The following is a 72,089-nucleotide window of genomic DNA, read 5'->3' as shown; positions in this document are numbered from 1 at the left end:
TGAAGGGACAGTGACCACCACACCAGCAGCATCCACAGGCCCACGATCACCCTTCCCACCTTGCTTGCCACCAGCGAAGCTGATTCAGAAGTGAGCAGCAAACAAACTTGGGCTTTCTTCTGCACCAGCATCCTGGTGACAGCTGCAGTCTGGCTATGGATGGGAAGAGAAGGGAAGGGGAAGGCACGTTGCCCTTCACACACTGCAGCTATGTAACACCACCCCAGTTCCCTCACTCCATCACTAGCAGCATTTCAAAGCTTCAGGACACTGTCCTGCAGGTCTGATGTCCACTACGGGTCAAAAGCAGATTGCACTATCGTGACTAAACATTTAGAGAAATCCAGTGGATATGGACCCTTTACCAATGCCCTATTGCAACAGACAAAACCGCACTTGCCACGCTTGCAAGGTACATAGTTATTTCCTTGTGAGAGGTTAGCAGTCTTTCTCCTTTCCTGCAAACACTAACCTGAAGTATAACCACCTAACAAATAGATGTGACCTGTACAGCATCTCCCTTGACTTCTCAGATACCAGTAAGTCTTTGCTGGAGTACATGTTAAGCTCGTTGCTTTTAAATAATCACCCACCCATCCAAAGAAGATACAAGTTTCTCAGTGCAGTAAGCATTTAATACTCATCCGGCACTTTTTATTTTATTTTTTTTTAAATTAAATGGGGCTGCAGCTAACTTCTTCACAATAAAAAAAGGATATTGCTCTAGTTATACATACATTTTTCCATCCAGGCTGAAAACAATCATCCCCAAATGGCCAAAGAACTTCTAAGAAAAGTCTCTGCAAACTGCTCCCATAAATAATGTACTGGCACCATTTCATATTTGACATACACACCCTAAAAAGAGGGGGAGGAAGGAGGGAAAGGGGCTTACAATGAAAAACAGTATGCATTTCCTTTGCCAGATTTTTACCACTCTTAAAATCTGCAGCATTTTGTACAGAAAGATCTTGCCTTTGATGTCAATCCAATGCTTTTTTGCTTGCTCCTGCAAGCACTGCAGTATGCAGTACATTTTCTAGCTGGCAAAGAAATGGATGTACTGTCTAGAGAGTGCCTGTGAAATTCACCCTACTCAGAAGGTCACTGTGGCACGTAAATTCCTAAAGAAAAGACTAAATGGTGTGCAGGCTTCATGCTGGTGTATTACAGAGAGTTGAAGTTCATCACATATGGCTATCAAACTCATCAACACTTTTTTCCAGCAGTTTCAAAAATCCGCTTCAGGAGATATTTGCCTGTTGTTCACAGTCAGAAGCAAAAGCAGAAAGATAATATTAGGCTCACATACTTGGCACCTTTGTATTTTTAAATAGATGGTGAAGGCACCTCCAAGTTTTATCTAGAGTATGCCACAAGGAGGCCAAAAAAAATAAGCAGTTCCAATGCCTCTCAAGTTAAAGTAATTTAAAATAAAAATAACCAAGTTGTCACAAAACTGTAATGCAGTTCTCACCAATATGGTACCTGTGCAGCCAAAACATGTTTCCTCCTAGAAGAGATTCAGCCTTCCCACTTTTGTTACTGGAAGTATTTCTCGTGCCACCAACACATGACTATTTACCACCACCTCAGCAGCAGACCGTGCTGTGATCCACGGGTGGGAAACGGCAAGGTGCAACGCTTACCTCCTGTTTCCCCAGCAGGAATGACAGCCAGGTCATCATCCAACTCCACCAGCAATAATCTACAGGGCATGTGGAAAGCCACTCCCTGCACACCCCAGCCCAGGACACCATTCAGGCTATTCATCCCAGGAGTGGACTGAGGAGGAGGGATGCGGTTCCCCCCAACCCTGGCAGGGCTGCTAGCAGGGGCATGCATGCCTTACCCAGACTCCTTGAACCACAGCAGCCACGCAAGTCTGTGGCTGGTTTAGTCTGCCAGAAAGAAGCAGAGGAAGAACGTTAGCTTTCTTTTTAAGAAGAAATGCTTCTTTACCCTGGGGTAAATGTGCCAGCGCTCACCCGTTATGCGCACTAACGTAACTGCCTACATTATGTGGGTCAAGAAGGAGCCAGATCCAGTAGGAATTAGATGCAGGACTGAGAAAAAAGTGTTTTAACAAACTACTCCAGGCTGTGCCTGTCAGGAGATTCTGGACAATTTGCACTGATCTGAGCAAGGCTATTGTTCCTCTATACAGAAATGCAATGCCCCAACTACCTCAAAAGATCTTCTTCAAGAGCTTGTTAAAGAAATGCAATGATCATGGAGTTGCCATGTGGGCTAGGGACACACATATACCACCCAAACTGGCACTAAATAGGCTCTTTTCCTTACCGATGCTAAATGTTGCACAAATAGAAACTACATTTTCAAGAATAAGAGGCACCAGTCATTAAAGAATGAAAATTGACCCTAGAGTGCAACCTTCAGCCAAACAATGACCAAGGCTTTCCAAGCCAGGTGTGCTGTTAATCAGCTTGGGTGTGGGGGAAGAGAGTCAGGCAATCAAGAAACAGCAGTGGGTGAGAGAAGGAGAGATTTGGATATACAAAGGCAGGCACTTCTCAGAATTCTCTCTAGCTTCATTAAAAATCAAAACAAGGCACCAGACCTGCTTCAGATGTTCGCTGTCATTTGCTTCAGTACGGTAATGAAGGTGCAAGAATGCACAGGCAACGCTTCTACTTGTTTTAAAGCAACTAAGCTTGAAAGGTAAATGAAGAAAACCAAAATTCAAGTTCCCTGAAATGTAAGCAGAACAGCAGCTCTTACCCCCTTGATAGAGCTTTACTCTGCCTTGGGAATAATTTTGTATTTCTGTCAAAGCAACACATCAGCCTTGTACTAGATTCAAAGCCATTCAATGCCGATACAGGTTGTACCATTGACATCTATGGGCTGTGGATGAAGACTTAAGCTTCTGAGTTAGCTATGAAGGAAACTCAGGGAAAACACAAAATGTGTACATTCAGTCCTAACACAGCACCACTGAGGAGTGTCACATTTCTACAGTATCACCTCATGACGCATGGAAAAGCAAAGTCAAAAACACTAAAGGGATGCTACATAATCACTACCAGTTCAAGCCATTACCACCTCAAGGCCCTCATGATCAGATCTGACTTCAAATGGGGACCTTACCTGAAGGGAAAGTAACCTTAAAGAAGAGGACAGAGGGACAGAGAAAGGGAAGGGGAGGGGGGTTGGGGGGAAGGAGTGCAAATAGATTTTTCAGGTACTAGCATTGCCTTTCGACAACTGCTGTGTTTTTATTTTTTTTTACAACCAAACAGTTTACTTTTTTAAAAGTTTCTTTCCTTTTCTTTTCATACTACTAAACTGCTAATAAAAAGAAAAGAATATAACGCATTGTGAAGGAAGAAGCAGTGAAATACACTACATATAAAGAACTAATCCACAAACTAAAGATGCTGAAGGGATCAAATATTGTTTGCTCTATCCTCCTTTCAGTAAAACAGCTATATGCTTCTTTTCCCTAGCATTATTTACGTTACTATCTGAACTAGCAGTTGCAGTTCATATAACCCATTTTGATGGATTTAAACCGAATTTAAGGGTCTCTTAAGTTCCATGCAGTTTTCTTTATGAAAGGGAGGAAATCCCATGAATGTGGTGAATTCCAGTTTTTTAGGGGAAATGATAATGAAAAGGACAACAGCCTCACCGTACAACCTGTTTCTGCTCTCAAATTCTTCTAGGTGTCCTTGGACCATCACCAAGACCATGAGTAACTGCTGTGAGAGCTCCTGGTCCAGCCCTGTTGGCAACACAGCTGCTCTTGGTTTTCTCCCGTGCCCATACAATAAAGAAGCCACATACACAGCAAATGACAGGGTAACAGCCTAGAAACTGCTGGCAGCTCACCACCTAGAGGTGCTCAAAGCCAGGTCTTCAGACATCTGGAGGAGGCAGCTTACCTCTGAGAGCTAAGGCATGAAACTGCTGGGTACTCAAAGGTAATATGGTGGTGGTCTCCCAAAGACAAAAGCTACTCAGAAGAAGTACTTGCCTTTTGGTTTAAGCCTCTGAATATCAGACAAAGCAAGCTCAATATGGAGGGGCTGCTTTGAAAAATTAACTATTCATTAAGGTGTTATTAATGGCTCATCACAGCAATGCAAAAGCCAGCCCTGTGTAAGTCCTACCTAAGTTTCAGCTCCAGAGCAAAACACTTTCTTCAACACCCTGTCCTGGATTTGTCACACATGGTTTCACTGTGTGACACTTACTACAAGACCAAGTTAAAGACCGATTTTTATTTTCTCCCATTTCTTAGCAGGGGAGGAGTTATATTTTAGTTACAATCTTCCAGAGTTACTGATGAAAACCATACAGCCATATATATCTTTGGATACAGTGATAAGATTGTCTGTACTCACACATTAAGTTCGCATATTAAAGCTGGGTAGCCAGTGTAGCGTTACTTCAATTTTATGTTTCCCATGTGTTTTGTCTCAAAAGCTGTTTAACCTTTCCACCCTCAATATTTGTTTTGAACAGGAGAGGAAAAGAAAGCAGACACCAGCCAGTATTTTCCTCTCTCCAACCAGCACCATTACTGGTAACTTCTCAGAACAAGGCTTATAGCAGCCAAGGGTCTAACTAGTGCAACCTGTAATAGGGAGTGATAAGGACAACACCATACTGAGCATGAAACAACATTTCCCAGTATTGCTAAATAACATTTCCTTAGTTATTTGCAGCTGAAAAGCCAGAACACAGTTCATGTACAACTGCACAGGGTAAGACAGTGTCAATCTTTCCTGGACAAAGACAGCATTTGATTTTGTGCAGTTACTATTAATAAAAACAATAGTAAAACACAGGCCTGTTAAGTTGCTTTGTAAGTCCGAGCACGTATCAGTTAAGGAGAAACACACAGCACGCCTACAGCCAGTGTTAGTGAGCTGCAGGACAGAACTTCACTTACGCCTGTGCCGCCTGTGCAGAGAGAGTACCACTTCAGTCCACTGCTGAAATTGCCGGAACATACTATTTTAGCACTACAGTATACCCCATCCTCGCACAAGAGTAACAGGCTGCATGGCACGCAGTCCTGGCTGCCAAATTGAAACATGACTCTTAGACCTGAGAGTGACTCATTTTAGACCAAATGGTACAACACACCAAACCCGACTTAGCATACAAGAGACTTTCTTTGAAAAGATAGAGCTGCAGCAGTTTTTAGTAGTAAAAGACTGCAGCTACCCCAATTCCCTAACACTTTGGGAGCACAGGTTGCCTACAGAAGCTCCCACAAGCTATTTTGCCTTGAATCTTCAAAGAAATTGCAGCAAAGGGAGGGGGGGGGGGGGGAGTAAGGGAGATTTGAGCAGCTTCTAATTTATTCAGACGGCTGAAATCAGAAAGGTGTGAGCTTGTTTCACAGACAAATCCACAAGAAAAAAAAGTTTAGACATTCCAACATTTTTCTGATAAAGGGCTACACCGAAAACTTTTCACACATTTCCACATGAAAAAACGTTTTGAGGGGGTGGGGGTGTGGGTCCCGTTGTGAAGCTATTTAAAAAGAACATGCAGAAGGGAGTGAGAGGAAGAAACTTGGTCCCTCTGGTTCCATCTCTCCTCGCTTCAGTTTGCTAACTGCTTTTGTCCTAAAGCTTCCCTCCTGCTGCCCACCCTCCCGGTCCTTCTCTAATACTCCATACCTTTGTGCTTGCCATTCATCCCCTCCCTGTCCTTTACCTTTGCAAACACCACGGATACACGGACGCAGCTCCCATCCGACTCCAGCAGGCTCTTCGTCCGAAGGACTGAGGAAGTCAGGAGAGAGAGGTGGCAACCATTTTTTTTAGCTAGGACTTTTTCCACTGCCTTAAATTGGTAAATCCAAAGAGACTTCACGGGGGAGGGAAGAAAAAAGGAAAAAGAAAAAAAAAAATGAGGACGGGCCCTAAGTAAGCGAACAATGGCAGTACTGTTAGTGTCCCTTAATCAAACAAGTGTCCATTAGTTATTCCAGGCCAACCTCAGAGATGTTAGTCCAGCAGAAACAGCAGCCTGACCCGACGCCAGCAGCCCATTAAAGCCCATCCCTAACGAGTCCTTCGCGGGACCCGGCCGCTGGCAAACGCGCGCCTCCTCCGTACGCTACCGCACACCCGCCGAAGTTCGCACCAGTTTCATAAATACTAAAGAAAGCACCCTCCCCAAAAAAAAAAAAAAAAAAAAAAAGAAGGGAAAAAGGCGCCATGGGCGCGGAGCCCCGGGGAAAGGGAAGCGGGCACCTTGTCGCGGGCGGGGATGGCGGGAGCCGGCGGGAGCCGGCGGGACCCCCCTCTCCGCTCCGCTCCGCTCCGCTCCGCCCCGCTCCGCTCCGCCCCGCTCCGCCGCCCGGGCCCGCCGCGGGGCGCTTACCTGCGGGGGGCTGCGCGGGCGCGGCTGGAGGGAGCGCGGCGCCGCCGCCGGCGCGCACGGAGGGAGGGATGGGGGAGAGGGAGGGAAGGAGGGACGGGAGGGAGGGAGGGGAGGGGAGGGGGGGAGGGCCGGGCTCCCTCCGCCCTCGCTCCGCCCGCCTCCGCCGGCCGGGGGCCCAGGTGCGCCCCGCCCCGCCCCGCCCCGCCCGCCGGGCCCCGCTCCCGCCCCGGCGGGGGAAGGCGCGGAGCGGCGCGGAGCGGGGCGCAGGGAGCGGCAGCATCCCCGCTCCCCTCCCGCCCGCCGGGCTTGCGGCTGCCCGCTCCGCACCGCGGAGCTTGGCCGGTGGCGAACGCTGTCTAGAGTAAAGGCTGTGGGGTTTCGGGGCAAAGGCTGCTTGGCGGTGGTACGCAGATGTTTCTGGAGCAGCCGAATGTCTCCTCCTGCAAACGCGTTCGGACCTCCTGCCGATGCCGGCAAGAACTGCTTGGGAGCCCCAGTTATAGAAGAATCAATCTGTAGGATCACCAAATCCTTGTAGTTGGAAAGGGACAGGGTTGCACAATGCACACTTTTCCAGACTTAGAACAGTTATTTTATTTTACAAAACCAGGTTCAAATTACTTCTTACCCCCCCCCCCTCCCCGTTTTTACTGTGAAATAGTCCGATTTAGTTGGATTGCAGTAGCATCTAGAGGCCACTTTTGCATGTGCATGCGTCAAGTGAAAAGACAGTGTGTGCTGCACAGCACTTAGCGTTCAGTGGCTGAAATGGCTAGGTGTTTCTACACCCTGTAGAGCGTTTTCTAGAGAGATTACTTGCAGCTACACAAGCCAGCAATGCCTCCAGCAGTACAAAAGCCCATAATGAAAGACTGAGCCCATTTAAAGTACTCCTTCTGTGTCCCAAGGAACCAGAAAGCAGCAGAGATAGTTCTCCTCAAGTCCAATCTTTGCTTGTGTACCACCAACACAGTGATGACATTGGCTTCCACAGCTACAGACAACATCTGCTGTATCACAGGTATTGTTATTAGAAAGGCTTTCACCACCAGTGTGAGAAGATCTCTTGCTGTCATGGCTGGTTAGGAGCTCTTTCCCTTTAGGAAGCAGTCAAATGCTTTTTTTTTTTTTTTTTTTTTGTATCAAGAATGGTCATCTATGTATATGAATATGTATGTCAAGAAGACAGATGTTTTGTCCCCAGACAACACTGGACCTTATTTTTGTACTCAGCCCTGAGCACAGTACTAGGCTTCAATGTGCTGAAAAGTCTTGTTAAGCATTCAGCAGGCCATTAACTTTGGAAAATGCTTGATTTCATCTTTTACCTGTTTACAAAGCAAGCTACCAAGTGTTGACCGAGAAGTATGTCCTGTTACAAGTTCTAATAGGTAGTTTAGCATCCATACGCTAAGTACTGTGACAGGTCTTAATAGTTTCCCATCTGAGCACAGGCTGCATCCAGTCTGGACAATAACTGCAGGCTTGAAACAGTGTTCTCAAAACTGCACATGTCCTCCCCTGGTAGTAGAAATGAGATGACTCGCATGAACCACTGGTTGAAAAGCGGGTCTTCAGAATGTAAAAATGATTCCTCCAGTGCTATGGCAATATGTTTTTCTTATGTAGCTCCATTATAAATTGGATTTTACTCAGCTCTTTGGGACAGAACTGCCTGCACATGTCTACAATTCCTGTCCCGTGCTCGGCCAGTTGCCCAGATTCCACTGTAACAACCGAGATTAACTTAAAAATAATCAAAGTGTCAAGCAAAGGATGAGCTGACAGGACTTACATCTCTGCGGTGAGACCTACCACCCCAAGCATGCAGGAGTGTGTTTCAGTGGGATGGTGCAGGTATGAAGACACTTGGTGGGAAGAGCTACTGCATCTGCAAATTGGGAATTACCACCGCCTAGCCTCCATAAAATGGTCTCATGTAGTATGGTTACTCAGATTTGCTGGTTAGAACCTTCTCAGTAGTGACTCTAGCTACTGACACTTGAAGGAAAATAGCAGTCCTGTGCTCATGGGGACAGGCAGATCTGTGCATGAGATGGAATTATATGAAGGCAAAATGATGACACACATTAAAAAAAAAAAGTATTTCTGAGTCCACCTTCAGTGAACTCATGTAGTTAAAGCAGCAATGTTTTTTCAGTTGCTTTGATTTCTGTTAGTGACTTCAGACATGCTTGCTGAGCCCTGAAACAGTGACTTGTCATTTATTCAAGGCTAATACAATTAATTCTCAGTCCTCCACTCTTGCTCTAACTTGAAAATATAGGGAATCTTCAGTAAATCTTAGAAACAGGCAAATATTGAAGGTCCAGGGGAGATCATGTGGTCCAACAAAGTTTAATGAATGTAACTTCTATGAGACTTGGCTGTGCTGCTCCACGGTCTGAAACGTGTTTATGTAATCACACACAGATGTACTGAATCGCATTAGATAGGGAAGTAGTTTTCACATCCTTCCATCTGGAAAAAGGTCTGTTTCCAGAACAAACCACGTAAGTTCCATGTGCTCGATTTTGTGAATCGATTCAAATCGGAAGTATGCTTAACATGTACACTCAATGATATATTTATATTTAATTCTCAGCATTCAGACAGTTTCATCTCAGCGTCTGCGAGATTAGTCATGCAGACCCAGAAAAGTTAGACATCTAATTCCTCTTCAGTCTGGGCCTGGAAAGTACCTCTGATGTTTTTAATTAGGAAATAAAAATTCAGGGAATTTACAGTTAAGATGTCTCTTCACTCTGTCACTTCTCTATGCAACACACTGTGGTGTTCTTTTAATAATGGGTAATTTCATTTTGGATTGGAAATGTGCCAAATCTTTCAGTGCAGTGGATGTTTTGAACAAAGTGTTAGATGAACCCACAATTAATAGTATCTTAGTAGGGGGAAGAAAATGGCAAGCTTCAGCATTATCTGAGATAGGAATAATTAGAGAACTTGAAAAATATTTTCAGTGTACAGTTTTTATTGATCAGCTTTTAAGTATGTTCCAATTTCCTAAAACACCACCATCCATAGTGCATTGCTAAAGCATGTGTTATGTTATGAAGAACAGCTCCAGCAACACATGCAGAATAAAGTGCTCTCTGGAGTTTGACTTTTCATTCATTTGTTATATACGGGCTATCTGAAGCCCAGTGCTCATGTGTAGGGGACCTGTTCAGAACAGGATGCAGAGGAATCTGAGCAAATAACAACATTACCCACAGTGGGAAAACATGCTGTTCTCCGGAGCAATTTCAGACACATCAGAAATCCTGCAGGAAGAAAGCAGCCCTATCCATAAAGCCACGACATCTTTGTTCCATTGCAGTGCTTCTGCCCTTGTTCAGTCTCCTCTGGCCTCCTGATACGTATTTACAGCAGCAGTGCACGATGTCCTATGAACCACAAACTCCTCTGAAACCTGGAAAGTTCTCAAGGCAGAAAGCAGCCTTTTCCATATAGAGTTTTTCTCTCCCTGGCTCAGCTTCAGGCTGCTTGGACCCAAGCTCATCCTAATCCTTCTGCATTGTAGCTGGTTGTTGAAAAGCTAATGTGACCATACTGGTCCTGCAAGCCAAGCTTTGGCTTTACATGGTTTTCTGCCCACGTCCAGACCCTAACAGCAGGACTGCAAGGACATGACTGAAGGAAAAGTGAGTGCCCATGGGTACCTGAGCATATTGAGAGTTAGGGATGTACCCACAAAAGCAGAGGAGATGGTTGTTTCCCATAGTCTCTGTGGCAAGATCTGGGTCAGGTCAGGTTGTTTAGAGCAGCCTAACGGCAGAAATGAGAGCAGCACCTGTCCAAGTTACCACTGTGTTGGCTCTTTGTGAAAGGGGCTTTGGGTTTGTCTTGGCACTTGCACTGTCCATGTTGCCCTGAGATGGTTGCACCAGGGTTTGTAAGATGCTTCAGGCAAGTTATTGTCAGAGATGCAAAGAAGTTCAATGCATTACTGGCAAAAAAAAGCTAATCCAGTAATAACTCATACAGGACTATAAACCTTGGCTTTACTGTTAATCTTACAACCCATGTAGCACCAGGCACTGGAGCACACAAGAGTCAGTAGCTGTGTGAAGCATACGGTGCTTGTTTAGTGGGAGCACGGGGGCAGAAGACTGCCTTTTAGGAGGGGAGGCTGGGAAGCTGACTGTCATGGCTTCACCACCATGGGGGACGCGAGACAACAAGGGGGAGCTATGAGTTTCGGAGTAAGGACAGAGATGGGGATGACTGTGAATGTAAAATCCTGCCCCAACAGAGATCGTTAGCTAATGGACAGTGTCTAAAACACATAATTTATCCTGTCTCTGCTCTTTCACCTGGAACTGAACTATATTTTTCCACCAATAAATTGAATGCCATACTCCTTTACAGGATTAAAAAAAAAAAAGTACTCAGAAAAAGTCTGATGGGTGCCTCTGTACTGCATATAACTTTGCACATCAGTTTGATCTGTTTAAATGTCAGATCTTGGAAGAACTGCCACAGATATAATTTGAAAAAATTAAATAATGGCGAGTGAAAAACTCAGTCCTACATTAGAATTGCATTTCATTTGAGCAACAGTATTTATTATTAGTGTCTAAGTGTTGTTATTTTCACTGAAATATAATTTGCCCCTTCTCTCTCTTCCAGAGCTTTGGCATCACAAACCACTAGAACTTTTCCAAGAGGTGCTGTGTCCACAGTGGGATGGGGAACATGCATGTCCCCAAAGGACAAGTGGTATGGGACTGAAGCTTTAACTGAACAAAACTGAAAAAAAGCCTCTTCCAAAACACAAGATAGGACCTGTAATATTAGCTGAATAGTAAAGAATTTGGATATATTTAGTTAATGAAAGCTCTTCCTTGAAGGTAAGATTGGGTCATTTATGTCTGCACAATAACAGCCCCAATGCAGAACATATGAATGCCAGATGGCTGGAACTGTTCCATTAATGAACTGATGCTTTCATTGTTCTGAATTTGATTTTGTAGCTTTTTGCTTATAATGGTTTGCTTGCACCATTAAAAACCTTCAATAACCTCCTGATAAATTATTCAGTCCTCGGAATGCAAAAGAGGAGATGCTGCTCAGCCTCCACTTTCCACTGGCCTTAAATGGGACCTGCAGGTGTGCAACACCTCTGGCAGTCAGGCTGATGAATACATTTCATGCTGTTTTCTTAGTGCTGCCATTTAAATAATGCATGCAGGACCCACGCACAGTATATTCTTCTAAGGCACAGGAAAACTCATTCCAGGTGACACTCTGTCAGAGTCATTGGGGTTATCCAGTGATGAATATGCAGGACAAAAAAATCATAGGTGTGTCTACATAGGGAGGAATTCCTTCCAGATATGTGAAGATACAGGAATGATGTCAGGCACTGGGAGACACACTCTTCCCAGACCACATGTCTCTTTCATTAAACATAATTCCTATTACAATAATCTTCCTGGTCTCCAGGTTTAATTAATGAAGAGTCTACAGTCTAGGAATCCACTTCTTGTGTATGTCACCACAGGCCCATTCATTTTTCTGGCTTACACACCTCCTCTGTAAACTCACTCTTGGCTCCAACACTGAACTCCAACACCATCTGCATCTCCACTGTGGCTCTACAGCCACACTTTGTCACAGACAGAGCTGCTGTAGTTAGGTCACAAACATATCTCTGTCCTCTGCGGCTCATCTCTGATCCCCCTGTCTGAACGAGCTTATGGACAGGGAGCCTGGAAAAGGAGAGAAAGAAATTAATTCCCAAATATTAGGTTAGCAATGACCAAAGGCTTCCTACCAAAGCTGGGATTCTGCTGCACTCCTACCTTTGAGATGCTGGAGAGGCTCCAATCCCTAGTGCCAGCAGTGAAGCCAGGTCTCTTATTTCTTCTTTTACTTCCATTTCAGTTCTTTGAAGGTTGTACTTATTAAGTAAGCTAAAAATAAAGGAAAATAAAATAAAGAAAACAGGGGGGAAAAGAATGAAAGTAGAGGAGTGTGGATGCAGACTGCTCACAAGACCCTTGGAGACACCCTCTGCTTTCTTCTGTTCCCTGGGGCCCCTGTGCCCCCTTTTTCACCTAGTTCCCACAAACCTCCTCTAGTGTTGGTAGGGATTAGTTACTTCTAATACAAATTTCTGGGGCAGGGCCATACTGAGAAAGAAGCAGAGGTCAGGTGGCAGAGGGAGATTTTGGTGTCCACCCTCCTTAGCATGAATGCAGGAGTACAAAGGCAAGATGGGACAGGGAGGGGCAGGAATACCAGAGAGCAGAGCTGGTAGCCCTTTTTTCTAGGCACCCCTTTTCACTCAGCAGAACACAGGTTTTTCCTGGGGTGGTCTGTGTGGTTTGCTCCTGCTGGACTTGAGCATTGTGTCTCAGGGATATTAAAGGCAGGGGCTGACCTTGGAAATCAGGCTGTAAGGATGGGATACACCCCACCATCTTATTCCTTGTTTCGCCTGGGACACTGTGGAGTATCTGAGACCTAGCCTGCAGACATTGGGTGCACAGGAGGGCTGTGGGAAACCCTCCTGTGTCTTTCTGGAATAGGGGGACAGGGCGCTCTGGGGCATCTCAGATGGAAACAGATGGGACTCTGAGCAGCCTGATCTAGTCGAAGATGTCCCTGCTCATTGCAGGGAGGTTGGAATAGATGACTTTTAAAAGTCCCTTCCAACGCAAACTATTCTATGTTTCTATGATTCTGTGTAGGTTTGGATCCAGTTCCTTGCCAAGGGAGGGTGAGCCAGGATGATAGAGACATCTCAAGGCTTTGCTCACCTCCACAGGAGCAAAGCCCATGTAATCCAGAAACCCAGCTGCTGCACCCTTACAAATGCTCTGCTGGCTGTCTGCCTGCCACAACACTGCTTTCCAATCAGGCTGATGCTGCACACTCAGTGAAATGCCCCTTCTCTGCCTCACGCAAGCATGGAGGAAAGACTTGGGGTCAGCTCAGCCTTGCTAGTTAATATTGGAGGCCTGGTTGCCTGCGGCTATCTGTTGCTATTTAGGATTGAATCACTGTTTGTGTTTACAAACACACACTTAATATTTGCGGCATTTGTTTGCAAATGTTCTTGTAGTTCCTTTGTGTTGCCTTCACAGGGCAGGCAGAATAAAGGGCTACAATGAAAAACAAGTAGAAATCTATTTGTTTAATGCCAATGGAGTGAGGGAAGAGACCCCTTGACCTCATCAACTAAAGCCACCTTAAACCTGATGAAAGTCTAACCCTGTATTTTTAACAGATGATCACACCTTCCTTGGTGTCACATCTGCTTTTTTGAGCAGCTGCCAGAAGCTGGCTGGCTCAGACCGTGTTTTTCAAAGATTTCTGGATGCCCAGTTCTCATTTCTTTTAGTAGGAAGAAGGTGTCCAAAGTGAAGAGGGGGGTCTGGTAATTTCCGTAGTAACCCTTTGGAGATGTGATCACCCTAATGGTAACCTCCTCAGCAATGAGAGAAACCAAAAATAGCTCCAGTTCTGGCTTTTGAGTTGTGCCATAAACCAAATGCGGGGCCATGTCAGATTTTCATTTTTAATTTTTGCTTTCAGGAGTAGAAACCTCCCAGGCAGGGCAGAGCAAAGTCACCCAAGTAGGGGCAGGGAGGAGATTCAGGAGGATGTACAGCTCTGAGGGCACAGCGGCCCATGGAAGACCCCATGGCAGGGCAGTGGAATCAGAAACCAGAAGAGCAAAAAGTAAAGAAACAACAATGCATCAACCCAGTCCCCTGTGCCACATGGCACATCACAGAAGGGGCTGAACGAGTGCGGCAAGAAAGCAAAAAGGGAGGAGAGGTGTCAGGAGCAAAGCTGAGATGTTTCTCTAAGTGTTTCTTTACTTGTTTTTATTCTCAATACCAGAACCAGTAACTAGAAGCTTGTTAATCGGCAATAAATTAAATTGATTGAAATTCCCTGACACGAAACTGGGTTTTTTGGCCCATGACAGAAAAAAGAGAAAGCCCACTTTTGCTGTCTGGTAGGCAGAAGAATATAGGTTGCTGATTCCTATAGTTTTGTTGATGGAAGTAATGGATGTCAGGTTGTTCAAGACTAGCAATAGCTGAATTCAAGTCCTTGCTTAAGATCTTCAAGCCAAGAACATGTAGATGTTTTTACAGAAAACATGCTTTATCAGTCATCAATTTTGCACACAAAGGAGGAGTAGCCAAGGCAACGTCTGTGGCAAGTATTACATTTAAGGTCAGACTTAATTACTTTTCCCCGAGCCTTCAGATATAAGTTGAATGCAAATGGTCAGCCTGATTCTGCATCAGCCTGGGCAAGAAACATCCTGCTTTCCAGAAAGCAATAACTGTATTAAATGGAAGGGAAAAAAGTGTGCTGCGTTACAGGAGCAAGGCACTGACCTTTTCAGAGGTTAACAGGCAATGCACAGAATGGAGATTTTTTGTCCATTAGGAGGAAACATGAGAGTGTAATAAGAAACAGGCTGTGCTGTATGGTTTTGCCTACTACTACTATTAAACAAAGTAGAATAGAGGAAGGTACCGACTAGTCTGGGGACTGAATTAACAGTTGGAATTTTAACAGTGAGTGATTAAAATAGGAACTAATTTTTTCCCCATAGGAGTTAGGAGACCAACCTGCAATTGAGTATTTGAGCTTAAAATCAGTTGAAAAATGGTAATTTGAAAAAAAATGTGGGGGTTTTTATTATTTGATAGTATAGGTAATGAAGAGGAACATAGACAATTCAAATATATCATTAGGTGGATGCAACAACAAGAGGCAATAGGAAAACTATAAGCATACCACCTGAGACTGATCTAGTCAAACTGTGCTGGAAGTTGTTCATAGAAGACCCTGAGCCAAAATTCAGTCTCCATCTCACCAGTTGTGCATGAAGGCTGAAAACAACCACTTCTTTCTCTGAGGTAGGTCCATGAACCTTGTGAAGGTTAACGGGAACTGCAGAAGCATTTGCCCTACAGGAAGGTGGAGTTAGAAAAAACACATTATTCAAATGTTTGACCAGAAGTTTGGTCGAGCACCTACAGCCTACACGGATACATTGAAACTATTTGTTTTCTTCCTTCTCAGCAAAAACTGTCACGAAAATTGCAAAATATTGAGGTTGAGCAGGAAGAAGTAGGTCAGGGTGCAAGGCTGTTCCACGCTATATACTGGGAACCTTACTGCTGAATTGCATATGCTTGCTGCCACATACTTAAGCTACTTAGAGTCTTTAAAAATCTGGCCTCTCCAGACTGTTTTCTGCTGAAGCCATGGAGTTGTTGCTAGTTGGGAAGAACTTTTTAAGCCAGGGGTTTGACACAACCTCTTGGTCATAGAAATGACTCCTGACTCAGGTGGCATAATGTTTGAATCACTGGAAACAGAAGTGTCACTGTGACTATTTCCATTCAGCTGGCATCTACAGGACAAAATTCATAGCCTGAAAAAGACCAGAAATCCACCTCCTTTTCAGACAAAATCTTCTGGGTACCATTCTGAGGCACTTGCTTTATGGTCACAGATCCATCATCCCAGCAGTATATCTTACTTTCTGACACACAGTAAAAAATATATGTGTTTGAAAATACCAGATTGCAAGGACAAGAAAGAAGGATTCCCTTTATGTCAATGCCAAGAATCAATCTTTCTTCTTCAAGGCACATTTGAGGGTTATGAACAGGTGGAGGAGCCAAGTGAAATCCACTCCTCACACTGGGTTCTTCCCAGCCAAGGGTAAACACATGTGCATGGCAGCAAATCTTCGTGTAACTCAGATAAGGTGAGTTTATGTGGTCCTGTAAGCACTGACTAAGTGACGTTACCTATTGTGTGAGAAATCTGAAAAATCCTGAGGCAAAATGCTCAAAAAACCTATTTATAAGAGGACTGGTATAATGTCGAGTCACTACATTTTAAATAACAATCTGTATAATGTGCTAAGTAAGCCTTTTAAAAACTATGATTTATTACACCTTCATAAACTTTGCTAGGATAGCTTTTAAATTTGTTGCATTAAAGGACATATTCTCAGCCAAACACTTCTGGACTCTATTGATCTCTTTTGCCTTTTGAACTGTGACTCGTTCTTCGTCCCTAGTGTGATTCAGCCAAGCTTTTATTTATTGCAGGAAGTGCAAGATTACATTTTGTGGAGACCTAACAAGAAGACCTCTGTAAAGTCATTGACACAGTAACATGTGTATCTTCCATGAACTGCAGAAATCAGTTACTGTCCCAAAATACACAGGTCGTGTAGGCAATGATGAGTTAATGGTTGAGGTTAAAATCAAGTTCTCAGTGTCAGGGAAGGGCTAACATAAGTTAAGTGGCTTTACATGAAGTGGTCCACACCACCGTCTGCATGCCTAGGTAGCTCTGCCTGTGACTCCCATTAGCACTTCTTTCAAGTGTGACACAACAAAATCCCTCATCTTCAAAATAGGAATACACCCTCCTATTTTAGCACATTCCTGGGAAGCCTGGAGCAAGACACTCCTTGTGACTCGGGGTGGTTGGTTTCCAGATGCTCTCTTGGTCAGTCAGTCAAGAAGGGATTGCACACAGTGCTACTCCTCAAATTGCAACCCTCCTCATGCTGCTCATTCAGCAGAACAAACACCCGTGCTCCCTGGGATGAAACTTAAGAATAAAAGGCAGCAGAACTTCCCCATTCTGCTTCCTACTGAGTCAGGAGCTTGGGCTTTGTTATGCCAAATATCTATTTGCTTTACCTTGCTGGAAGTACAAGAAGATTCTGGGTACAAGAAATAGAAGATTTTCTCTCAGAGTAAGGATGCTCCTTGTATAGAGCAGGAAGAGCTCCTTTCAGTGTCCTTGGCATGATGAGAAGATGCCTCTCTGTCTCCCATCCCATTCTAGTTTCCACTCTGCCTCCCAGAGACGACCAAGAACAATAAATCTGCTTCTCTTCTACCTACACATGGATTTTGTCTGGAGGAGGATTATCTTCAGGCAGATAATGAGGGGTTGCCTGTAAAAAAAAAAAATCTGTCTTCTAAAAAATCACCATCTTTAGAAAATCCCATCAACTAGGAGTGATGAAGACACAGCTGGAGGGAGGAGAATTGGGGGAGGAGGGTGGCATGTGCAGCTCTGCAGTCTGTCTGTGAACTGGGCACCTGCTGCAATCCAGACCAGCTCCCAGGATTTCTGGTGGAGCTTGGTGTCAGAGGTTTCAAGGAAGGTGAAACTGAGAACAGAGTCCCTCAGGGTGTGCAGTGCAGAGGGGAGCTTTGAAAAATTCTGAAATTAGTCTCTGCAGTCAAAAAAAGATATAATGCCTTTTATGCTCGTTTCAAATGCTCCATTTAAAAACATGAGTGCAAAACTTGGTGAAAGCAACAGCAGCAACCATAAACTCTTCAGGGCAGAGACTGGGTTTTGTCAGACTCTAGCAGAGTGAAACATCAGTTTTGAGTGGAACCCGTGAATGTTATATTTAAAAAAACACCACCAAAAAGTGCGGTTGATACACTGCCACCCCATACATCTTGGGCTATTGGAAGCATGTGACTCCTGGGTTTGAGTTTCAAATGACACAGAAAGTACATTGGCATCAAGTATCATTACTGCTAACCACATGCCTTGCTACCTGCTCTTATTGACGCAGACATTGTCCTTGTTTCAGTTAAGCTCTGTGTAAACTTGCATTTCACTGCCATAATGTCACAGACATGAATTAGAGCTCCTTGATGACGTCATAGCCACGAGACTTGCCTTGCTTTGCTAACTGGCAGTGGAAATGTCACAGCTGACTTTCAGTGATGCAGAATACACTATGTGTGGTGCAGAGGCACAGAACAAGGGGGTGAAATAGGGGCCTCTGTGACAAAAGGAGGCCAATCCCCAACAACAAAATGAAGCCCATGCCGGGATTTTAAAATGATCATGTCACAGCTTGGAGCCGCTCTGTAAAAGCTCCACCCACCACTGTGCAATGGCAGACTTGACGGCTCGCGGGCGGCAGAACTGCAAAAAGCCAGGAAACCATCAAATAAGCACAGCTGTAACCCATAAAGTCCCTCTTCTACCCTGCAGCAAATCTGAAAACAGCTTAACTTTAAACGTCCCTCCTTCTCTTTTCCACAAAGTGCATGAGATATGGATAGCTTAGGACTGGGGACTGGGAACACCAAAGATGCAAACCCGGTTATCAAACCTTCTTCTAACTCCGTCATTGTTATTTTGGCTGCTGGCATTCAGAAAAACTGTGCTAAGGTGATGCATTTGATTGAATTACACAGAGCAAAAAGACTGGTCACACAGCAGAAATCTTGAAGGCTGTATAAAGTTCTGAGATTATAAAGCAGAGATTTATAAAAAGACAGGAAGAAAACTGAATTTTGCAAAACCAAATACTTCGCATAATAAAATAATAATAAAAAGCCTTTTGTCTGCAATATCATCCCATATGTTTCATTGTTTCCTCTTGCAAACAACGTTATCTGGAGAACAGACAAAATTTCCCTTTAGTCCAAAGACTGTGGCTGTCTCCATCTTAGAGTCATCTATATGCTACAAGAATAAGGGGGCAGCACAGATGATTTTTTTTTTTTTCATTTTCCCCATACCTGAAAGCCTCCCCTAAGATGAATGTTTTAAAAACAAGCATATTCTCTTTCATTTTTGTAAAGACTAGAGTTGTCAGTGATGTCATAAATCTGGACACACCACCCCACCCCCACCCCCACCCCCCATCTCTCCTGCCAGCAGTAAAAGTCATGTTTTGTCCTATAGCCATGACTGATTTTAGATTTCAGGTTAAGATCTGGTCAACATATGATTAGTGTACCTGAGCATTTCAGTGAAAAAAAGCAGGCTGGCATTCAAAGGTTGAGATGACTGCTTGAAGCAGAAAAGTATACACACAACGACACGTATTCCTCCTCCTTATTTGGGTCTCTTCCTTTCAAAGTACCTATAGTCACTGATCTCCTTTGTTTCTTCATCTGTGCCTACTTAAAAATGCCAGCCAGTTTATGCTGTCTAAAAGACTTCTAGGCTAAATCTGATAAACATCTCTGTCATACTGAATATTGCCTGTAATAAGATCTTCAGGGTGGTTTACAGAGAAGACCACCTTCTTGTGGCTTTGAGAGTTGTTGCACAGGTCAGAAACAACTAGTACTGACCTTGCCAAAATGGAGCATCATCAGCATGGGTGGGAAAGCCATTATTCCTTTACAATAAATAAATGCATAAATAAAAACAAGCCATAGAAGTGTTAAAGGGTTTGTGTCTAAGTTGAAAAAAACACCAGGAAAGAATTACACATCTCTGCTCTTTTGCATAATCTTAAACTGTGTAGGACTTGCCTTGTGCTGAAGTGAGCAATAGGTTACATGAAAGCTCTTGTGACTTATGGCTGCTCAAGTGCTTGTCTCTCGCTCACCTGCTGGCTTACCCTTCACTGTATCCTAGTCCTTTACTGGTGGATCTGGAAATTATTTCTACTGCAGCAGCACCTCCAATTCTCTCTCCTGCCTCCCAGGCTCCACCCAGGATTGTATTGTGCCAGATATATATATGCTAGAACAAAAATTCATAGTGTCTATAGCTTGCAGTCTAAATAAGCAAGACCTGCAGAGAGCAGGAGGGAAGGAAGTTATATTCCCCATTAAGAAATGAGGGATTTAGTGATTTGCTCAGAGTTGTGCATGTAATTGCTGTCAGAGCTAAGAATTGAAAACAGGACTCTGGAGCTCCCAAGTGCCAGAATGAAGAAACTAGATTTGTGCAAAATTTGCTCTGTTCTGATTGAAGGAAATAAAAATATACCTTAAAGAAGAAACCCAAAGGTTTTATGTTTGATATGTATCAAAACATGCACAAGTAATATCCTTTCTTTCTCAAACCCAGATTCCATGTACAGACACACACGAAGATGAATTCAGAGTTTAAATGGGTGAAGTATGGTTTATTGCCCTGGAGCTGTGCCTGTTTACATACGGCTGAACTAGAGGCATTATGTCTTTGACAACGTACTCCATTAATATTTTTGTACATATGCATCTGCACCACAATCTCCAAATGTTGTCTATTACTCTGTTTTTCAGTTGTTTAAACTTTTCACCTTCCTGCTGAGTTCCTAATGGAACAGATTCCTAATGCTCTGGTTTCTGGTTTCTGGTGCGGTTGTTGTTGGGGGGGTATTTTTTTTCTTTTTTTTTTTCTTTTTTTTTTCTTTTTTCTTTTCTTTTCTTTTCTTTTTTTCTTTTTTTTTTTTTTTTTTTTTTTAAGGTTTGCACAGATTGTCCAGCACTTTAAGCAAAAGCTTTAGGAATAAATATATAACAGTTGGACTGATCCTTTTGCTCTTCCTCATTCTGAGGTTCCTCTTTTGGTTTCAAGAGCAGAATCTGCCAAGCAAGACACTACTCAGCACAAATAAAGTTGGCAGGAGGATCCATTAAGCAGAAACAGAACTCCTGTCCTTCAGCCAGAAGGCATTATAATTTCTGTGACAAAGGATATCATGTTGCACTGTTGTTCCTACAGTCACAATAAGAGGAACAGTCAGTTCTCAGAAATATGTGATTTTATTTTAAGCATTTTTTCATGGTAGAGAGAGCTGACCTAACACTGCAGCTAGGCTCCTGTAAAGAAAAATCAGAAAAATACCTTGAGGGTCAGATCCTCCTGCCCTCTTTGGTCTTTAAAAATACAGCTGAAGGGAGCTGGGAGTAGCACACCAGCCAGATGTGACTGTGTGAGGATAGTACCCACACAGGTCAGTATGAAATTAACCTCCAAAAATGTCTCCATAGGACACAGCTGTGGAAAATGTTTGATCAGATGCTTCAAATATCAACATTCAGATTTCTTCTGAGTTACACCTTCTTGTTTGTACAATACAAAGGGCACTAACTTAACCTGTGTGGCATAGTGACAAGGGAGGTGCTAACAGATCTTGCCATGCTAACCACCTCCTTAGACTGAAGTTACGGACACACCTTTATGACCCTAACTTTTCTTCTGAAACAGGATCTAAACCTTTAGAGACTGGGGGAAAACTCCATGGAAAATGCAGAGTAGATGCAGCAACATAAGGCAAAGCATGTAGTGGAAAAGAAAGACAGTGCTTTGAGAAGCTCCTACTTTACTGAGGAATGGACTTGAGAGGAAGGAGAAAAGGTGTACTGGAATAAGGTGTACTGGAGAAAAGGTGTACTGGAATTGACATTATCCAGAGACAACACAATTCAAGCTGCATGCTGAACAACCAGATATTGACCCAGTGAGCAAGAATGGGAGAAGCTGAGAGATGTGGAAGACTTCTCAGGAAAGAAAAGCACTGCAATGAAAACTCCTGCAAAGCCTAGTGAAAAACTGGGGGTGGGGAGGAAGTACCCAAGGAAGCAGTCAGAGCAGGGAAAAACAATACAAAAAAGGTAAGTGAAGATATAATGATTGAAGCAGAAACTGTAATACAGTGGGGAAATGCAGAACCTTCTGCCAAGTGACAATCTGCAAAAGAAGAAATGGGCCAATTGAAAGCAAAGGTGGAAAACATCCTCAGACTTGGGTAGAACAAAACAGAAAATATAAAAAAAAGTAAAAGGCACAGGACTTCCAAACAGTTAGGTCCACCTTAATACAACATCCAATGAAATATGGGAACTTAGCCAAGATATCATTAATATCACTCCAATAGAAATGTCAGAAATACAAGCCACAATTGAAAAGATGAAAAACAATAGAGCAGCAGCCAAAAAAGTCCTAGCAGTAATGCTGACGATATGTGACATCCACCACTTAAAAGAAACCGTGGCAGAGCTCGGCAGCAATGCCTGAAAAAGAAAAGAGATCCCTCCAGCATACTGGAAACACAAAATTGTTGTCAAAATGCCCCAAAATGGGATCACAGGAACAATGATGTTTGGAAATGAGTTATAAGTTGTATTTAATCCAAAAAGTTTTCTGCTAATGCTGCACTCCACGGTAAAAAAAGGAACAGTGGAAAGTTTTGGGAATAGCCTGGATATATGCTCAGCCCTGTGTAGACCAGATACATCCTCTTAGTCCATTGTAGATGTATGCAAAACAAATCACTGGCTTTCAAAACTCCCAAAAGAGCTTGAAGAAATCTCTTCTATGGAGTGTCCTTTGGTCTTAGAGAAGCTCAGCTGCTGGTATTAATAACAATAAAGAAGAGAAAAGTTAAGTGCTGTGTCAGAGAAAGAGTAAACAGTGATTTGGCATGAACACTCCTACAAAAGGTGGCTGCATTTCCCTTCCATTGATATTAGGACTTGCAATGGATAGACCATGAATGTGTGCATTGACAATACAAATCCTAGTGAGCGTGGATTGGCAATAGCTGCTGAGATGACCAAGACTTCATTGCTGACATGCTACAGAACAATACCTCCAAGGTATAGGAGGTATAGGAGGAATAAAAGCAGAATGCCTGAAAAAGAAAAAACAGGTTAAGCAAAGCTCAGATTCAATTATGCCAAAGAGATTTTCTTTAAAAATTGGCTCTCAGCAGGCAACATCAAGAAGATAAAAATTTTGCCTGAGCAGTACAGTAACTGCTAACAGAAGTCACAAGAAAGATGTGAAATTAAGAACAGGAAAGATATCTGCAGTATTTACTTAGCTTAACATAGCAGTCTCCCAGAGGCACAAAGAAAGGAGGGTGTTTAGGAAAAACCTTTAAGAAGAATTTTTGCCAGGGAGGACAGATACCTGACCTTATCTTCAGACGAGACAGAATCAATGGGTAAGGAGAAAGCAAAGCTAAAGAGACAAGTTCCCACACCGAGTGTCATTTACCAGGAGACACTGCCTCTCCACTTTGGACAGCACAAATGTCCCTAGGTACAGCTCATTGCCACACTGTGTCACAGTGTCCAAGTTCTCAGGAGTTCTCAGAAAAAGAAGGGAAAGCTAGATGCTTGCGTGGCTGCTTAGAGTACATGCACCCTGTGCAGACTAGCTCCCTGAAGGGAGCTGTAAACCACTGTGCAACCTCAAGTTGACCGCACTGCACATGTGCAGGACTAAGTTCCTGAATGCTTTGAAAGGTCTCTGGGAAAAGCTGGGGACAGATCACCGCCAGAAAAACAGGAAAGGTGCTGCTTGCTGTCCCCGTTTTCTCTATGCACCTGACAGCAGGCTGGATGTATTTATCTCATGCCAGCAACACAGTCCATGTTGCTGCCTTTGTGGGGAGTCCTGTAACTCCTCCTTAATCACATGGCAGACTCATTTTCTGGTTATAAAATATTACCAGATCCAAATGAGACTTAAATTGCAGCTACTGTTAGTTGACTGTGTTGTCTGCATTGCTCTGTCAGCAGCAATGGGAGTCTGCTGCTTCTCCTGGAGGACATGCTCATAAACACACCTCCCTCATTTCTTCACCGCAAGCAACTGACAGGTGAGCTGCCATACCTTCATGGTGGCTCTTCAGCCTCTCCTTCACTGCCTCTCAGCCAGCTAGGCTACAGAGCATTACTGGCATGGATGCACTCCTTTTGAATCCATCCCAGTCCTTTTCCCATCCATTTTGCAAGATGGCATTTCTGAGAGATTTTTTGGTAATTACCCAGAGCACATTTGGGATGTGATGCTCAGCTTCTTATATTCGCTTTGCAATTATTTCAGTGCACCAGGATAGTTAACTCATCAACACACTGGCATTTATAGCAAGGTCCGTATTTTTGGGGAAAGGTTATCTCAACCCTTCTGCTTGTGCTGCTTGCTACTGGAGGTCTAAGTCAGTAGCAGGTTGAGATTCTTGCCGAGTTTACACAGTTTGACTCAAGGATGTGAGACTCCAATGCCTCTGCCAATATGGACAGGAAAAATTTACAGATGCTACAGAACAGTACAGTGTTCAAAAGGTGAGGCAGGGAAACGTGGTGAACATGTGGACTTGGGGCGGGGAGGGTGTTCTGCTGTGATGGATCAGCTTCTTGTGATACAGACAGCAGACCCTGTGGGAATAGCATGGCCGTGCCTAGGAGTACAAGCTCTTCTCACGCTGAAGAAACAGGCAAAGCTGCCATTACAACCATTTGCATTTCTAATAGCTATAAGCCACAGATTGGCTTTAGTAGGACAAACATGGTGTCACAAGGAAAGGAAAGGAAGTTTTCTAATGAACTTTTCCTTGGCCTTGAGTTTTGTCACTTTGTGGAAGCTTATGCAGCAGAGGGAGAAGGAAAGGGAACTCCTCCTGCTTTGCTCCACTGCTTTTTGCCAAGGGCTAATTATCACTTATATGTTGCAGTTGTGTAACTGGTTATCCCAAAGTTAATTAAATCCTTGGAATCCTTAGAACCCCAAGCAGTTGGATTGCCATATTTAACCATTGTATTTAATCAGTCAGTAGTGGAAGGAAACTCTTGTTTAGAACAGAATATACTCTGAATTACTCAGTCTCTCCTTGTATCTTCCAATACCCAGTTTCTTAAAGGAAAAACTCCTTTCTTTGCAAACAGAAGTTATGTAAAGACCCCTTCTGCTTGTCCTTCATGCAAACAGAACCACGGGAGTCCACACTCTTTGTCATTCATGACTCTGCACTGAACATAAAGTGTACACAGAATTATTTTATGTCTCCGGCTTATTGAAGAAGCAAGATGTTCCTTTCTTCCTTGATTTTCAGCTCAAAGAGAAAAGCTTTGCCTATCGCATGCATGCAGAACTATTTTTTATGTACTCACATGACCTCAGCTGCTTCTGCACAATGCAGTTTCACAAGGAAACTTTGTGCCTTGACTGAATTGAAACAGGGTTCCAAGACACCAGGAAAATATGAAGACTGCCCAAGTGCCTTAGCAATGTTTTCTATACTCAGTCAAAAAATGGGAAGGTTAAGAACAGGCTGCCAGTTGTTAGCATGAAGAACTCTTGTACCCAGCAGGGTGCTGCATGTCCTTCTTTATGACATGTGTCATTTTCCTACAGCAAAGAAGCCACCTCTTTTTCTTCCTTTCATCAGCCATGAAGGATAGTATTTTAAAGAGCATGTGTGTTGGCCAAAATTGTCTCAGTATTCTCAGAAGTGAGAACAGGAAAAGAAGCCCAAATTTTTTCATGCACAAAAAAGTTAGGAGTCTGTTTCTCTGGATATTGTTTGTCTCAATGATGCAGTCACTTTGGTATGAATCTGATTGATTTCATGAGCAAAGTAACAAAATATTGGCTAAGGTACACTACTTCTATTGTGCAGCATAGAGAAAATAATTGAAGATGGCTCCTTCTCAGTTACCCTGGTTGGCTCTTGAGTGCTGGCTAGAATGAAAGCCAGGAAAAAATAATAATTTTGTCACTAAACCATCCAGACATGACTCTAAGTTCAGACCAGGAATAGAACAGGGGGGAATGGAGATGACATAGTTTTCATGTTCCAGAGTAAAGCCACACTCCGAGCAAAGAAAGGATGGGATAATCTTCAGACTCTGATTCCTTGGTAGCAGACAAGACGTCTTGTAGGAACTGTGATATTCTGATATTTTGCATCTGGTCAACAACATTTATGAAGTACTGGGAAAATCAGAGATGTATGCAAGTAAAACACAGAGCGGAGAAGACTTCATACCACACGGGAGGGTCGTGAGTAGAGTGAGCTGTATGCCTTCAGCACTGAATTATGAGCAGGTCAGAGGTAATGAGTGTAACAAATCACAGTTCCACAAGTGCTTTTCATGCTATTTAACATCCCGCTGCTGCATAGTTCAGTGAGGATACGGAGCAATTGCACAACAGGTGAATGCAGCAGGTTTCCCTTTGGCTTCAGCACAGATTTATGTATGGCCTAGAGTAATCTGCAGCCTCAACACATTTGAGTTGTGTTTGAAAAAGCACTAAAGCATCCAGATGCTAATGGATCTTTTAAGTCTGTGGAATTGGCTTAGGGATGATGCATACAAATCCTTCCTTTTTGGGCTTTTCTATAAGGCTGATTTGGCTGGAAGCACAAAATGCTCCTATCTAAATGAAACAACTCCCTTCTCTGTCTTCATATCCCCATCTTGAACTTACTAAAAACGTTCAGAAAACCCTGGGAGAATTCCAGATTCCCAGCATGGGAGGTCTCTCCTTTGAGTACATTTATTTTCTTCTTCCTATCAGCAGTCCAAATCCCTCTTTACTTCCCTGGGTCCTCTTCCTCCAAAATTAAAGTCTTGCAGAGTCTGAGGTACCCTAGGAGCATGTAATTGCAGCCTCTATCTAAGAAATTCTTCAGAGAGAGAGTGCTGAGAAAACTGTAAGTATGAAAATAACAGCCTCACCAATGTACCCACTCAGAATCCACAACTGAGCAGCTTCATGATTAATATATTCTAGAATCTTTCTTTGCTCCCCATTTAACCCTAAAAGTTTATAGCCAGTGTTCCAGTCACACCAGTTGCTTTTTCGAAAACCCTTGCAAAAAACAAGTTTGGGTTTTTTTTTTTTAGAAAATAAAAATCTATTCAATTCAAAATCTCTCTCCCTGTGTGTATGGCACAGACCTTTTCAACAGAAATAGCTTCTACAAAACTACCCCCACCCCTAGTCTGGACTCAAATGGACACTAGGGGTAAACTGCCAGGGGAACTCTAACTCAAATTGGAAATATGGTCACTCCATCCCAATCTCTAGACAGAAGTTTTCCCTAAATACCAAGAAAAAATTACTCTGATGATCCAACTCACATTCCCTATGCAGTCAAGATGAGAATAATTGTCAACAAAAAAAATCTAATTGTGCCAAATAAAGGCATTAGTTAGAGTGAATGGGTCAGTTTCTTGATGCTGATGTTGATAAGGGGTAAAAACTTTTTGCTGGAGTGAAACAATGAGAATCATAGAATCATAGAATCGTTTATGTTGGAAAAGACCTTTAAGATCATCCAGTCCAACCATTAACCTACACTACCAAGTCCACACTAAACCAATCAAGGGTAGACTAGACTAAACCAGGTCCCAAAGTGCCACATCTACCCGTTTTTTGAACACTTCCAGGGATGGTGACTCCACCACCTCTCTGGGCAGCCTGGTCCAATGCTTGACTACCCTTTCCGTGAAGAAATTTTTCCTAATTTCCAGTCTAAACCTCCCCTGGTGCAGCTTGAGCCCATTTCTTCTTGTCCTATCGCTAACTACTTGGGAGAAGAGACCAGCACCCACCTCACTACAACCTCCTTTCAGGTAGTTGTACAGAGCTATAAGGTCTCCCCTCAGCCTCCTCTTCTCCAGGCTAAACAACCCCAGTTCCCTCAGCGGCTCCTCATAAGGCCTGTGCTCCAGACCCTTCACCAGCTTCGTTGCCCTTCTCTGGACATGCTCCAGCACCTCAATGTCTTTCTTGTAGTGAGGGGCACAAAACTGGACACAGTATTCCAGGTGCAGCCTCACCAGTGCCGAGTACAGGGGAACAATCACCTCCCTGCTCCTGCTGGCCACACTATTCCTAATACAAGCCAGGATGCTGTTGGCCTTCTTGGCCACGTGGGCACACTGCTGGCTCATGTTCAGCTGGCTGTCTACCAACATCCCCAGATTCTTTTCGGCCAGGCAGCTTTCCAGCCACTCTTCCCCAAGCCTGTAGCGTTGCATGGGGTTGTTGTGATCCAAGTGCAGGACCCGGCACTTGGCCTTGTTAAACCTCATACAGTTGGCCTCAGCCCATCGGTCCAGCCTGTCCAGGTCCCTCTGCAGGGCCATCCTACCCTCCAGCAGATCGACCCTCCCACCCAGTTTGGTGTCGTCTGCAAACTTACTGAGGGTGCACTCAATCCCCTCATCCAGATCATCGGTAAAGATATTAAACAAGACTGGCCCCAAAACAGAGCCCTGGGGAACACCGCTCGTGACCAGCTGCCAACTGGACTTAACTCCATTTACAACTACTCTCTGGGCTCGGCCACCCAACCAGTTTTTTACCCAGCGAAGACTACGCCCGTCCAAGCCATGAGCTGCCAGCTTCCCAAGGAGAATATTGTGGGAGATGGTGTCAAAAGCTTTGCTAAAGTCCAGGTAATTGACATCCACAGCCTTTCCTTCATCCACTAAGTGGGTCACCAGGTCATAAAAGGAGATCAGGTTGGTCAAGCAGGACCTGCCTTTCATGAACCCATGCTGGCTGGGCCTGATCCCCTGGTTGACCTGCACTTGCCTGTTGAGTTCACTCAATATGAACCTCTCCATAATCTTTCCTGGCATTGAGATCAGGCTGACAGGCCTGTAGCTTCCCGGGTCCTCCTTCCGGCCCTTCTTGTAGATGGGCGTCACATTGGCAAGCCTCCAGTCATGAGGGATCACCCCTGTTAACCAGGACTGCTGATAGATGATGGAAAATGGCTTGGCGAGCTCCTCTGCCAGCTCCCTCAATACTCTTGGGTGGATCCCATCTGGCCCCATAGACTTGTGAGCATCCAGGTGGCATAGCAGGTCATTAACTGCTTCCTCCTGGACTATGAGGGCTCCATTCTGCTCCCCATCCCTATCCTCTAGCTCAAGGGCCTGAGTTCCTGGGGATGACCAGTCTGGCTGTTAAACACAGAGGCAAAGAAGGCATTAAATACCTCAGCCTTTTCCTTGTCCTCAGTGACAATGTTCCCCTCCCACATCCAGCAAAGGATGGAGATCCTCCTTGGCTCTCCTTTTATTGCTGATGTACTTATAAAAGCATTTTTTATTATCTTTTACAGCATTGGCCAGATTGAGTTCTAGCTGGGCTTTTGCTTTTCTAATTTCCTCCCTGCAGGACCTAACAAGATCCCTGTATTCCTCCTGAGTTGCCCGTCCCTTCTTCCAAAGGCGGTAGACTCTCCTTTTTTCCCTGAGTCCCCGCAAAAGCTCCCTGTTCAGCCAGGCCGGTTGTTTTCCCCATCGGTTGGTCTTATGGCACACAGGGACAGCCTGCTCCTGCACCCTTAAGACTTCCTTCTTGAAGAGAAAACAAGGCCTTCAGGAACTAAAAAAATCTCGGGTTTTAACCTGCTGTGTCACATGGTAAAGGACATACTTGCTTGCAGAGTTGTTGGGAGTATGTAAATCCAGTAGAAATTTAAGGTCTTTGCATGTCTGATACCAGTAATTTCAAGAAGGATCTTAGTAAGTTGTTGCAGTCACACAACAATGAAAAAGTTGGGAAACAAGTACAGAAGAAATGCAAATCCTACCCCAAAACTTTTGGGTCAAAATGGGAGGCTGTATGAAAGATGGTACAGTGGAATCTGTGGCCTGTCCAGGCTTCCCTCTACTTAAACATGAAGCTACCAGTAGTCTCCACTCAAACAAACCATAAAGGTAAATGATGAATCTCTAAGCATTCCCATCCTCTGGTACACCTACAGCTACACTGAATGTTGGAGATATCTTGGTTTTCCTTTCATTTCACTTATAAAAATAACAAGGTTTGTTTGCACAGAGCTTTCATGTCTTAGCTAAAGGTAAAGGTAAGGTAACTTTTTGCAGTCACAGATTGGCAGAGACAACTAAAAGCATTTTGCTCTGCAGATTGCGTGCAGACGCATCATAACCATCTTAATCATGTTTGCTCTGGATTGGGAAGACAGCTTTAGGAAACACAAAGCAAATACTAGAGCCAGGTCTTTTGGGAATTTTGCCATTTTTTTCCATTTTGAAGCTGTGTAGCATTTTGCTGCTATCAAGGATGTACTTCGCTAAGGGCAAGTTTTATCCTTGTGGAGTTAGGCACTGCCATCCCTCTGACTGCAGTTTAAAAGTACTTCTTCAAGTCCTAGAGAAGCTGTGTGGGGAGTTCTTTATGGGGAGTATGTAGTGTGTCCATGGGGTGCTCCACAGTAATCCATGTGTCCCAGACATGTTTTTAAAAAGAGAATTTTGCTGCTTTGTGAGTTTTCACTTTCCTGGACCTCTCATGGCAAATAGCTCATTCTCAGACATAAATATACCACCCTGGAAGCTGCCACAGCTTAACCTTGGGGCTTTCTTAGAATACCTTCTCTAATTTTTTATAACTCAAATGGAAATTCAAATTCAAACCTACGATACCAAGAAACAACTTACTCTAAATGTAGTTTGAGGACTAGCCAACAAAATGAGTTTGGCAGAGTAATTTCTTCTCTATAGATCACTTTTATCTCTCATCCCAAACCCTTAACCTAAGGGTCTGCCTTCCCGTGACATCCTTACTGTTGTTATTCTGCTTGTGCTTTAATGTACCTGGACTAACCCTAGACTTAGACTTAGTTCAGTGATACCCAGTGGAACTTGTATTTCTGTCTCTTGGAAGCTAAAACCTACTGTCCTGAATTCGCTGCATGCTTCTCATTTCTGCCATAGCTCTTTAGATCCCACTGTACTAGATAAAAAATTAATCCCAAGCTCAGCATCGCATAGGTTGAAGCAGTACCCTGCAGAATGAAGTTTCTAACTGTCCTAACTGATGGAAGTTTAGGCCAGAGAAATAAATTTACTGTGGCTTACACTGGCAAATGCCACTCATTATTTACCTTTAGAGTTTAGACTTCTGTTTTATTGCACTCTCACTCCAACCTTATCCTTGTGCCAAGAGTAGATTTAGGAACCTTGTGGGGAAGGCTTTCCTAATTTTGGCACTGTGGCTATTGTCCCTTTTCTAAATTAATCTGGTGTCTGCTTTCCCGTGGCAAACATTTCTCAAGCATGAACCTAAACCCAACATCTTGTTTAGGCTCAGACTTGGCTCAGTGATACCCATAAAATGGCATTCCTAGTTTTATCACCAACAAAGCAAACAGCTGTTAATCTAAATTTACTCAGGGCATCTCAGAATGCCACAGTGAATACATTCCCTTGCTTCAGCTTCACTGAATGTAACCCTCACAGACAGAAAACTATGAGAATTTTCTCAGGAACACTAGGAAAGAAATCTACTGTCCTAAATTTTTTGGAGTGGGGCTTGGGGGCATCTCAGAATACCATTGTTGCTATTTGTCTTTAACTTTTGCTTTAAGGAACAAGTTTTCTCACCCCAACCTTACTAGTTACCAAAGTAAGACTTAGCATCATTCCTAGGGATGCACTTCTACCATGGCAAAATATCTTTACTTATTTACTGTTGTTTTTTGGTTACATTCAGTAGGTTTTAATACAGCAAAAACGTAAACCTAAATTAAGGTAAGATAAGAATTTAAGGAATATGCTACCAGCTCAGGCCAGTGGTTCACCTAACCCAGTTTTTGGTCTTGAACAGCAGCATAATTGGGGAAAGCACAGAAGTCTGGCCCTACTTTGCAGTCCATTCCCCTTGTACTACTTCCCCAGCATATCTGCTTGCGTCAGGGATGTTCAAGAGCACTTGCCTATGCCTTATAGAGCCCCCGACAGACCTGTCATCCATGAATTTGGCCTAATCCCTTTTTGAAACTTTCCTGTTGTTCTCATTCAAGGAACCTTTCAATTTTTTAAAAGCTTATATTTTCCTTTTGAAAGCTCCTTGACTTCTATGGACTGTGAACTATGAAGGACTTGGTTTGCTTTGTTTTCTTTTTGAGTTGTGGCACAAAATTTACTTTGGCTTCTAACACAGTATTTTCTAAAAGCTCCCTGGCTGCTTGTAGGCTTCTTATTTTTTTCTGCCTTAGATGTTTCCATTTGCTTTACAGTTTGCTTCATTTTCTGACGTTCCTTTCTTGAAATTGAGCAGCTTTGTACTATGTTTATTTGGCACACTCTCTTCTGCTGTAACGTTAAACTTAATGCTGAACCTTTCAAATGGAGTTCCTACTATAGTTCCTAATTTTGTTATTGTAAGACCTAAGAGTTACTCTCCTGAGCTTGTTCTGTGCAGTCTTCTGATTGCAGGGCATGCTGATTGCTGCTTCCTGAACTCTGTTCCTAAATTTATGTTTGTTCTAGAGCCAGAGATACAGTATGGAACAAAATTTGTAATTTTTTCATTGCAAAATCTAGTGGCTGCTCTCATAAACTTAATTTGGATCTGCTTTACAGTGGCACACTTACTGTTGCTCACAACCCCGACCTTCATAAGCTGCAAACTAACCTTAATTCCAGCCATACCCTAAGTAATGACATCCTCATTATTTCACTGAGAAGTCTAATGTTGCTTGTTCCAAAAATACTCTGTGATTTGCTTCTAAAGAACTGATTTTGAGAGATCTTTACTGAAAAAGACAGTTGGGGAACACAACAGAATGAATACAGTTACTGAATGCTGATATTTAATGAAAAAATAGCCAGGAAATATAATTTTGTATACAGAATGAAAAGAAACTCAGTAATTAAATTCCTAGAAGCTTTTAATATTGAGAAAGCTCACTAGTCTTTTTACAGCTGTATCTTTCCCTTTTGCTGAAAGGAATCAGGGGTCTCAGTGTACTTTCTCTTGAGAAGCTCAGCATGCAGTAAGCCTGAGGATAGAAGAACATTTTTCTAGATGAGGAGGTTTTTTGTTGTCTAATCACTATTATTGATTTCTTTTACCACAAGCGACTGTACTTAATTTATTACTAATTTTTTTTTCTAGGAAGGATGGATCTATGTTTACCCCAATTTTTGTATTTTGTGCTTATCCTCACAACTGTCATTTTGTTCTGTGGTTAGTTGTAGCGGACAGCTCTTCTCATAACTCTGTCTCCAAGCCTCAGCCTCCTGGGTGCTATCTACATACCCTGTGGAACAATAATCCCTGTTTTCTGCCTAAGAAACCTCATAGATACAGTCCTCAGTACACCTGAGGTCCATTGTCCAGTTGCAGTCTAATTCTCACTGTATGGCTTCTACTTTACTAAGCTGTAAACATATTGCCTTATCCATAAACACTGCTTATGTGGACTTAACACACAGAACATCTCCTCTAAATTTTCTTGTTAACGTCTTCAGGCATTTGCTTTCCAGGCCCCTTGCCTTGATCTGGACCTGCTGTACTTTGATGGTATTGTTCTCATGGGTGATGGCCATTCCTATTGCAACTCTCACTTTGCATTTCCACTGCTACCACACTTGAGCATCTTGTGGATTTATTCTCCTACACTCTTATGAGATCCTACGCTGCTGCGTTGAGGCTTGAGTCACTTTCCCATGGTTACAAAGGAAACTGGTGCCAGCACAAGTAATTGTTCCCTATATTCTAGATCTAGGTGCCCCCTGTCTCCAAGAAATTAACACAGTGAGTGACTTCCAGGGACAGTCAGCCAAAGGGACCCTGGCAGTAGTGTGCCCTGCAGCTTTGTGACCAGCCACGGAGGAAGGACCTTAAAGGAGCAATTTCCCCATGTAATTTTGTTGCTTTTTATCCAGTGGTCTCCTTGGGCAATCAATACGTTAACTGCTGCAGAAGCCTGTTCTGCATTCAGCTCCCTGCACTCAGTGAACTGTTATCATGAGCACTGCAAAGATATCTCTGGAGCTGCTGATGATCATGCCTTCATTTAATGGTCTCACTTGGTTCCAGATTGCTATGTCTAGAATCAACATTTTTGAGTGGTGAAAACTTAAAGTGAATTTGTCTTTGGGTTTTTTAGCAGTGCTTGGTGTTCATTTAACAGAATTTAACCACTGAGATAGACCATTACCTTCACAAAAGCATCACCAATATTGCAAATAGAAAAGTGTATGCAGTCAACCTCAGTTATCTTTTCCTGGTCGACATTCAGTATTATTGGGTTCAGGGAGACAACTATCTGCTCAGTACTGTGCTGCGCCAAATAATGCTTTGAAAGAGCTTAAGATAACACAACCCCTGACACCTCTGTTGACTTTTTCAGTAGCACTTTGGGAAGGTGTTTGCCTAAATGTGAAGTGAAAGTAACTCAATACAGCCAGGAAGCAAATCCTCCAGCATCACTGCTATACTTACATGCTGCCTGCTGAATGGGGTTACTGGGAGTGGGCTGGGACCCCCCAGCTCTGCTGGACAAGTCACAGTGTTCCTGGGAACATGAGTATATTCCTGAATGCGCACATGTGTACCTGTGTGTGCAAGGCAGGACATCCACAACCTCCACATTCAAACAAAACAAAAGCATTACTGTCATGGTTTTGGCTGGAATAGAGTTAATTTTCTTCCTAGTAGCAGGCATAGTGCTGAGTTTTGGATTTAGTAGGAGAAGAATGTTGATAACACACTGATGTTTTTAGTTGTTGCTGAGTACTGCTTATGCCAGTCAAGGACTTTCCAGCTTCCCATGCTCTGCCAGGTGCACAAGAAACTGCGAGGGGGCACAGCCAGAAGAGTTGATCCAAACTGACCAAAGGGCTATTCCATACCATATGACGTCATGCTCAGTATATAAACTGGGGGGGGTTGGCTGGGGAGCAGTGATCGCTGCTTGGGAACTGTCTGGGTATTGGTCGGTGGGTGGTGAGCAATTGCATTGTGCATCACTTGCTTTGTATATCATTATTATTATTATCATTATTATACTGTTACTATTAACATTACTATTTTACTTTATTTCAATTATTAAACTGTTCTTATCTCACCCCAGGAGTGTTTCTCACTCTTACTCCTCCGATTCTCTCCCCCATCCCATTGGGGTAGGGGGAGTGAGCGAGCGGCTGCGTGGTGCTTAGTTGCTGGCTGGGGCTAAACCATGACAATAACCAATGCTCACACAGTGTGACTGCTGTGGAGTTACAACTCTGAGCTAAGTGATGTCAAAGAGTATTTTGTTGCTTTGTCCCCTGCTTTTTAGGTAGGGATATGACTTAGGAACTGTACATATCTAAATAAATTGCAGCCATTCATGTATTTATCCCTATCAGTCTCATAAGGCAAGATTTCTTTTAAGATTTTCAGCTCAGCTGACCCATCAGAAGCACTGTGACCTTCCTCACTACAGGGGCTGAATGTTTTTACGCCTGTAACATCACTCATCTCACAAGCCCTCATGCACTGTGGCAGTACAACTGCCCCTCTCACACAGGCAAGAGCAGGAGTGCTGGGGGGGTAAAAGCCCTGCTTGACAAGTCTATGAGGTAGGTGAGTGCCATGCCATGTACAATCCATGTGTCATCTTCTCTAGGTACTGCATGGAGACTCAGGACCACTGCAACAGCATGCAGCGACTAAGCATGCGTCAGGTCAGGTTTTGCTGCAGTGGTCAAGCCTGGGATGGGATGGGGTGGTATTTTGTTGAAAAAGTGTCAAAGCATTGATAGATACTTCTTTTCCTCTTCTTTCCAGGTATATGAATGAGGTAAGAAAGAACTGTGTGCTAGCAAGGCTGGCTTTGGGGATAAAAGAGGAGCTCTTTCCAATTCAAGACCAGTAAACCCCCTTATATGTATTTGCTTTCTTTTTTTACAAAACATTGGGCTACTGAAAGGATGCATGAATCAAGTTTCCTCCTGCTATGTTCTTTTTCTCCCACCACAGTTTCAAGATCTTATTCATGATAGAATGCTTAAATATTAAATATCTTTCCAAACAACAAGATAACAGCCAGAGGCAAAGTCCCATATTGTCCGACTCCAGTGTAAGCTTTCAGACTGAGCCTCTTGTTCTCCTTGAAGTGCTGGGCTGCTCTAGTGTCAGTGTTGGAGCATCCAGAATTTATGTAGAAAACAAGAGAGTTTAGCCCCTAACAAGCAAGCCATACCATATTTACAGGGTCAGATGCAACAGCCATGACTGAAAGGCTGGAAACCCCTGTAGCGAGGGACCTGAAGGGTACTTTCAACATGTTATTTAAAAACAATCTTTGTTGGTTTTGTAGCTTTTGCTACATAGACAAAACACAGCCAGTTAAAAAAATAAAATTAAATAAAATCTGAAAAATGTCTGGTAGGGCTCAGGCTCTTTCCCTTCCATACCTTACTTCTGGCTAACAGGACAAACTCACAAAGCATTTGGTATCCTTGGTGCTCTGAACACTAAGAGCTATTCCAATGCCAAACTGTCCCTGAGGGTTTCTCTAGGCCTCCTGACACATCACCATAGTTGTTCTGCTAACGCCATAAGCCTAATTTGTTCCCAACTGAGATCCTCCTCTTAATCCTACTAAATTACATTCTGCTTCTCTTTTTGTCATTACTGTACTCAGAAACCTTCAGGTTTGCAATAGTAGGGTCACTTTCCTCAACATATCCTGTCGATTTCTTCAGCCACATGAAATGCGAATATTATTTCATCTGTCTCCTTCAGTACAACAAATGCTGCTCAAATCCCATGGCAACTCTACAAGAACACCTGTTAAAACAGAAACAGAAAAAGAAAGATAATAAATAAATAAATAATTTAAACATCTGTTATATGATCCAACAAAATTATCAGAGGAAATCCAGCTTATGTGGTTTTTTAGATAAAGACTTGTAGAGCCTAGTCCAGCAGTTACCTTCCACCAGCTTTTGGTGGAGAGGCACAAATCCGCTTACACAGCCAGACTAAAATACTCAAAAAGACACGTATTAAGTGTGAAACCATTCTGTGGGGGGGTTTTGGGGTTTTTTTTTCTTTGTTTGTTTGTTTGGTTGGTTTTTTTTGTCTGTTCTGTCAGGTGTTATTTGGTAGGTCTTAAATTATGGCATTTTGTATTTTTTATGCTGTGGGGTACTTCAATGAGCTGCTGTTCTGCAGAGCTGTTCTGTCAGTTTATACTCTTGTAAATATGTCTCTGAAATGGTGGAGAGCTAGCTAGAATTAAAATCATATGTCTTTCCACTTGTAGCCAGTAAATGAGAATAAAGGCAGTCTTGAATCCCATTAGAAGATCTTTGTGGTATTTCAGACATCTTGAAGTTGCTGTCATCAAGCCTGTCCCCACTAAAGACCACTTCAGCACCATAAGATGCTCACCCTTACAATTGTCATTACTGCAGTACTAATTGTCCTAGGAAGTGGGCAGTCACAACAAAAGTGAGCATTCTCTCTTGCTCCTGCAACCCTGAAACAATGAACTGCTCTCCTGTGCATAACCTGTGCTGGCAGACTCCTAGAGCCAGGCAGGCAGCCCACAGGTGTAGGAGCAAACCCCAGTAGGCTCCCTGCTTGGGTGGAGGCTGCCATGGACTCAGACCAATGTTCAGGAGAAAGCCCAGAAGTTGGGTGAAATACATTAGCGGGGACAGAGAAGCAAGGGCAGCAGGCAGCAGAATGCAAGAGTGAATTTTGGACAGACCAGTTTGGCACATGGTGTGAATCAGGAAGTAAGCAATTATGCATAGGATATTAAGCACATATAACCTAATGTATTAACAGTCACCACAAGAGGAAGGAAGTAAGGCTTTGAGTCCAGTAAATAGAGATACATAATGTCATGCAACTGTCTCCCTTAGCTACATGCCATGAATTTTGTGCATTTTCTCAGGGGAAAGAAGAGGAAAAAGAGAGGTTTCAGAATACAGCTCATTCCCAAACTAGAGTTTCCCACATATGTATTGTAACTTCACTTTCTGGGAGGTGGTTTTTTGCATGAAAAATGCTTGTGGCCCTGTATCACCTGCTTTGCACAGACACTATTTTCCAAAATAGAACTCATTCTCTGTTTTCTGAGTCTTGCTGTGTTCTAGGTGCTACCAGTACCATAGCTCTCAAAGGTGGCATTGAACAGTATGCTATGCAGACCATATAATGGCATTAAGTCTAAGAAATTAGAAGTACATTAAGCATAGTGAGAAGTGTGCTTTAAAAAGTAATGGCCTCTCACTTCTCTGGAAACAAGAAACTGTACAGCTGAGAGAGGCTTGAATGACAGGGGTCAAGTTCAAACCAGGACCCCAATATCCCTAAAGGCTGGTGGTGTTTGGATGCAGAATTTTCCATTAGAGCATTGCTACTGCAGTGAGTTTTGGATTTAGCTTCATATACAACACTGAACTTTCTCAAATCTCTTACGGATGCAAAATGTTGGTCTGGGTCCAGCTCTGTTGAGCAGCTCTGGCAAAACCTAAGTACATCTAACTCGTGCTTGGTTATCCTCGTGTTGATTACTGCCCTCTACTGGAAACGAACCTGGTGGCTCTCACGCAGTGACAGCAAACTGGAAATGCAGTTGCTGCCAGAAAAATACTTCCTTAAACATACACGGGTGACACACTTATTTTCTGCTTTTGTGACTGCTGAACAGTTTCACCTGTAAAACCACTATTTTGGGTGATGATACAGGAACTGAAATAGTCTGTGAAATGATAAGTCTGAAGCACTCTTGCAAATGCAGTGAGGATTTTAAGACCATGGGGAAAGAATTAAAAAAAAAAATCAGACGGTGCCATTTTTATATTCTGCAGTGCAGTGTAAATTTCTTTCTTCTGGCCCTAAATAAGGGGTGGGGCAGTTGCACATGGGTCACTGAAGCAAGAATCTATCCTCTCCTACTGGGGTGACATTCAGGACATAGCTATCACAGGCTAGCCGGTGATCGCCAGATTTCTTCTAAGTTATGATTATCATTATATGACTATACTGGCTTGTGGGTATGTTGATCTGCTTGCGAATAGGAGACAGTGGTTTGTTTGAAAGCTCTGGGAAAAGGGAAGTAAAACTGTTCAGGAAAAAATAACCATGAGAACATAGATGAAATTATGAATGCTATAAAGTTAGACAACATGACTGAATGGGGATGTTACAAAAAGAAGAAACTTCTAGTAAAGTCTTTCAGGGGTACCACCACCCCCGGTGTGAAGACATCATCTATTGATGCAAAGCTGCAGGTGCTGGGAGGTGTCTGCAACTCTCTCCCTTGCCCTGTCCTATTTGTGAGGGTTTTCCCACTGCTACTCACATCAAGGTGCACAGGAAGAACTGGGCATAGGAATATTGAAGCAGTTGAGGCAAGATACTAAAATGCAATGACAGAGGTAGGTGGCTCATTTGGGGGTATTAAAGAGCAAAGTGGGATAGAGTGAGGTATATTCTCTGACGAAGGACAAGAAACCTTTGTGTGATGCAATACATCCTGGTAGCCTAGACAACTCAAGTGAGAATCTCAGACCCTTTCAAGATGTCCTTGCTTCCCCCTCCTCTTTGACCATTAAAGGATTCTGTATTGTGCGAAATCTAATTAAAGACTAGTATTTACAACTCATATTCTTCCTACCTCCTTTTTGTAGGTCTTGTCCACAGAGAGAGCTGTGCCAGTATTGCTTGGTGGGTGTTTTTAAGTAAACAATGTTAAATCAATTTAGATCCTTTATGAATGTCTAAATAAGAAGGATGGAAAGCCTCTGACTTATAAACTTTCTAATTCTGCCTGGAGTGGCCCCAGCAGGAGAGACAGGGCAAAACTCAACACTTCTAGACTGAGCTTTTGTGTTTGACTCTTGCTCATACTCTGTTCATTTGCTTTTCTTTTCTTGTTATGTCATTCCCGCCCCAACAGGCTTAGGAAGCATCATACACTCAGAGCAAGACTGTATGATCCAAGAGCAAGTATTCCCTGCAAGGAAAACTGTCCCAGCCTAAAGACCTGTTGTATGAGCGAACAGCTGTAACACATTTTCCTATTTAGCTTCAAATCACCATTATGGATATGTACATATATGATACTGTTTGTCCTGATAAGAATGTAGTATGCTGCAAAACAGAAGAAAATAGCATGGCTTTGTATCTAAAATCTGAGTTGGTATTTTTTGGGCTTTCTAGAGCCTTAGGAATTTCCTGTTAATTACTGTATCCTGTCTTGCACAAACAACAGGTTTTCCCCATTCTGTTGTTTAAAAAGAAACTCTACTCAGCCTGCCTTTTCTTCTTTGTGGCTCCTCACACTTCCTTCTATCAGCCCTTACAGAAGTGAATTCTCTTTCAGGGAGAATGAAGAATTTCAAAGCAGTTAGGAGGTGGGTGGTTAATCTTCATGAAGCTTCACAACTGGTGCCACTTAGCATTACTCTAAACAGCTTCAGCATAACTAGGCCAGTGCTTCTGGCTTTCTGGTTTGGCTTCTGCTGCTTGTAGGTTTAAATTCTCTGTAGCAGGCTTTAGGTTTCCTGAGCTGGTAGCAGAATACGTGTTCAAGCTGATGTCTGCAATGAGCAGCCTGGTGGAAGTAGGCAGTGGGCAGGCTGTTGAGATGACTTGTGGAAAAACTGCAAGCCCAACAGAAACCCACAGCATATTTTCCGAAAGCAAAACCCCAACAAAACCTCGCTGGTTTCACGGTTTGACCTTTCTTCCTCTGCAAGCATCATGAAATGTAGGGGAGAAGGTGACTCCATCTACCACTGTCTGCAGAGCTGTCCTGCAGCCCTAATGGTGGTGATGGGGAGGGGACATGGGTCTGAGTCACAGTCTGAGTTGTTTGCAGTACCAAGCTGTGGTTCAGGGGGAGCCTTGTGCATCACAACTTTGCTTCAAGTGGCACACTCGTTATTCGCAGTTGTGTCAAATGCCTTGTAAGGGCCATAAATTTTTCCTGGTTCCCAGGGAGGGAGGAAAGTGACTGCACCACTACACTCAGACACAGCTTCACCACCTCTAATGAATGTAAATGAGAGGTCAGCCATAGTTTGCATGAGACACCAGGGCACTTTCTCTCTGTCCCTTCACTTCAGGGCACTGAGAGCACATGTGTGTTTCACAGACCTGTGCCCAAACCATTGGTCCGCAGTCACTCCCCTTCTCCCCAGACTGCTGAGCATTTCTAGCTTATGTTCTTCCCCCACTTTGCTGCTGCTCCAGTGTTGACACAAGTGTCAACTTATCCCTGAAGAGGTGACACTGCCTTGTTTAACTTCAACTTATTTCACTTTATCTAGAACAAGCATTTTCCTTGCCAGATTTTTTTTTTCCTCTCTCTCCACTCTTCACCCCATCCCAAAAAGGACTGGAGAAGGATTCATTTCCAGCTGTGCAGAAAAGGAAAGAGAGCAAAACAATTCACAGTGCAGCCAATTTTCAACTGAAAGATGACAATGCATTTACTGAGCTGTAAATGTAGATGAAATGCTGCTCTTTTGCTAAGGAATGGGGAAGGAGAAAGCTTAACTCTGTCAATATGAGTAAAGGCAGCTGCAATATCATGCCTTTAACAGCATTTTGCATTATAGTATGAAGAATGCTTAGCCCAAGATACAGAAAGCCAAAGGGCTGAAGCAGAAGGAAATTGCCCCTACTTCTGCAAAGACCACTTCATTCTGTATAGACTCCTGGGCAAGAACTTCTTGTTTGCATTGGGCTTAGAAGAAATCTAATCTTACACAGGTGGGATTCACATGACAACAAACTGGGAAACAGCAGTGTTACAACAGAAGGGGGCTAGTGGAAAGGTGTCTGCTGTTCATCAACAAGATGTGAGGCAACACTGTGGAAAACTGATCTGCACTCACAGTTGTAATTTTGCCCTGAACAAATATGAGCCTATGTAATTCTGATTTATACTGAGCTCTGCCTGACCTAAAACTGGTCCCTTTTTCTCCTTTTCCAAATTTTAAACTATTGCAGCATCAGGAAAAATCAGAGTACCCCCAGCCTTCATTTTAACCAGGTCTTTCTCTCCACTCTTTGGTTAGGATCTACCCTAACAGAGAGGATGCTTGGCTCAGTATTTATGTGCTGAGTGGGGATTTAACCACCACTAGGAGATCAGTTCTCAGTCTGCGGTTCAAGGCAATCTGCAGGACTTGGAGTGGTATCATTTCAGTCAAAGCCTTCCCTTGTCTCTAAACTGGGACGGTCGTTCCTCAGCTTCTAGCCTTTTGCCAGCCTCATCCTATTGCTCCAGGTTCTTTGCAGGGACCTCTGTACTGCTCAGGTATGGAGAGATCTCCATAACACTGATACAAGAAGTACTCATCATTTTTTTATGCAGAGGTCAGTGTGTAAGTGCAGGCAGACCCAAATGACCATGCCTTGGCCGAGTGCACAGGAGTGGATAGTGGATGACTGTGCCACACCAGCCCTGAAGGCCACCCTACCTTTGGGCAGGTCTGTCTATGGGGACAGATCTACGTCTCTGCTTCCAGACTGACTTCCTTGTCTGTAAGACAGCATCAGTTCCCAGAAAACAGCACGTGGCTGTGGCTGAAATACCAAGAGTGTGAGTCTGTCTCAGGGATTTGCTGCCTTCATGCTGTGCTCCAGCTGTGCTTTCATGGCAGATGACATCAGCAGCACTTCTCAAGCCCAGCATATAATATTCTCAAAGCAATACAGAAACTAATTAATTCCAAGTGTGCCCCTAATTTTCTGACACAGCTTGTATCTGCCTTTACTTTTACACATGCAGGAACCAAGCCTTCTTCTTTCTCCTCATCCTAAGTGGTCTTGAAGTAAGCAACATTAAATAAACATGCAAGGTTGTATATATTCCCTACAGACTGCATGGGGTTTTTGCAATGTGGATCTCATTAAGATCAAATGGGTTAAGGGAATAGCAAACCTGGCATTGAGTAATAAAATAATCATGATAGTCTTTGTGTAAGCCAAAGCTTTCAGAGGAATTTACCACAAAATTCAACATTCCAAAAAGTGTCCTTTAATTTTTGCACGTGCAACTAGAGCACTTCATCAATTTCACAGCCTGACTATCTCATGCTGGATACAAACTAATAGGGGCATGAAAAACCAGGAGACATCAATCTCATGCCAGTCCTGCAACTACTTGGTCAAAACTCAACAGAGTCAACAAGTCTTTTCAGAAAATTCAGCAGTTCCTAGACCACATCCTAAAAAAGAATCCTAACCAAGACTACATCCTTTCTAGGTCTTATTTTAGATTCAAATCTATTTGAACCACTCCTAAGAAAAGTTAAATATCTCACAAAGTTGTTACACCTGCTTTAACACAATAAGAAATAGATTTGGTTAAATTGGTGTAATTTCACCAGAAGTACACTGTGGCACTATGATGCTGAGCTGATTGCCCATCATCACAAAAGGCAGTTTTGCCACTTTTTCTGGAGCACAACACTCAGCTGCGAGCCCCTCTCTGCCCATTGAGTTGTTTCTTGAACTCCACAGACAGCTGTAGCACCAGACCATGTATTGCTGCTGCCATTGTAGCCTTCATAATGACATGCAGTGGTGGGCAAAAGCGGTTAATAAATTCACTCCAAAATTCAGATTGAAAATGGAAAGACGAATATCAATTTCACATTAATGATGGGGTTTTTTCTGCATTTTTCCATCAAATAGTTGTATTTTTCTTGCTCATTCTGTGTCTCATTCAGCTGTTTGCTTGAGGCTACACTGAATGAATGAACATGAATGAAGCTCCAGGAAATGCATTTTTCCAGAGTTTCTACTGTTCACAGTGGTGGAAAAAAGCTTGAAAATGCAAGTAAAGTGATTGTTACAGGGTTAGGAACTGTAAAATAAAGAGAAGGGAAGCCACTACATAGTACCAAAAATTGTCTTTTCTCCTAACCTGAATCCAGCCATCCTGAGGCTCTCACTCAGGATTTTGGGGTGTTTTGGAATGATGACTACTGCAGCAGGCTGGATGGGGTGACACTTGAAAAACCTGTGGAAACCAAAGGAACACGTCAACTGATATCTGCTTTACCTGCCTTCTACTGTTCCTGCCTGTAGTCACTCACAGTTAAGATGGTCCTTTCCATGAGAGTACAGCACATTCCTATACAGCTCACTCCATACAATATGCATTTTGTGGGGTCAGTTTGCAAAGATGCTTTAATTTAGGTCACCCAGCCTGAACCCTGGATTTCTTCCTGCAATTTTCAGTGGTTCCTGATGTCATGATCTGGGGTCACTCTGCATCATAAAGTATTGATGCACACTTCTACATAAATTGTACCATTTAAGATTCCTTTACAGCTTTTAGGTTCAAACACAGATCTTCCAGCCCCCACAATCACACCACCTCCAGGCCAGCTGTGAATTAGGTGAATTACCTCAAGCTATTAGCTGCAGCACATCTCTTTCCAAGTAATTAATTGGGATGAGGGAAGAGATGTTTTCCAGACTCCTGGTGTGAGGTAAGAGTTGGCTCCTCTCCTCAGTGCAGAAATGGCTGGAGAGGTACCCGCCCACACGAGCCTTGGTTAAGTGATGTGAGATGCAGGCTCCTGGCCGAGGGAGCAGCCTGTTGCAGTTTACCCCATGCCATTTGAGCACTAGTGAAAGAAAAGCAGAGGGGCAGCTGAGGCTGAGACCATGCTGCCACCAGGAAAGGTAGCATGCCTTGTTGGCAGCCAGTGGCTTTTGCAGGAGAAGCTATGTGATTGACAACCCCATCATCCAGCACTGGGCTCCAGTCATGAGGCACCAGCTCCTAGGAAACTGTTGCAAGTTTTAATTGCAATTTTTTAACACCACCACCACCCCCCCACCCCCCCCACCCCCCCGAGTTTTGCATCATGATGAGCAACGTAATTTGCCAAGCACTTGTTCCATGTCCACCTTGGGTTGCGAGTACTCCTGGGCTGGGATTTTCCTTTGGTCACAGTGCCAAAAATGCCTTTGCTTGAGTGGGAAATTACCATTAAGCACAGGGAGGTCTGACCCCATGACTGGGACTATTCCTCAAGAAAGATAAACAGTAACCCCAGACACACCAAAGGCTTCTGTGTGAGATGGAGAAGAATGACTCTCTCTGTTCCACTGAATTTACCAATACCCATGTAAAAAACACTGGCAGATGGTTTAACTATACAGACACAGCCCAAAATCACATCCCTCATACCCAGGTAGGTGGTATAACGACTGTTGACTTCAGAAGGTCATAAGCCAGTCCTGAGGAGGACCACCACCCCATTACCCATTTATAAACTGATGCATCCAAAGACGTGATGAGCAGGACAAGTGGGAGCTGTCACTTGTGGATCTGGAAGTGTGACTTCTCTGCTGGTCACAAGGAAGTCAGCAGCAACGGTCTAAACATCTGAGGGACACAAAAGCACAATGCATAAGCAGGTATTAAGCTGGTAATAATGAGGAAAACATGGCAGATATTTCTGGGCATTTGGGGTACAGTGAGGCCCAAATTTGAAAAAGAGTTCATTGCATCAGCAGTTCAAGCACATAGATAAGTGATCTCCAAGGTTTATTGCAATTCTACAATTACATTATTTTTTATTCCAAAACCACTCTTTTATTGAACCCTTAAACAGTTATTATGCACATTACATTATCTTATGTTCAGTCTTACATGAATGCAATCAAGCCCTAGGCCATGCTGTATATTAAACTTTGGCTGGGCTTACTCCCTCCTCCCTATATTTTTCCATTTTTTGCTGGTGCTATAAGTTTTGGGTTTCTTTCCCCAGAATCTTATTATTTTTAATTAAAATAAATAGTTTCAATGCATATTTTCTCAAATAATGCAGACTATCTAAAGAATGCTAGAGCAGTTATTTTAATTCACTTCCTTCTAAAACTTCCATAGTAGTTGGAACATGCTTTGAGCCACTTCTGAAATTCCTGTCTAGTGCTTTCTCCCTTCAATATTTTGTTCTATTTCCTTCATTGTTTCCTTCCTCAAGAGCTATCAGGCAGACTTTTCAAGTTTGATATTAGTGCAGATAAGATGTTTTGGTGTCTCTCATGGGAGGACTGCGCGTTATCACAATCGTTCTGCCCTTGTGCTAGAGCACACCTGCAACATCAACAAGTACCCAAGGGATATCCTATGGTGGGACATATCATAGAGGTGAGACCAGGCTGAAGACTTTTCCTCTCATTAACACACACTTTCAGCATTAAAATGCTGCTGGCATAGATACTTTAGGTCAACAAACATAGTCTCCCTATTTTCTTCAAAGGAACAGATATGCTGCAAGGCACCACAGGCAATATACTGCTATAGACTACATCAGTCAGCCTGGCAGATACTTTCAATGATTTCATTGGGCATTACTCATGTCCAGTCCCTCATTTCTTGACAATATCATTAATTTAGTCATAACACGTAAGTCACATGTCAGCATCTTCTGGCTCTTTGACCACTGTTTCCAATAAACCACTTCTGGCTGTAAGGACTTTGCAAACGCCTATATTCCAGTTTGATATCACTAACTATGGTTTCATGATTTGTTGCAGGGAAACTATGGAAGACTCCAATGATACTGAAAAGATTTTTGGGCCATCTAGCAATGACAGTAATTGATTTGATTCACTTTCTGCTTAGATTGCAGATAATATTTGCAGGCCTCTGCCCTTCTATACTTAGATCACCTTTTGTCTTTTTAATAAGTATGAAATTATTATTTCCAAGACATGCACAGTTTTCATCTCTGCTGACCAACCCCCATCCTACATGCGAAACACACAAAGGCAACAAAAGAAGTTCTAAAACATTACACAGTTCATTTACAGAGTGATATAAAGTGGTGCAATTGAGCTAAGTAAGAAATGTTTAAAGGAAACCAGAGATGATACAAAAATATCCTGACTTTGGGCTGCCATGGAATCTAAAATTGATGGATGCTTTTGCTGAAGTTCAGAAGCCGCATCTGACTTGTGTCAAACACGGGCCTGTTGTCAGAGACATAGCTCATGCTCTTTTCAAACCATAAGCACCTGCTTGCATTGTTGAGAAGAAAAAAAAAAATTAGGTGTGGCTTGGTGTTTACAAAGCTTTCACATGGGATTTAGTGCCTGTCTAAAGCTGAATTTCAGGTGAAAGTCACAGGAGCCCTGGCCAGGTAGGAGTCATAAGACTGAAGTAATTGATCATTGCAAGTTGCCAAAAATGCTGAGGATAGAGGTTTGTGAAGCTATTAGCAATGTTCACTTCAGTTATAATTCCACATCACTGAAAGTTTTGTCTAGGAGTTTCCTGAGATTTCTGAATAGATGTTGTAACATTAAGGACTCGGATAATACAGTATAGTTTTAAAGAAACCTGCACACTAGTGATGATTCTTCACTAAACCCTGGAATTTCTTGTAAGGACACAAGGTAAGCAGCTAAAGAAAAAGGAGGCCACCATAAAGCACTACTGATTGAAGTGACCAGTCACCTTCATAGAGTGTCTGGCAGGATGCAACTCAGCAACAGCCCAGCTCTGGAAGACCTCACTGTTTATACTGTGGGCAACTGCAAGCATCTCGTGATGCTAACCACAACTTTGTGGCCTCAGAGGCAGGCAAGCTCTCACTCTCCAGCTCTGGGACAATCCATAGGTTTCTAGTCCAGTCCTGACCAACAGAGACCCAGCCTGAGCTGCTTAGGGCTCATTGTGTTCTCCTCTGTACAGACAAAGCAATGTTAGACACCTCTCCCTCCTCCTGCTTCCCAGCTGCAGCTCAGGTTGCCTCCACCCTTGGGCATTTCTCCTCACTCCCCTAAGACCCTGGGTCTCTCCTCACCTTTCCAAGATGTGGGTTTTCAGCCCAACCAACTGCACCTTCACTTTCTCTAAACCCCCTGGCCCTTTGTACCGCCCTCTGCAAGCCCCAAGAAGTCACTGCAGGAAAATACCACAGTGGTATTGTAATTCCTTTCCTACAAAGTGGTGAAACTGCAGTTTCTTTCCTACTGCCTCCAAGAGTCCCTCTGTCAGCTTTGCTAGGTCCCTTGTTGCGCCTCCAGGGGCGGGCCTCACCTCTCTAGTTTTTGGATGAAAATGAAAATTATTTCCTCCCATCTCACTCCTTACCACATGCACAGAACAACTGATTGTTGTACTATTTGTAACCTGTTTGAAGGTTTATGTGCCATTGCACCTTCTCTTCCCTAAACTAAGAATCCCTAGTTGTCTGCAGAGGAACTCAGGTAATATTTTCTAATTATCTTGTGGCTCTTGTTTGGCTCCATCTTTTACAAGGTGAAGAGGCCAATGCACATTCCTGCCAAGGCCCTCTGAGCGTCAAGTAGGAAATTTGAGGGATTTGTCCCCCAACTGAATCTGTTTTGTTTGAAGTGTCTTCTCTCACTATTAACACCTCCTTCAAGCTCTCCTGAAAATGCTGGCATAAAATCAGGCCTCTGGCAGTGCAGTTCAACTGGTTTGCTTTTCTGGAGCGAAAAAAGCCATGGCTGCCAAAAAAGGCTTAAATGGACCCAGTCTTCACAGAAATAGGGCCACTAGATCTTGTAGCTGCCCAGAAAAAAAAAAAAATACAGGAGTTTTAATGACAAATGGGAAGTAAATATTACTGGCAAAGCCATCCCTATCTCTAAAGGGAAGTCTCCTCTGGCTGAAAAAATCTAACTTTCATGACCTCTTCCTCTGTCCTTTTTTGTAGGTAAGCAGCTGGTTTGGATTAGCCTGCAGGAATGCTGTCCCTGGGCTAGTGTAGAAGTGAACATGCCATACGAAACCTGCAGCCTACATGAAGAAGGGAAAGGAGTATCCTGCAAAGATCATTGAATAATGATGACTAATGATCCATTTCCTACCTACTTGATCTATCCAGAGACATTATCTGATTAACTTGTGTTTTTTCAGCTTCCCTTTTAAAACAAATGTGGTTTAGAGCACAGAAGCCACTGGACTGACCCAGGGAGAATGTGTGTTACACTATTTTTCTTCTTAAAGCTGTATTAAATTATCAACAAAACACAGTCTTCCTCACTTCAGAAGTTACTGTCTAGAGGCAAAAGCTAATTCCTTCTTTTTCTGTGTCCCCTCCCATGTATTAAGGGTCCTATAACCTTGTTGATATTGCCCTGTGCCACAGACACAAAATGTCTTTAATTATGGAAATGGGATGATTAAATTCATTTCTACATACATTTAGCTTCCACTCTGTTGTTCCTGTTTCAGACGTACAGAAAGACTTGTGAGCCTGTCACCTGATCTGGTTTTTGGTCAGTACTGGATGAGTTTGTCTAATAAAAGGTAACATCTCTCCCAGTAAACCTTGCATCATTAATCATCAGCAAGTCACACTGAGGTAACACATACTTAACAGCAGTGGATCCAAAAACACGTGATTTTGTGAAAAAGAGCTGACCAGTGGGACATGCCACACATATGTTTAATATATATGGGAATGTACTGAACAGCCAAAAGGAAGAATGTTAATTTTCTTTTGTCTCACATATGATAATGAAGATCTTTCAGACATAAGATACAGACCTTAATGATGGCTAGCTTGAATTTGGCATTGGAGAGGGAAAGTCAGTAGAGGATGGGAGAATCCTTTTTCAAAACTGAATGAGTTAAAAAATTCCCTTAAACATTGTTTTCAAAATGGAAAAATGTAATAGCTATTTTATGTCTACCTGTTCATTTTTCCTGTGTTGTTTCTTATGTTTGAAACAGGCAGTTTTTGGAACAGAAGTATAATACTAATTTTAATTGTCCACAGGCATAAAAACTGCCAAGTCTAACTGTGAAAAAGTAACACAGGAGAAAAAAACAGTGGGAGAATTTGCAAGATTTGAAAAATAAGGAAAAAGGAAGTTTTCTGCCTTTGCAGATGGTAAGTAAGCTAAAGATGGTAAATAAGCTAAGGAAGAGCTGAGAAATAACAATCCTTTATTCTGTTTTTACAAAACTTTGATATTTTTTCCCCTGGAAGCTCCAGATGCCTTGAGAGGCTCCCAACAACCTCCCCAGGGCATGGGTCAGGCAGGCTCAAATGTCTGAGCTCTGCAAACACACCCACATCCAGTTCTCCCTTGTAAGAGACCTGAGTGCGAGATCAGAGATCACATTCAAGCTTAATAATGGACAGGCATATTTTATGTATCATCATTATTCTGCAGCTTCAGGAAACCTGGCCTGGAAAGTCACACTGACTTTTCCCAAAGACAGTTTTTCTGGTTTTGTAAGTAAACTGTCCTACTAAGAGAAGTATAATCTAGACATGGGCCAGAGTCCTAAATGTAAACTGGCTCTAGGAGAGGCACGCAGTTCAATGAATTGGTTTCAGCAGGTTTCTCAGGGATTACCACTGACTGCCCTGTAAAAGAAGCGGTGGGTAGCAGACCATCTCATCAGACAACTTGATTTCTATTTTGAGTTACGGCATTTTGTCAGCTGCCCAAGAATTTATGCAATGTCAGACAAATGCTATCAGATCCAAACAACTGATGATCAACCTTTTTCCGGACCAGTTTTGGAAGAAGACCCTAAAGCTCACAACCAATCTCAGAATCATCCTCTGGGGACCAAAGGACAAACTTCAGACAAACCCATTTTTTCTCCAATCTTCTCCTAAAAAGGCTGCATTTTGTCTGGGTTGGCTGTCCATGCCCACTGTTTGAACACAAGAGGATGGCTGCAGTTTCAAGCCTCTGTTGCCTCCATGATGTCCAGATTTGCAGCAGCAATGAAGAGTTATTTTCTTTCAGACCCTGTACATTGTAAATTGCAAAATACTAAGAGATCGCTGTCCGATCCTGCCCCTGTTCCTATTAACAGATGTTTTGCTACTGTTCTCTGTGACAGCAAAATCCACCTGGAAATGTGCATATTTCAGACACACCTGGACATACAGGATTTATCCCTAAGTTGAAGTGATAGACACTTCTACAGTGGCGCAGAGCTCATTACCTCAGACATCACATTCACAAACAACCAAAATGAGAAGTGAAACAAACAAGTACATTTTATATTTTCTACTTGTAAAGCATTTCCTCTTCCTAATAGCAGGATCGATCAGCTTCCCATTGGCATCAATAGCATGTTTGCTATTATTTCAAGGTGAAATACCATTAAACGTTTGGGTGTGTATATGTGTTTGCACATATGCAGTTAGGCTTTTGCTTGGAACAAAAGAAAAAAGAGGTATGTGAAGGTAAGACATTCAGGCACAGGTCTTCCACTTTGCTAAGGTATTTTAGCTATGTTCATGAGACTGTTTTAGCCTCATATCATAATATTGCCCTTTGTCAAAGAATCTGTTGCTATATTTTAGTTACACATCCGACTTTCAATAAGCAACACAGGAACTACAAGGCAACCTGCACAACTGCTGCCAAGAAAGGTCATCCTCTGTGTGTAACCCTTTGAGCACTTACACACTGGGGTCAGCAGTTGTGCTTAATATCTGTGAGATATTCCACAATGACATTTAAGGTCATACGTATTTTCATTCTTAGAAGTTAATCCTGCTACCAGATTTCTAACAAATACATAAACACTTCCTCTAGGTTCCTCTGTTCCTAGAAAACAAGTTATTGTTGTCTATTATTTGGTGGCAGGGGAAGGTGACCCCTGTCATAGATACTGGAGATAAGAAAAATCTTCTCTTGGGAGAAAGAGTGGCTGCAGGACAGTCCGTCCAACAAGTGGAATCTTCAAACATTTTTAGTAGTGAACACTGAGGCTATCCAAAGCCCAGTTTTGCAAAACAGGAATTAAGTAGGAATGGCAAGGAGTGTGTGATTCTCCCAGGGTTGCACACATCTGCAGCAGAGCCAGAGGAGTGGTATGATGGGTGAACCAGGACAATAGCCAGGATATTGCAGGCACGCAGTGGCATTGCCTAGCTGCTTGCTCCTCCTTCCAAAATCTCTCAGGGACAGATAGAAGTCGGGGTAGGTCAGCCCTGCTGGAGGCTTTTTCCCCCAGATTTACTTCTGTCTAGCAAAGGAAAGCTATGAAATAATTATCAATGAGAAAACAAAATGTCTAGTATTATGCTTCGAAACCCAGCTGTCCAAATAACACAGGAATATTAGAGATAGTACTAAAAACACTGACTCAAGTTCATTCCTGGCGTAACTTCACCACAACGAATGGAGGCAGAGCTGCCGTAGCTGAAACTAACTTATTATGTCCAAAAAACAACGCTAATAAGGTATACAGAGTGTTGTACTACATAGATCTCGCAGTTAGAACTAACGTCCTTACCTTATAAAAGAACAAATAAATCTGATGATAGATAGAGTGAAGGCCAAAAACATTAATGTTAATTAAAATGGCACTCAAAGCACTGCTTGGGCTGAAATGCCTGCTCAACAGCAGCTCCACCTCGCTGGGAAGGAGCGCTGACCCACGCTCCTCTGGCAGGAGTGAAACTAAACTGATGGTGCTGTTTTGTCTGGTGATCAGATAATGCCAATGAAGATTTTCACATGCACACTTTGGATCCAAGCTAGACCTTCCATTTTCCTGCAGCTGAATCTCTCATCGAAATTATGCAGACATCCTCTCAGATTTCAGATTAATTCTGCCTGTGGTTGTGATCTGGCCCAGGTTCTTGTGAAACAGCCAGGTCTGGCTCTCCAGAATATGCTCACAATGGAGACCTCGTCAGCATTCTCCCTCGCTGGTCCTGGCAGCTAGGGTGCAGTGCCACAGAAAGGAGGAATAAATCACTTGCAGCCTTGCCTGTTTCTAGCTGGTATTCCTGTTCTGATTGTGCTGCACAAGGGATGACAGCCAGGCAGAAAACAAGAGAATCTTCAGTGCTATGCAACAGGAACACACCTGACTTCGCAAAGGCTCTGGACCTCTGCACTTAAAAGTAATTCTGTGATGTTATTCACAGTCAGCACAGAGGCTGTACATAACAGTTCAGAGCAAAGGAGACTGAGATTTTTACTGCCTGCCCTCACCCTAGCTTGGGTGAGAAAAACAGTGGCAGTCCTGCTGCCCAGACCCAATGCTCCTACCATACCTCTGGTCTTGCAGTCTCCTGGTGAAGGATGACAGCAAAGTGGAAAGCAAAACTTTTCTATTTGTTTAAGCTTTTCTATTTGGTTAACATATGATTTCCCTGCAAAATCTAGTGAAATCTAGCTCCACACACAGGCATGGTGGGTCTGTCCCTGCCTCAAGGTTGTTTCTCTACCCCAAAGTGAAATCTCCCAGGTGTGGCTTATGACAACTTCTGACTTGCCTCACTTCTCCCCTTCTGTCCACTATAAGGCACTTTCCTACTCTCCCAGAAGTGGTCACAGCCAAACTGCCTGGCTTTGCCCTGTTATCAGGGGATTGTCATGGTGTAAACTTTCGCTTTTTAACAGAAATATTCCAACAACATAGTTTTTGCAAGCTCGCATTACCTGGCTTCCATTTAAGATTAGCCTGCCTCGGGGAATATCTCACCCCACACCCTTTCTCACCCTGCTGAACCTGAAACGTTTTTTCCCAAAAGACATCCAGAGTCCTGAGCTCACGAAGGATGCACACAGCTCATGGAAAGGCAGAGGTGCTGGATGTCCTGAGTCTGAAGTCCTGGGTGAACATCAGCAGCTGGCCAGTTTGGCACCTGGTTTGAGTCAATGCTTAGCTGCTCTCTAAACCCAGGGTTCAGTTCCTGTTTGGCCCAGAAGATGAAAGGAAGACATGCTGCTAGACAAAAATAATATTCTGTATAAAATGGAGTTGCCTTTGCACATGCAGCTTAGCTGGAAAAGAAGGGAGTTAAGTGTGGTAAGAAACATCGGCTTGTGTTGGAATTTAAATGTCACATTGAAGGACAGTACTTCAGTATTTCACAGAATTGTCACAGGATATGTTTCTATACACTAACTTCATCCATATTTTTTGGTACCACAGCTTTTGAGGTGGGGGTATGGGTTAAGTTTTTTTCTTTTTTCCTTTTTTCTTTTTTTCTTTTTTTTTTTCTTTTTTTCCCCCCTTTTTTTTCTTTTTTCTTTTGCCATGGATAGAGCTTTAAAAACTCCATTGTGATGGCAGGAAAATCCTGGTTTTGGCAAGCCCAATAGCTTGGCAGGGCAACGCACGTGACCTAATTTTACAGACAGCTTTGTGTCTCTTGTTTAACAGCTTGCAAATGAGTGCACATGAAGAAAAACAGCAGCCAGTGGAGTATGAGTAATCCAGCTGGGAATGCAGTTTGTTACAGGGATGCAGAGAGTGCCCGCTTACAGCACGCATCACCCACAGCAGCAGCCCACAGCGTGGGACTCCCCTGCTGAAGGGTGACATGAGCTGGCCATCACATGAGGCCCAGTGGTGGATGCACTGGTTTTGTTGGATGGGAATAGGAGCAAGGAGCACAGGGGCTGAATGACACCCTACTGCCAGGTTCTGCTCCTTTCCCTCATCTCCTGCACCTCTTCTTGAGATGCAACTTGTCAGCTTGGCTTTTTGAGTTGCTTTTTTCTCCCTTGAGGTCTTAGAATCTTCCTTCAAAGCTTGTTGAAGTAACAATGGCCTTTCACCCATCCTGGGTCTCAGGTACTCACAATCAGCCATGATCCTCCCCTTGTACCACTTGTTATTAGAAGAAATCTCACTCTTCACAGCCTTTCTGCACTTGGGAAGACTCCTGTCATGTTGCAAATCCCAGCATTGCCTCTCCTGCTTTCTACCACCATAAAAACATATTATCCTAGACAGGCTTGGTCCTGAGATCCAGCCTGTTTCCAACAAGAGTGCTTGCAATACTTTAACCTTTCTGTTTTCTGGTGTTATGAGACCCAGATAGGGCCTAATGTTTCCATAAAGCATGGAGACGTTAAAGAGGGAAATTCGTGACTGATCACAACATGGGTCTCAGTATTAGTTTTAAATTTGTCATTCATTTGGTAAAGCTTGGATCCCTAACCAGCATTCAGTTTCAAGTAGGTTTCTGATTAGGAGAAATGGGCCAGCAGGCATAGTGGGGTGATTTTCCCAGCTTTTGTTTTAATCCCTTTTTACATATTGAATTCTTTGTTTATGTTAAATTAACTCTGGAGTTCAAAATGTTGTTCTGCTTATTAAAAGGCTCTGGCAACGAAAAGGTGGTAAGTGGTCTTCAATAAGAATTAAAGGACTGATGTCCAAATGGCTCTTTGTTGTATTTTTAGGCTTGAGATTCCCAGCTGTCTTGAGATTAAAGGTGCATCTAGGGGTAGTATGAGAGTTATGTGTTGGTTTAAGACTGTGATAAACAAAAAGTGTCATCAGTATCACATCTAAAGGCCATTTAATTAAATTAAAAGCTGCTTCAGCACTTGTCTTTGGGTCTTTTTACGTATCTTTAATGCTGGGCTAGCTAATTTGCAGCTAGGGTCAGAAATCAAAGTAAAATGTTAAGCTGGGGTTAGAAGCAGAGAATACTTCATTGGGCTGAATTAAGGAATAAAGCAAGAGCTGGTCCCTTTACTACTTTCGGTCCACAAATATTTGGGGCTCAAGAGGCTCATTTATCATTTGGATTACTGTTAAGGCCATACAGTTATGGGAAAGAGTGGAGAGAATGACAAACTACATGCACTGCAGGCTGATACCTACACGAGGCCACAGTGCAAGACCAGCTCTCTGGCTTCCCAAGGGTACGGGAAGGGCACGGCAGGGCAGAACTAAACTGAGGATTAGGAGGGGCTTAGAGTCAGGGCCAAGAGAGACCCATAAGCTATGTTTATAATTGGGTTCAGCACAGATGCCATCCTACCTTTTGGTTAACTTCTAATGTGGGTTTATTTATTGCTTTTATGCCAGATGCTTGTAGGGGTAGCTTGCTTATGTTTGAGACCCAGGGCTAGCAGCAGGGTCCAGACTTGAAGGGTGCACTAGTAAAGAGTATATTTAGGACACGCAGACAGCCTAAAAGCATAGCTGGGCCCAGAATTCACCACCAACTTGCTTTTAGTCAGTGGAGTCAGGGGGTGTTACTGAAACTGGAGTTAGAAATATGGCTAGGATTTGGACTGGGATAAACTGAAGTGCTGGAGAAGCCATAGGAGGAGCCAGTGCTGCCAGCGTGACTTTAGGACAGCTGAGGTCCCTCTCAAGGCATGCTCTGAGCTGCAGGTGATTGTGACCCCAGACTCATCCCTGCACTTGGGAGGGCATGTGACTCCAGCACAATTCCCCTTCCCTGGCTCCCCTACGCCTGCTTCTCAGCAGAGCCGAGGGCCTTCCCTGCTTGGGCCACTAGCACCAGGAAGGAGTTGGGAAGAGCCATGGGCCTACTGGGAGGGTGGTGTGTACTCAAAGTTAAGCTTCAAAGTAGGCGAATGCAACAACAAAAACCATCAGGCCAGGTTCAAGCACCGTTCACAAGCTGGTCAACATTGTCTCTTTGTGTTTTCTGATTTTGGTTTTTGTTACCCTTCATTTTCTCCCTTTCCTTTTCCTAACAGAGTATCACCAATAATCTAGGACACAGCCTCACACACCCCACAAACCTAAGATCTAAAAATATGCAGAAAGCCACACAAGGTCCTAACTTAGGCTACTAGGCTTTTCTCAGCCTTTTTTTTTTTTTTTTCCCATTTTTTAATCCCAGACTGAACTTCAACTTTAATCATAGCCCTTGTTTTAGCTACAGTTTTAGATCTGGTCTGGTGACCTCTGTGAAACCCAAACCTCAACATCATCCTGTGTTGAGGATTTTTAGAAACTGAAACTCTAGTTCAGTGACATTAAAGCAGAACTTAACACTTCCTCCCTGGTTTCTTTCTTCAGATACTGTGATGCTGCTAATTCCAACACTACCAAATACTCTAAATCTGAACCCTAGGCTACTGATACCTATAAGCCTCAGGTAAAAGTAGCTTAGGAATAATGGTAATACTAACTTTCAACATATCTGGTGACCTGTTTTGAATGTCTTCCTCTATCCAACTATTTACCTGAACAAACACCTAACGTTATTCTCAATCTAAGTCCTGCAATGCCCATGAAACCCAGATTTAAAAGTAATTATGGGATCAAGTGTTACTGCTACCAGTCCTAAAGCAAGATTATCTGGCAATTTTAAATGCCTTTTTTGCTTTAACTTTTTAGTGTCCCTTTCTCAAACCTAAGCCCAGCATATACATAGAGGACAAAAAAGTAACTGGGGGATTACTCTAAACACCTCTGTCACCCCATTTTTTCAATTTTCTGAATCTTAATTATAACCCCCAGACTTAGGTATGGACCCCTAAAAATGGAAGACCTAAAAGCATCCTTGTAACTGATGCCTATTTCCTCTCAGCTCCACTTGGAAACTTGTCCTGAACATCCTCATCAGAGGTGACCATTCATTTATAGCTGCCGAAATCTTATTCAGATGCTTGGTCACTGTCCTGCAACACCAGTGATTTTCTGAGCAAGAAGATGTGGACCCAGGCTGATGCCAGCTCTCCACACAGCACAGCTGTCCTGGGTTTGCATGGCAAGGTTTCAGTAGTGGGGGGACTATGGGGGAGGCTTCTGTGAGAAGCTGACAGAAGATTCCCCTATGTCCGACAGAGCCAAGGCCAAGACGGACCTGGCCAAGGCCGAGCCAATCAGCAATGGTGGTAGCACCTCTGAGATAACATGTTTCAGAAGGGAAAATAAACCCTACCACCGGGACACAAACTGCAGCTGGAGTGAGGAGTGAGAACATGTGAGAGGCACAGCCCTGCAGACACCAAGGTCGGTGCAGGAGGAGGGCAGGAGGTGCTCCAGGCACGGAGCAGAGATTCCCCTGCAGCCCTGGTGCAGCCCCTGCTGAGGCAGCTGTGCCCCTGCACCCATGGAGGCCCACGGGGGAGCAGAGATCCACCTGCACCCAGGGAGGGCCCCACGCCGGAGCAGGGGGACGTGCCCCAAGGAGGCTGTGACCCCGTGGGAAGCCCACGCTGGAGCAGGCTCCTGGCAGGGCCTGTGGGCCCGTGGGGAGAGGAGCCCACGCTGGAGCGGGTTTGCTGGCAGGAGCTGTGGCCCCGTGGGGGACCCACGCTGGAGCAGGCTGCTCCTGAAGGGCTGCACCCCGTGGGAGGGACCCACGCTGGAGCAGTTCATGAAGAGCTGCAGCCCGCGGGAAGGATCCACGTTGGAGAAGTTCATGGAGGACTGTCTCCTGTGGGAGAGACCCACACTGGAGCAAGAGAAGAGCGTGAGGAGTCCTCCCCTGAGGAGGAAGGAGCGGCAGAGACGACGTGTGATGGACTGACCCCAACCCCCATTCCCCATCCCCCTGCGCTGCTTTGGGGGGAGGAGGTGGAGAAAATCGGGAGTGAAGTTGAGCCTGGGAAGAAGGGAGGGGTGGGGGAAGGTGTTTTAAGATTTGGTTTTATTTCTCATTACCCTACTCAGTTTTGATTGGTAATAAATGAAACTGATTTTCCCCTAGTTCAATCTGTTTTGCCCGTGATGGTAATTGCTGACTGATCTCCCTGTCCTTATCTCGACCCATGACCCTTCTGTTATATTTTCTCTCCCCTGTCCAGTTGAGAAGGGGAGTGAGAGAGCGGCTTTGGTGGGCACTTGGCATCCAGCCAAGGTCAAACCACCACAACAGCACAGCTAAATTCCCCATTTCTCCATACCTCTAGTTTTTCCCCATCTCCCTAAGTCCTAAAAGTAGTTCCAGGGACTTGTGACAACACGACACTCAAAATGTTAGTGTACTCTTAGGACACATTCAAGCAATAGCCCCAGATGCAATCTGCTCTCAGGTCCTTCCTTCCCCTGTATCCCATCTGTATTTCCCAAACTGATCCCTCACCAGAGCTACAACCCCTGTCCTAGTTTTAGTCTTATTGCTAGGTCTCTAAACCCTGTCAAACTTGCGGCTTAACATTCCACATTGCACAAAGGAAAAAAATTAGCACCCCTGTGAACATACTACCTTTTAGCTCTTCACTGCTTTGTCTCCCTGAAACCTTAACACTGATCCCAAATTCTACCCTGATACCAGCCACAGTCTGGCATCAGCAGACATGTCTGTTTCTCTGAGAGAGATGACTAACCAGGTTCTCAACCCTAGTCTCAGAATAAATGTCAGAATATCTGAGCCCCAAATCTAAAAGAGCAATGTATTTTTGGTCAATTGCTTAGTGTAGGAGCCAACTGTTCTTCCACATTTTCACCTTCAGTTCTTATTTGATGCCTCGCTTTTCATGCAACTGGGGCTCTGTAATAATAATAATGTTTCATAATTTTCATAATAATATTTATGTTAATCATGTAAACCATTTATGTAAACCATGATACTCTTGGTGGGTGCTTCCTTACAGTACAGGAGCTTGCACAAAGCGAAAGGACAAAGAAAGAAGGCTGAGGCATCCTATTCATCCAGCTAGAACAAAAGGAAAGCTCTGCTGCACCTCAGGAAGGCCTTCTGGTAAGAAATGGGGAAATATAAATTGCTCTTAGGTGGATACCACCACAGAAAGAGGTCTGGAGAGGTCCAGCACTGATTTCTGGCTTGCCATAGGCAACTGCCCCCTGGGAACCTGTGACTCTGCGAACAAAGGGTTTGATGTATGGCCTTGACATATTTAAACCTGCCACAACTCAAAAGGATTGGAAGTACACAGGAAGTGTTATTTCTGCCATGCATATGACAACTTAAAGTGACACAAACTGTGGTGTTAAATATATAAACTTATCACAGGAAGGAAAAGGCATCTTTTTCTCAAATTTCAACCAAATGCTTGAAGAAGGATATGGTATTGAACTGTATTAAATGACCTTTACAGTCCCTGGCAAAGAGAAAGATAGGAAATAGTTTAAAACTTAAGGAGATCAGAAGGATTGAATTTGGAACAATTGTCCCAGTAAGCCATTACATTTCTCTGAAACACTGAAATATTTTGACTGATCCAATCCAACTACATGCAATACTCACCCAAAGCTTTTGTAAATCTGACACAAGTTACTTCATGGAGAAAAAGCAAATAAAAGTTTGCAATGGACACTAAGAAAAGGTGGTCTTCCAGATTTTCAGATCAGGCACCAGAGAGATGATGTAGTCCAGTCACAGGAAATCTCTTTCAAATGCTCCTTCCCCCAGGACAGAAGAAAAATTGCTTCCTTTTCCTATGCCCTTGTCATCCAGAGGTCAGGGAGAAAGTCTAATGAAAGGAAAGCACCCCTGGTTTACTTGCATTTACTACACTTAGCATGCTCATGTTTGGGTTTGGGCTATGCAATATGTCTTCTCTAAGGTCAGTGCTAGAACGTTCTCTGTATTGTCTGGACACTAACATAACATAAGCTTTTGCTGAGACAGACGTCTCATTGTGAAGAGTAATTTGCAGCTTATTTATATAGTTTCACTTACTTCATCAGTGAGATACAGTTTACTGACTGCTTTTAACCACAGTGAAAAGGTAGTGGTATTACCTATAGCTGTTAAAAAAATTTGATTTTTTTATAGCAAGGTTGCTCAAAGGCAGATTTTCAATGATGACTGATTTTTTTTCATTCTTTTCTGTTTGGAGGCTCTCTTGTAAATCAAGTTCAACGAAAAATGCCTGCTTGAATTTTACATTTTGAAAGGATAAGCTGAAACTGAAAAGGAGAATTTACCAAGTACAGAGCAGTTTGAGAACAGATACAGAGGAAATTTAATTCTGGATCAGAACTAAGGATTTCCTCCTGTGAGTCTCTACATAGGCTTGTTTGGTATAGTGAAACAAAACTTTCCCCAGCTCATTCATTAATGTGGGGAAGAGTAGATCTCATCTTTCCCCTTGGGATGAAGATAAGGTCCTTCAGTGGAAGAGTCTTCTCCTGTTCGCACAGCATGTGGGAAAATCTGCCTCCATTCTGGATAAGGCTGTAAAATAAAGACCATTGCTATCCCATGTCTTTCTGTGAAACGGAGATTCAGGTTTCTGTGCAGCCCTGGAAGCAGCACCCTATTGCACATGTTCAGCAGACATCTTCCCTCTAGGTTGGCAGTGGGTCTGCTGCAAGCATGACCTTCTGCATTTAGGCTCATATCCATAACCATCAAGTAAACCTTGATGTCCAGCTCCTAGGGGTGTCAATGGGAGACAGAGGCAGAAGCACTTCCATGTTTTCGGACTTCATTCTTTACCTCAGTTTATAGGACTCTAAGCTTTTCCTTTGGGAAATTTTTTACTTCCATTCCTGGTCACATTAACAGGGTGTCTTCACTGCACCTACACAGCCATTTCAGGCAGATGAAGACAGAAAGTAAGATTGCTCTGAGGCACAACACTTCCCTTCTACACCTTGGTGCGTCAGCTCCTACGTTACAGCAGTGCTGCTTTCAGTTCATTTGTAAAAGTCAAACCTGGATAAAGACTGGGTTTTAAACAATTCTGCTGTTTGGGTGAATTGTAATACAAAATATTTATTCAAGCCTTATTTCTCTTTTTCTGTGCTGTATTTATACACATGCACTCCAAGAAGTTTGAGATGCCCAGTAACACAAAAGGCTTGTTTCAAAAGCCATTGGATTTTCCTTCCTCCTTTCTTGTAACATTGTGTTTGTTTTATGCCATCCGATGCAGCCAATAGATGCACCAGTACTACAAAAAGACACTGTTCTTCCAGATTTGAAAGGAAATGTAGTCATTGCCAGCTTGGAGATATGAGCACATTTGCTAAAAGAAACATCCACCAAACTCATATATCTTTGTCATTTCAGTTAAGTACTTTATGACTCAGACATCTGGTCCTCACTGGATGCCTCTGCATAAGCCCTTTGTTCAGTGGGCTGAAACGGTCCCAAGGCTGTTTGCAATGACTGTGCAGAGCAAGCCTTGTCTTCTCCAGCTGGGATGAGAAAAGCATGCACAAGCTGAGGATCTTTTCCCTAATGTAGTACAACACAACCCATGGGACATTTCCCTGAGATAATCCGTACATACCTTTCTCGTTTAGATTACTATCCTCTCCAAGTAATATCATGCAAAAAAGAATGGGAAAAACCTACCAATAAGGGTTTCATTCAGGAATGGAAGCTTTTTTCCTAATGATCCCCAGAGTGGATTCAATGTCAGTGACTTTTCAGTGTTTTCGAGACAGAAACTAACAATGATAAGGACAACAGACATACCCAACTTTACTGAAAGAACTATTTTGATTCAAAACATTTAGGCTACATTTATAAACCACTTACTGGGGTCTGATTTCCGTTGCTTTGATGTCAATGTGCTTAGTTTGTAACTCAATGTAAATCAAGTCCCCTTTCAGCCCCAGGAAACATGGGGAAGGTGCCAACAGTGGAACTTCCTTGTGGGCTCATTGGGAAGAGCGGCTGCTAGATCAGGATGCATAGAAGAACTGGCCTTTTCAGCTCTGGGTGGGTGGATGTGGTATCAATAAGAGGGTCTCAGTGTGATCCAGCTTTCAGTATTTGAGCCAGAAGTCCCAGAGGAAAGCTAAGACACCAGAATTTGTCTTTGAGAAGACTGATGTATCTTGGGAATTGGACCTTGCTTTTCTTAACAAAAAAGGCAGATCTTAACTCCAGCTGAGCCACCCCTATAAACCCTCCTCATGAGTATACCAAGATTAATTTTGTTAACACCTGCCAGAAGCCCCTCACCAACCTCTAGAGAGGTGGTCTTCCCTGGGATGACAGCAGTGCCACGGTTGATAGCTCCTTCCTATCCTCTGCCAGATCAAATATTCACCTTCATCCAAGCCTTAGCTGTAGCAACCTTTATTCTAAATGACCTTGAACAGCCAGAGTACTGTGATGGCTGAATTGAGTACCAGGATGTTCTTGCCCAGCCTGCAGGTGTTTCACTGAAGAATTGTGCATAAAGCAGGAGCATGTTTACCTTGAACAATCGCACCAAGCAGCTACTCAGCACACTGACCTACTCAGAATCGGCCAGAATCCCACTTCCCATGGGATGTGACACGTGAGAAGGAAAAGGGGCTGGCTGCCTGAGACAAGTTTCAGGGAAGCAAGTGCATAAGCACACACCTCCAAATACTGAATACAAAGGAGGTGGAGGTGAACACCAAATACCTTGAAAGATGGGCTAGACACCTTAACTCCGTGTCAGCCAGGACTAATTCCTTGATAAATATTTCATACCATCCTGCTTTCATAAGCCTATAGATTAGAGGGGGAATTCAGCCAGAATGGAGAGAAGTCAGAACATTCCCTCTAATGAGGTTGGGACTTAAATTTAGAAAGCTCATGATCCTTTAGGGAGCTTAGTTTCATAGCAGAACACAAAGTCCCCTAATCTCAGTGAAGCAAAGCAGAGTGTGGGATCTGGAGCCCTCTAGAAAATCCTGTCTCAGACCAACATGACAAGAAGAAAGCATTGGTGGGGAGGCTGTACTTACCCAGATCATCTGATGTGCATTTAACTGGAGGGGGAGACCGTTTGTTTCTCCCAGACTGTATTCCACATATTGCATGGGAGACCTGGTGCTCTGTTTCCCATCAGGCGTGCAGGTTTAGGCTGGGATATATGTTTGTTGTTGTGACAATATCATCTTGTCATTAGGAGACCTTCAGCAAACAGACCCTCTGATGGCTTGTTTACAAGCGTAGAGATGAAAACCAAAGCAGTAATTCTGCTACTCACTTCTGTTTGCTTGGATGCACTAGTGCTGATTATGCCTTCAGCAGGGCATAAATCGTTTTTCTTCCTTTTGTGTCTCCACATCTACAGAGGCAGAAACAAAGCTAACAGTGTCACATTTTTGCTATTAGTCTCTGCTGCTGGCATGGAAGTACTTATAATTTTACATTTTAATGACCATGCTCAGACCTTAAGCCCCTGACCATAATGTTTGCCAGGTTTCTCCCTACTGTGGGAACCCAGGATCATCCATCACATTGCAGCAATCTCCACTCCACCCACAAAGCTGATCAAAAGCCCAGGGAAGTGACCACAGCAGTGACCCCACGCTCTTAAACATGAATTAGTGACTTTGATGGCCAGGAGGTCGCCACAGAATTTCAGGACATACCCAATGGCAGCTAATTGCCTTTTAGCATGTTGAGAGGTTTTGACAATTAGATACAACAGCCAGAAATTAGTTTCTTGGAGAACTACATCAGTTTCCTATTCACCTGTCCTCTTCACAAGCTTGTGTGTTTGGGTGTGCAATGGATATCCCATTCCAGACCATGAGGTGCCTCGTGACTATGGTCCAGACATTAAGGAAATGAAAGTTTTTACAAGCACTATATAAATTGCTTTAGTATTTGCAGATGTTCTTGTGGCATTAACAGATACTGTAACCATGGCAGTTATTTATCAACTATAGACTAATATATTAACTATACTAAGTGTAGACTACAGTCTATAAACCATAGACTAATGATTAACAATTAACTTTGGACTAATTTATTAACTATATTGACAATTATTTATTATATATCCATTTCTGTCTAATCTGATATAATGAACAGATAACACCTCAACAACATTTGGATTTAAATTCTTCAAAACCTCTCACAAGCTGCAGCATTTAACATTGTCCTCTCACAACCACCAGCAAAATTACACAATAAGTGACAGAATAGCTCTAACCACAACAAAACAAAACCCCACATTTATTATAATTAAAAACCCCATGCCTGTGTGCATAGATACATTAAAAGTCTCTACAGCACTCCTGCACAAACTGTCCTCCCAGATAATAAGCCAATTCAAAGCTTGTATCTGATTCAGGTGCAATCTCTTTAAACCAGGTGTGGGCTCTAATGAACCCCATTTAGCACACTGACCATGCTTGATAATTCACACCTCTGATGACGACTGTGGGTGACCTTATTTTAAAGGAACAGCATGTTCGTTTCCATGTGGAAAGCACCAGCAACACCTGTGGGTGAAATGTTGTGAGAAGGAGGTATCTTAGGTGAAGAAGTTTGACCTCTTGAGGAAATTGCACTGATGGGGGTAAAACTGGGCGACTGAGAGTGCCAAAAGCATGGCTTATTATCCTGACTGATGTGGCCTTGCTGTTTTGCAGTCTTTCCCTGTTTGTGCCCATTTCTGGCTTCTTATCTCTTCCATTTTTATCTCTTGACCTTGACTTTTACTATGAGCTTCATCCAGCATGGCGCATGGTATGGATCTAGCCTATGAAACAGACTCGGGGGTACTGGCTTTATACAAATAATCCCCAACAGCAGCAGCAGACTAACACCTCTGCTGATTGAAAATGCTGTCAAGCCCTCAAAAATCCTCTGTCAGGCCAGAGGACCCCTTGGCTCTCACCCCAACACACACCCCTGCAATGCTTTCTTTCCTGATTGCAGAATGAGATGCAGGATAATCAGGCCTTCAGCCTCACTGGTCTCCAGATGCTGTCCCCACCATAAATACTAGCAACAATGAGAGGAAGTCTATGAATTACTGCTGAAGAGGGGAAAAAAAAAAAAAAGCCAGGTAAATGAATGCAAACCATAAAACAAACACAGATTTTGCACCTACAGGTATATTTCAATACTCCTGTGACTATTCCTAAATTGAAAAGTGGCTTTTTTCCAGCTTTTCAAGCAGTTCCATCACTGCATTGTGGTGGTAGCTCCTGAACAAAGTTCTGAAATAGCAATACATTAACACTGCTACCACAGCTCACTAATGACTGAGGAGCTCTGAAGAAAAAATAATATTTTTTTCCTTTTTCTAGCTATGCTGTTTGCCAAGCCTGTATTCCCAAACAGGTAGTTAAGTGTACTTTAACTGGACAAAGAGTCCTAAGAAACACATACTCAGCTTTACTTCCTGACATGCTCTGAATTGCTTTTAGTTCTGTATTTCTGTACAAACACACCTAGTGGCTAAATTAGAGGATACGAGCTACAGCAAATTACAGAGCATGTTTAGACTCACAGGCCTGTTCCTCATAGTTAGGGGGAGGTTTGCTTTGAAACATTTCCAGGCTTTCCCTCCTTGGTCTGCATTTTCTTTTTCAAACACCCCTTTGCCTTTCTATTTATGCGTCCCTCTTCCCTTTCAGCACCTCAGCAACCCCTCTTACATTGCAGGAGGGAGCACAGAACAAACATCCTCCATTTGAAAGAGTAAAATAAAAGGCATCCAGCTGCTTCCCTGCTCTGCCTTCTCCCTCTGCTCCCCAACCCTGTCTGTCACCCTCCCCACAACCTGCAATTTTGCCTTTTCTCCCAACGTCTGTCTCTGCTAGCGTGTGCACAGCATTTACAGCAGATTTGGCAGGTGGGAGGGCTCTGGCCAAGCGTGCTGGGCTTGGCTGGTACATGCCCCTACCAGACTCCTCAGCATTTGTGGTGGGACTGGCAGCAAGGAGGGGCAGGGAGACATACAGCCTCTTTGCTTTTGTCCAGACTCATGTGGCAACCATACATCAAAGCATAGCCCGGTGCATCCCTCAGTGGTGGTGCTTCCTCTGCTTGACCACGTGCACTCAGCTAGGGTGGTTTGGAAAGCCATCCATCCACTTTGTGCTCACAGCAAACATGAAACTGCTAGCTTTTTTGAACTCCCAGTAAAAAACTGCACAGCAGAAATACATAAAATGGCACTGGAAGTTCAAATTTGAGAAGCAGCTACTGGACATTGTGTGGAAATCTTGTTACACAGTACAGTAAAAATATCTGTTTTAAATGGTTGCTAGCCAGATTGACTTTAACAGAAATGCAATGTCTGTTTAAAAAAAAAAAAAAAGTAATTTGTAGTCTTTATAGCTCATGCTTTTAAAATACTTTTTCCCATGGCCAAATGTAGAATAAAGCCATATAAATAAATAACTATGCATATTGTAACCATAGGAACTTCTGTAGAAACAGCAGGCAAAAATATCCTTATTGTCATTTTCAGTGGGCTTTGAGTCTGAAGTAAATTTTAAGATACTTTTTTTTGCAGATCCTCAGCTTTGCCAGAACACTAAATGCAGTCAGAGGTGTTCAAAGGCAATTTTCAGTATAGTGTCTTCCTAACACTATGGGTATCTGAGGTCCAAACCAGACACAAGGTTATTTAAACAGCCCTAAGACAGCTCTAAGTCACATTTGTTTGTACCCAGAAGTTTAAATATCAGAGACAGCCAGAAAATCACTAAATTTTGGCAAAGTCCACTTCTATGATATTCTTTTCCATCAGCAGAAGCAGCTTTTCTCCCTGTCTTGTACCACGGAGTTGCAAAGCAGAAGATTTGAGCAGAGAAGTCAAGCCCAAACTGGACCTCAGAAAAAATGTTGCTGAGCACTGTTATCAGCCCAAACAGAAACGCTCTTGCGTTCATTTTAGACCACTATTGAAAAGAAGATCTGTGCGAGTCTAGTAACTATGTGGAAGGACAACAAAAAAGCAGCATTGACAGTCAAACATAAAGCTATGGTCTTGACAACCAGATGACAGAAATCTAGGAGGAAATTGAGAAATAAAACAAGCAGGCGTGGTCAATGAATATTAGCTGAGGGAATGGATTTTGACAAAACTGAAAGTAATTGCACTTTTCCAAGAAACTACTTAAATCTATCTACCAGGACTGAAAAGAGGAGTGGCACCATCGAATGGAGACTACACTTGTGAATGCTACCTTGATAATTTCAAAGAATCAAGGTGTGAAATTAGCAAAGGGCTCCATGAATGGTTCCTAACACAGCAGATGTGCACTCCTGCTTGTTAATAATGGGGTTTCCATGAGATGACTGCCAAATGGTAGCACTTCACATGTAGCTGCTAGCTCCACACCCACAAACTAGCTTGCTACATGTCTAGGGGCTACTATCCACTAAGCTTCAAACTCACATGGGTCAGCAGGCTGATGAGTAAGTTGTACCATCTGCATCCACTGAAGTGTTGCAGGAGCAAAACAGTTGAGAAATTAATGATACAAATAAGCTAGACATAAGTAATTTATTAATGTTGTATGTGCAACCACATGTCTCCCTCTTGAAAAGTAACCCCTTCCTCACCAGCATGGCCTCTTGGATCCAGAGCTCCCAGGATACTTGCCGATACTGAAAGGTCTGCAAGCACTTGGGATGTAAAGAAACAAAGGAAAATACAGAAAATCCAAGAAGTTGACTGATGATTAACACATACGTACATTCTGTACATGAAAATAAAGGAGAAAAATCCCACAAACCAGTGGATACAGCTTTCTCACAGATCATCTCTTTTTGGGGCTAGGTTTCATGTCACCAGCGCCTTTGCCAGTTGGATCTGATGATCACATTCCTTTTTTTTTTTTAATTTCCTTAGTGCTCTCAGAAATAGTTATCAAATGAAATTACTTCATAATTACATAGCAGGCTCATAAACTGCCCATAATGATAGTCCGTTAGAAGCATAGAGGTAACTTTGCCATGTCACTGTGCCCTATTCAAGTACTTCACCCACGGTTGCTTGTACTTAGTTCATTGTTGTATGAAAAATGAGATTTCATTGCCATGAGCTTGGGGACTTCTATTAAATCAGACTCCCTGGTCACCTTGAACTTTACCATGGTAGGAAACAACTGTAGGTGAAACGCGGTATTTTGCTCCACAGAACTTTATATTCTTTCTGGGGCTATTAATTGCCAGACATGAGAGTGTGGCAGACCTCCAAGTCCTCCTTATGGGCATACAATCCAAAAACCACTCATCCTTTTCTCAAGGACAGCAGGAACAGAAGCAGGTTACCCCATATATTTGCCTGATGGGATTACATAAAACCTGATGGGCTTAGTTCAGGAATTTTGCTCTGCCTGGATGAGGAAGAGTGAGAATAGAGCAGCAAACGAGCTGTGTCCGAGGACCAGTTTGGGGAAGTGACATCCTGATGTGCCTGGGAGGGACATGAGGAGCTGGGGTGTTGGTGTTCCAAGGTCCCTGTACCAGTGGAGGTGGAAGGGGTGGGCAGGGGGGCTGCACAGCTGCACTGCCTGCTCCTGCACATCTGGGCAGGGAGATGCGAAGGGCCTTGTGCTCACTTCTTGGAAGCTGACTCAAATGAAACACATGCAGGAGACTCTGCCACTTTTTCCACAAGAGGATGGAGGTCAGAAGAAAACGTGGGGGAGAGGAAAGTGAAAGGATAGAAGGAGAGGTTTTCTCTGTTGACCTCCATCCCTCTACTTCTTGGTTTTCAATGCTATTCCCTCAATGTCTGCGAAGGGTGTATTAAAAAAGGGTGAAGGAAACCACGAACAAAAATGAAAAGAAGATTTTTCTTTGTTTTTTGAAAAGTTAAGAGAAATGAAAGGTTACATTGTCTTTTTCTAAAATGGGGAAAAGGAATGTTTTCCTGAATTTGAAGTGCTTTCATAAAACGAAGAGTTTTGGCAAAGCTGCATTTCTCAAAGATGGGTTCAGATAAAAAATATTCCCAACCTTTAACAGTAATCCAAACTTTCAACACCTGTAGCTAACAGTCTCTCCCATGTGAGCTGTGGGAAGAGGGACAAGAGCAGGGGAATTATTAATGCGCTGGACCCAGAGATGGACCCCTTGCAAAACTTGCTCCCTGTTGTACAACATGCAACAATATGCTTGAATCAGAGAGGACACTGTGGGAGAGGGATGTTGATCTGTGGGTTGGATACTGAGTCTGTTTCTCTGGCATGCAGCCATGTGCACAGCCGTATGACCTGCCAGCAGCAGCGTCTCCCTGAAACCAGAAGCACACTGCACCTCCGTCCTCTCCTCTCTGCTGTGGAGGTAGGGTCATTTGGTAATTGTTGGCTGCTTTACATGAACAGAGGAGCAGTAATAGGTCCTGACTGTTTCTTTTCTTCTAGTTGCGGACAAAGCCTGCACTCTAGTGGATTGTCTCTATAGGAAAGTGTAATCTATTTCTTGATTTGTGGGATATAAAGACTGGATTTCCAGAAATTATGGGCTCTGGTCTAGCTCCACCTCTTGAGGACTGCGAAGATGGCAAAGTCCAGTGGATAATGAGTGTTTTTTAAAGTCTTGCCCCAACCCCAGGTTCTGCAGAGAACCTCAGAGATTTTGTTTGTTCTAGTGTCCTGGGCTGTGCACTTGGGACTGATTAGGTGTAGATAGCTGTCCATATTTACACACAAAAAGACAGTTTTCATTGATTCCTCAGCTAAGGAGGCTCAGGAGTATAATTCATTCTAGCAGAAATATTACACATAATAGACTAGTTCTTTGGCTATCCTGGTTATGAATAGCTCCTCTCAAGTTCATGGAGTCTGTCTGATAAAAAACAGATGACAATCTGGTCCACCATACTCCTTGAAACATACCCCTGATTAGACCCAGGCAAATCACTCATACTAAAATATTTGTTTGACACTTGCAATTTGCTTGTTATGCAGTTTGAAGTCTCCTCCTGGCAAATTTCCACACTGAAGTAGCAAACCTGGCTCTTTAAGGGTCTGGTTTGAAACCAAGGATGTCAACGTAACTCTTTCTGTTGACTCCACAAGGCTTTGGAGCAAGTTCTAAGCTCCTCATTCATGAAGGATACATGCCTATACTTAATGTTAAACATGTTAGGTTTAAAAAGCACTGAGAATACTAGGAAGTAAACATATTCTTTGCTTTAGGCTAGTCCCTAAGTCCTTTGCCAAATCTGGGCTTAAAATATTTACTAATACAATGGGGAGCTGGAGACAATCAAAGTGAATTTGTTTTAAAATCTGAATGCTTGAGGAACCTTTGTTATACTGTCTCCTCAACTCTTATTGCTGCTGAAAACCACAATGTCAGGCATGAATAATGGGAGCCAAGAGCTAAGTGTTGTACTATTAAGTATCATAAGAAATGTTTCCCAGTGTGCACTTAATTTCTGTTAAAAAATGAGCAGGAACAATACTGTTTCCATAGTGTACAGGTCTCACTGGCAGAGGTAACCCCAATTCCACCTTCCAACATTTCAATCCTGGCACAAGTAAAAGACATTCTCAACAACCAGTGTCCTGTTTGTTTGTTTGTTTGAGTGTATGCAATCTCATGCTTTCCGTCTGTGCATGACGGGAACAGTTAGTTGACTGTTTCTTTCCCCCAGCAGCTTTAAAGCCTGTTATCCATCCTCAGCTGAATTAAATAGAGGGTGTCTCTCCATCCCTGCAGGTTTGATGAAAAGAGGCAGCACGTAGAAGCAAAAAAGTCCTTACTCATTCCCTCTTTAAGGGAAAAGGAGAAATTCAGTTTGCCCGCTGCCCCTCAGAGGGGAGTCATCAGCGAACAGTAATTCCAAGCACCCCCATGCCCAGAAAAACTAAGCAGAGGTCACATTTTATTTGTCAAGGGTTCTTTGTCAACTGGAGTCTCATGTGTCTATCTAACAAGGCTTATGCTTGCATTTAGGCTTCCCTGCAGACAGGTTGTGCAAAATACCTTTCTTCCATGTAGATGTTACTACTTCATACAGCATGAGGTGCACAGTAGTTCTGATAGGATTTAGGCAAAAAGTCAAAATGTGCAAACCAGAAATCACCTGAAAGGGAGGCTACCGGAGATTAGCTTCAGTGTTTATAACCTGCTTCCTTCACATTGTCTCAGAATGTAGATTCTGCACCTGATAACAGCAGAAGGTTAAAACTTGAGACAAGTTGGACACAACTGGAAATACAAATATTAAAAATCAGGTCAACATGAGTTGCTGGAGATCATGCCACACGAAGTATGCTGCTGCTTTGCCAGCTGGGCTTTCCCTTACAGTGTTCAAGGTTTTGAAACTGCTCTTATTTGGAAGTTCTCTGCTGATATAGTAGAAAGTGCCAAGTTTTTCCAAGCTCCAAGAATTCAATGGCTATTCAAAGTTTACATTTGAGATGTCCCCATCTTGCTTAATGATATATAAACAGCTGGATTATGGCAACTCTAATAATTAAGATGACTAGAGGCATTTGTATTTAAATTTGACAGATCTCTTCCAACAGTAACACTACCAAAACTATGGTACCTACTGCTGAAAAGGGGAAATTGTAGCAGAAATGTAAATGAAGGCAGCATTTAACAGATGAGATGCTGCACTGACTACTTATGTCATCCTCAGACTAAATACAGCAGCCTGTCTTTCTTAATGATCTGGCTTCTTCTATTTAACAGAATTTGAATGTTCATTTGTTGTTGTAACCTGACCTCTCCAGTATTAATTTTCTCCCAGGTCTGTGGAGCTAGGGAGAATCTCAGAATTGTGCTGCTGACAAGTGCTACCATGGTCACTGCAGGGAGCCAGGAATTCAAGGAGCAAAGTCAATGTAATCTGCTTGTATCTGGCTTGGTGCAATTTCCAGTTGCTTTACGCAAAGCCAGTCATTGTTTGCAATTCATCAACTACAAAAACAGGACTGAGAGGCACAGGCAGGTCAGTGTCCCAAACAAGATGGACTGTGTTTTAAATTAGAAGGGTTGAGCCCATTATCAGTCATGCTCCAGGTTCTCACTCAACTGATAACAGAATCAGCCACGACTACACATTTT

The sequence above is a fragment of the Pelecanus crispus genome, chromosome Z (genome assembly GCF_030463565.1).
Source record: "Pelecanus crispus isolate bPelCri1 chromosome Z, bPelCri1.pri, whole genome shotgun sequence".
NCBI lineage: Eukaryota > Metazoa > Chordata > Aves > Pelecaniformes > Pelecanidae > Pelecanus > Pelecanus crispus.
Note: the sequence above shows the minus strand (reverse complement) of the source record.